General features: G+C 32.5%; 7 protein-coding genes, 1 long non-coding RNA gene and 1 pseudogene across 8 annotated transcripts in view; 3 read left to right on the top strand and 6 right to left on the bottom strand.

The window, feature by feature from the left end:
* LOC114944957 (fatty acid synthase-like) overlaps positions 1 to 6,475 on the bottom strand; it is a 24,509-nt gene extending 18,034 nt beyond the window's left edge. Inside the window, exons 1-6 of the mRNA XM_085489357.1 lie at positions 6,301 to 6,475; positions 5,618 to 5,801; positions 5,199 to 5,449; positions 4,803 to 5,034; positions 2,234 to 2,652; positions 1,715 to 2,005 (exon numbers count right to left, since the gene is read on the bottom strand). Of these exons, the coding sequence (XP_085345483.1) occupies positions 1,715 to 2,005; positions 2,234 to 2,652; positions 4,803 to 5,034; positions 5,199 to 5,449; positions 5,618 to 5,789 (1,365 nt within the window). The 5' untranslated portion in view covers positions 5,790 to 5,801; positions 6,301 to 6,475. The remainder of the gene's footprint in view (positions 1 to 1,714; positions 2,006 to 2,233; positions 2,653 to 4,802; positions 5,035 to 5,198; positions 5,450 to 5,617; positions 5,802 to 6,300) is intronic.
* Positions 6,476 to 13,542: 7,067 nt separating this feature from the next.
* LOC114944968 (uncharacterized) lies at positions 13,543 to 14,742 on the bottom strand. The gene has a single exon (XM_029321038.1). The coding sequence runs from the start codon at positions 14,740 to 14,742 to the stop codon at positions 13,543 to 13,545; it is 1,200 nt and encodes a 399-aa protein (XP_029176871.1).
* Positions 14,743 to 19,693: 4,951 nt separating this feature from the next.
* LOC146719974 (uncharacterized) lies at positions 19,694 to 22,848 on the top strand (annotated as a pseudogene).
* Positions 22,849 to 25,886: 3,038 nt separating this feature from the next.
* On the bottom strand, positions 25,887 to 34,561 carry LOC146719973 (fatty acid synthase-like). Its single transcript, XM_085489334.1, has 6 exons — positions 33,845 to 34,561; positions 30,681 to 31,512; positions 28,224 to 28,699; positions 27,879 to 28,133; positions 26,282 to 26,530; positions 25,887 to 26,211 (listed from the first exon to the last, which is right to left on the bottom strand). The coding sequence occupies exons 1-6, from the start codon at positions 34,544 to 34,546 to the stop codon at positions 26,113 to 26,115; spliced, it is 2,613 nt and encodes an 870-aa protein (XP_085345460.1). The 5' UTR covers positions 34,547 to 34,561; the 3' UTR covers positions 25,887 to 26,112.
* Positions 34,562 to 46,688: 12,127 nt separating this feature from the next.
* LOC114940036 (uncharacterized) lies at positions 46,689 to 52,102 on the top strand. The gene is made up of 8 exons (XM_085489337.1): positions 46,689 to 46,882; positions 49,176 to 49,396; positions 49,523 to 49,699; positions 50,124 to 50,270; positions 50,596 to 50,739; positions 50,812 to 51,047; positions 51,281 to 51,440; positions 51,759 to 52,102. Exons 2-8 carry the CDS (start codon positions 49,195 to 49,197, stop codon positions 51,881 to 51,883), a joined length of 1,191 nt encoding a protein of 396 aa, XP_085345463.1. The 5' UTR covers positions 46,689 to 46,882; positions 49,176 to 49,194; the 3' UTR covers positions 51,884 to 52,102.
* LOC146719972 (uncharacterized) lies at positions 48,131 to 49,051 on the top strand. Its single transcript, XM_085489340.1, has one exon. The coding sequence runs from the start codon at positions 48,131 to 48,133 to the stop codon at positions 49,049 to 49,051; it is 921 nt and encodes a 306-aa protein (XP_085345466.1).
* Positions 52,103 to 65,046: 12,944 nt separating the features above from the next.
* LOC146719971 (uncharacterized) lies at positions 65,047 to 65,790 on the bottom strand. Its single transcript, XM_085489339.1, has one exon. The coding sequence runs from the start codon at positions 65,788 to 65,790 to the stop codon at positions 65,047 to 65,049; it is 744 nt and encodes a 247-aa protein (XP_085345465.1).
* Positions 65,791 to 65,844: 54 nt separating this feature from the next.
* Positions 65,845 to 66,801, bottom strand: LOC146719970 (uncharacterized). Its single transcript, XM_085489338.1, has one exon. It carries the CDS (start codon positions 66,799 to 66,801, stop codon positions 65,845 to 65,847), a length of 957 nt encoding a protein of 318 aa, XP_085345464.1.
* A 650-nt stretch (positions 66,802 to 67,451) lies between these two features.
* LOC146719969 (uncharacterized) lies at positions 67,452 to 68,628 on the bottom strand. Its single transcript, XR_014926293.1, has 4 exons — positions 68,462 to 68,628; positions 68,221 to 68,384; positions 67,882 to 68,094; positions 67,452 to 67,680 (listed from the first exon to the last, which is right to left on the bottom strand). It is a non-coding gene; the product is annotated as an uncharacterized LOC146719969 (long non-coding RNA).
* Between the last annotated feature and the right edge of the window lie 3,461 nt (positions 68,629 to 72,089).

Genomic DNA, 72,089 nt, shown 5'->3' with positions numbered 1-72,089 from the left:
GACAGATTGCTACCTGTTCATTGTGCGCTAGGGGCGAACAGCTACTTGACACTCGGTCCAATTGTTTCGAGCGTCAAATGACAGAGGCCGAAAAAATGGTTACCTGTTCGAGTATCACTTTTCCACCCCTTCAGATCAATGACATCATTACATTATCTGTTCTCACTGTTAGACCGTGGGCCTTTCGATTTTAATAACATATTTGGCGTTGTAACTGATACCAAAAATGACGTATATCAAATTGGAACTAAGGATGGGATATTGAAAGGATGGTTCCCCCGTATTGAAATTGCAAAATCGGGCACTAATCTTATTACCATGGCTGACGTTCCCAAAATGTTCTTCTTACTTTGAGGGAAGCTGCTGCGAAGCAGTCGGCAAGTGGTGGACAGGGATATAAAAAATGCAATTGCAAAATTGCTAAAAATCAGTGTCAGACAAATAGATGTGCATGTTTTAAATCAAAAATTCTTTGCAATTCTCGTTGCCACAGTAGCGCATCTTGCATTAACAAATAGTAATGTAGTAATAATTGTGTAGTAAATAAATTGACAACATATCGAGCTCCAAAACAAGCATTTCTCTAATCGCCTACAGCGCGCCAGGCCGTTAGGCGAAAAGCCGACTTCTCGTCTAACAGGCTGAATTTTCCAGGCCATTAGACTATATCGTCCTCGATTAGCCTAACAAGCGGCATTTAGCTAAACGCCTAGGTTTTTAGCTAATTGGCTAATTTCGCTATCGGGCTACGACATATATATATATATATATATATCAATATTTATCAAAATTATTCTTTCTTTAACAAATTTGACATTTTCTATTTTGATATATATATATATTTATCAAAATTATTCTTTCTTTAACAAATTTGACATTTTCTATTTTGATATATATATATGATATATATATATATATATATATATATATATATATATATATATATTACCTAAATTACTTTGATTTCAAAATAGAAAATGTTAAATTTGTTAAAGAAAGAATAATTTTGATAAATATATTAAAATGACATAGTTATTTTGTTTTTATACTATCATGTTACTATATTATGTCATATTCTAAGATCGATATTTTGTTTTTTAAAAAAGTTGTGATTTACTTTGATTTAAGAACATAGCACTTGATAAAGACCGAAACCCACGGCCGAAACGTTGTGAAATTCAATAAAATTACTTATACGCCAGAGTTGGTCGATTAAATCATTACCATTTTTTAAAATGACATACATAATGATAATAATAACAAATAAGACATATGTATATAAAAAAGGAGGAAAGATTAACTTATTTGTGAAATAAATTATAATATATAAATTAAATGAATGAATAAGGTCGTTAATTTATAAATTAGAAATAATAAAACAACATGAGCTTATTACGAGCTATGTGAATTGATGTCAAACATATATATTTCCAAACTTTACATCAAAATCATATAAATCTACTTTACAATGAAATGTTTCGACGCTTATTTGCGTCCGTATACGGATCGCATCGTACTGGCTTAACCAACGTTTCACTATGTTTTAACTAATTATGACTGAAGAGACGCAAGTAAGCGTCGAAACGTCTCATTATAAAGTAGATTTATACGATTTTTATGTAAAGTTTGGAAATATATACATGATTGACATCAATTCACATAGCTCGTAATAGGCTCATGTTGTTTTATTATCTCTAAATTATAATATACTTACATCATTTAATAAAATTTTTACTGCTTCCTCGGTACGTCCAGATACAGCCACAAGCCTAGGTAATTTATAGTCTATTCCATTATTGATTTTAAATTTTGGATTTGATTTCAGTAGGATGTGGCAATTAGCACCGCCAAATCCAAAAGAATTAATAGCGACGTAACCTCCCTTCCATTCAGTCGGTTCGGTGATTACTTTTATTCTTCCTTCAATAATAGCAGTCATATCTTTTCGTGGATGGTTGAAATGTATAGTAGGTGCGATTATACCAGTTTCCATCGCTATTATAACCTTCATAAAATGAATACATATTTTTATATAATTTTAACAGTAATATTTTCTATAATTACGGTTAATAATCAAAAAATAACTGATAATTAAAGAAATATTTGCACAAAGTTACATATAACATTATAATATATTGTTGTTGAATTAAGCGGAACTCCTATCGCCGTCCCGTTTTATCAATAAACAGGACAGTGTTTAGAATCACATTAACTATATTTTTTGTAAACTTACTTTTGCAATTTGACAATGGCCGCTAACGGGTTCGGAGTGTCCAATATTCGACTTCACTGAACCCAATAACAGAGGGCTGTCTCTTTTGGAGCATAAAGCTTCATCGATGGCTTGTAGTTCCACAGGATCACCAGCTAGAGTACCAGTTGCATGAGCTTCTATATAAGATAGCTCAAGAGGCGAGATACCACATTCCTCGTAAAATTCTTCCATTAGCATTCTTTGCTTGTCAAGTGATGGGTAAGTAATTCCTTCTTCTTTAAAGCCATCGCTGTTAGTTTTGCCGTAGACAAAAGTCGCGTAGATTCTCCTTGCATCCTTCATCTTTTGCAGATACACGACTACAACTGCATCACTCCGCATGTAACCAGAGCCTTCTTCATCGTAAGGTTTACAAAAGCCGTCAGCAGAGAGAACTCCTAACATAACAAAACCGGCAGTTTATTTGTTTTAATAAATATATGAATATAAAATATACTTATTCTTTTTTTTATTCACAGCTCCTTGATTAAATACTTAAAAATTTTGATAGAAATATACAAATTATTCTTATTTTTGAAGAATAAAATCTACTATATTTAGCAAAACAAAAATTTATATAAACATTGATTAAATAAATATTAAAATAGCTTAAGAGGCTTAAATAATAAGTAAATAATAAAAAACCAGGCTAACTGAGAGCCTGGCGTGGTCGTAAATAAAAACGAATTAAATGAGAAGTTCTTTATTTGTACATTTCGGTCCTCGGATTTAGGACCATCTCTGACTGCCTCGTTATTGTTCGACATGTGCACATCGTCCGATAATTGTCTCAAGTTTCTACCTCGGCATCTACCGTGAGAATGAGAGTGTTATTTTTATTGGGGGGTGTTTATGGTGTCTTTACATTTGAGAAAATAATATTATCACTTGCTGAAGATGGTCCTAAATCCGAGGACCGAAACGTACAAATAAAGAACTTCTCACTTAATTCGTTTTTATTTGCATACGAACGACCACGCCAGGCTCTCAGTTAGCCCATTTTTTAATTATTTATTGATTAAATAGTTTTTTTTAATAATCAACAATGTACAAAGTGTAACTAAACAAACATATACGGAACACATCGTCAAATCTAGCCCATTTGGAGATGATTTTTCTTCAGTGAAAATGTCGAGATACTAATAAATTTTCAAGTTATCAATGATTAAAAAAAAAAGACTTTTTCACAAACTAAACTTTATAAAGTTAACACAATTAAAAAAATCAAATATAGTAGGCCAACTAAACGAGCAAATAAATAAGGTGTAAAAATTTTTATTAATAGTTAGATAATTAAAGTAACATTTCGTTACAGAAACGATATAAATTGTAAACGTTTCGACTGCACTACAGTCTTTATCAATACATAAAAGTTAAATATTAAAATACAAAGTTAAATGTTAAAAATACAAAGTTAGTTAAATATTAAAATATAAAATTAAAACGATTCTTCGCTGTTGACTAATAGATATGCAAGGCGGTTGGTCTGAGATGCCAAGTTATGCGACATTTAAACATGATTATCGTTTTAACAAGTCCTTTTTCCCGATATTTCAAGTGTGTGTTGCGAAGTCTGAATAACGTTATTCAGACTTCGCAACACACACTTGAAATATCGGGAAAAAGGACTTGTTAAAACGATAATCATGTTTAAATGTCGCATAACTTGGCATCTCAGACCAACCGCCTTGCATATCTATTAGTCAACAGCGAAGAATCGTTTTAATTTTATATTTTAATATTTAACTAACTTTGTATTTTTAACATTTAACTTTGTATTTTAATATTTAACTTTTATGTATTGATAAAGACTGTAGTGCAGTCGAAACGTTTACAATTTATATCGTTTCTGTAACGAAATGTTACTTTAATTATCTAACTATTAATAAAAATTTTTACACCTTATTTATTTGCTCGTTTAGTTGGCCTACTATATTTGATTTTTTTAATTGTGTTAATTTATACGAGCCTTTCATTAATTAATTTTTATAAAGTTAACATATTAACAAGGCTACATTCTTCATCACTTAATTTCAAGTAAAATTTATTTTAATAGAATTTTAATTTAACCCTTAGTCCCAACTCATGGGTCGTTTGCGACCCAGTGAACAAGTGATTTTTCCTAAGGTACCTCCATTTCTTAATAACAAACTATAAAAAAAATAATTTTTATCAAAATGTTATGATTGGGACTTCAAGTTGAAGGTTGCAAGAAGCTCCATGAATTTCTTCAGATTTTTTAAAGCATTTTTACTGATCCAAATAACGCAAAGACGCAAACGACCCCTGAGTCGGGATTAAAGGTGCCGAAAAGAACCGTCGGGACCAAGGGTTAAGGCTTACAGAGTTACAAAGATACAAGATGGCAAATATTGGAAGGATGAAAACAATGATGACCTTTGACATTTTTGCTAAGGAAAAATCGCTTCCAATTTGGCCAAAGAATCTGAAGGTGTGCTTTATATTTGTTTTTCAGCTAAAACCTGTATATACACAATTATTTGACGACGCAACAACTTTCGATGCAATAATATTTCTTTTTACATACCCAGACGAAAGAACTGATGTGTTATGTAAGGATGTATGCACAAATTGACACTAGCGATAATAGCAGCATCGCAAATGCCAGATCGAATCATTCTGTAAGCCTCCACCATAGCAAAATGACTCGAACTGCATGCAGTATCGATGTTATACGATGGTCCAGTAACGTCGAGCCAATGAGAAATTCTGTTTGCTGCCACGGCTTTGCTGCATCCAAGAATGGGTAATCCAGCAATCTATCAGCAATTACGCAATATAGCATTCAGAGGGTGAAATCTTTTTTGCATATTTAACAGTATCTTCGTATACATATAAATATCTTTACAATTTAAAGAGAGTGTATTTTTTTTAACAATTTCTGATATTTTATTATTGAATAATCAATACGTGAACCACATACGTGAGGCTTCTCATATACTAAATCGGTATATGTATCACAGACACTTATTGCTGTCACGACGCTTGTGTTCGTTCCTTGTAATTCTGCTGGATTTACACCCGCATCAATTATTGCTTCGTAAGTATGTTCCAGTAACATTCTGATACCAGGATCGATTGTATGAGCCTCTGAGAACGACATTTCAAAAAATTCTGCATCAAACTTAGGTAGATTGTTTATTTTTCCTATACGAGGAGGCATTTCATAGTTATCTGTTAGGATATTAAAATAATTTATATATAAATAATATTGGTATAAGTTGTAGATTTTATTTGTAATAAGTATTTTGTACTACAACAAAAACTGATATATAATCTAATATACATATAATTTTATATATAAACTGATATGTATTTAATATAATTTTGAAAAAATATTACAATCATTCCAACGTTGATGATCGTCTGAACCAAGATCCATTTTATTCAAAAGATTTTCCTGAAATTCCTTTATGTTATCAGAATTAGGAAATCGCCCGGAAATTCCAGAAATGACGATTTCTTCTTCAGTATCGACTCTAGCATATGGATTGTATAGCTTGTTTTTATCCATTTTTTAAAAATTCTGGTAATTATAAGAAAAAGCTAATAAAACTTTCAAAGTACATGTATATAAAATAAAAAGAAAAAGAAATTTTATTAAAAATCATATTTTAAAGAATGAAAAATTTAACATTAAAAGAAGAAAGAAGAAGAGAATAGTTGCATAATTTAAAATCTTATTATTTTTTTTAAAAATATATATAAAATTAAATTAAATTATTTTAATCAATAGCTTATTTGTAGTATAGCAAAATTTAATTAATAAAAAAGTTTAATAAATATAAATTTTATTAATATTGTTTAAGGAATAAAAAATCTCAAGATAAATATGATTGTGTAAATGTATCGATAAATATATAAATTGCAGAAATATTTAGAATACTTATTTAACGTATACTTTATGTGTACTTGTAGCATATTGTATACATGCTTTAGTTTTATAAAGAAATAATATTTCAGATAATTTATTCAAAAATTAAAAAGGAACATATTTGAAGAACTCAAGAAGAATTTAAACTCACCCCGTCGAGATTCTCAAAATTTCTTGTGTTGAAATATTAACAACAGTGACGATTCTATTAAAAACAGAAAAAAGAACTTTGTTCTAACAAACACAATAATGATTTATATCGTACATTAGAATATGCTCTATTGTCTGTTAAATCAGATACAATTCTAACTTCAAAATATCAATAACAACTTCTTTTTATGAAAAACAGCGTAGTTATTATATGCATAATTAATACATTCAATTCAGATTAATAAGATTGTTTGTCAAACTTCAGCGGATACGATAATAATGCAGGAAGCGAGTTTTGCGAATATTGTCATATTTTGCATTTTAAAGAGATATAATGAGATGTGAAATGCATTTTATATTCATTTATATGTGTTGACGTCAAATGTCAAAAGTAATGCAATACATATATTTTTTATATGTGGTGATAGAATTTTGAAAAGAATGAAACATCTTTTTTTAATTTAACAGAGGCAAAAATTAATTGTACAATGAAAACAAAATATAATCCCATATTTCTTCGCCAATCTTGCCCGTTATTAATTTAATTTAATTTAATTTTGCATTTGCTTAAGGTATATGATTAAAATTATATATACATATATATATATATATATATATATATATATGCATATATACACATATATGTATATTTAATTTTGTATACATTGTAACCGTTGATTTTATATGGTCCGTTGGATCGAAAAGGATCCGGAAGATAGGGCCGATGTAAGTGGCCGACGGCACACCTTCGGCGCGGAAAGCGGGAAATTCGCGTAAACACAAAAAAATATGTTTGATTGGGCGCCAGGCGCGAGATTCGCGCCACTCTGAAAATTTACAACTCGACAAATGACCTTTATAATTAGTAAATCATCCCGAAAATTTCCGCGACGGCGATAATCAACTCGCTCAGATCGTCAGGGGATAGAGGGGGGAGTTCGGACGGGAGAGAGGACGGAATTCGAGAGAGGCTATTTGAAATCGCTCAAATATAACAAGCATTCAATATATTTAAACAATGATGAACGAAGATACACAGAAAAATAATTGTATGAGATCTTGAGTACAATGTTAGGTCAAGAAAGAAAAAATCAATATTCTTTCGATATGCCACGGAGTGAACTCCGTTTTCGTGTCGCCGAAATACAAATAAGCGAGGCCATAATTCGATTCGAACAATATAATACGGCGTATGTACGGCCGAGACGCGGCGCGTTGTTATTATTCCGCGCCTTTGAGACGACCCGACGCGGTGATATCGGACGACACGCGGGACCCGGAAGTAACTTTGCACGCCTACGTGTCGAATAATTATTAACGCACGAGACTTAATAAGGTCCGTGCGGCGTAATTAATTTCGATGGTTTTAGGCAATACAAAATTTCCGTAAACTCGAGTCGGTCCCACGCGACTTCCTTTGAGATCGCTCACGCCGGTCGTTCCTCGCAATATTTTACAAAGAATCCGAAGACGGCACGGATAAGGATATGCGCGAGAAAGAATACGCTATTTCGGATGCGTGACTCTAAACAATTTTCTATTCTCGGATATAGAAATCCTAATAGACAAGAACGACACAGTAATTACGAGACGATACTTTAATTTTACATTAACGTGACCAAAATCGCGGCGACTGTCGGCGTATCCGCGGGAGAGAGAGCCTCTCTTAATATACGCGCGGGAGAGAGCACGTGGTCGGCCGGGCGCCGGGATAAACTCTACGCGGAACGAAACTCTAAATCCAACCTCTCAAAATATCACGAAATTACCGATGAATCTAATAACCGGCCGCGGCCGTGACACGCTTCTCTCCCGAATACGGTACTCACAAAAGAAGTTAGCGGCTTTACAATATTATATAGGGTCCTTCGAGGCTTCGGCATCCAAACGCAGGAACCTCTGCTCTCCAGAACGCCTCGCCGAACAGTGACGAGCAAGAGGCCTGCCGGGATCACGCCGATAATGAATTTGGGCATTTTCCACCCGTGGCGCTCCTTATCCTGGCAGGGCCGCCGGGTGCCCCGCGGGGCCCTGCGAATTTTCTTGATGTCAATTTCCTCTCGCCGTTCCTCTTTTCTTCCGCATTGCGTTCCGCTGTTTCTCTATATGGGCCGTCGGGAAGACTTCTACGAGCGCACTTCTTTGCGATTCCTTCCAAAAATCCGCCAGATCGATTGTTTGATCGATGGTGAAATTTTTGTGTATCCGGATCTGCGGGGGCTCGAGGCATAGTATCTCCCGCGCCTATTGTTTCCGGGGCTCTCTCGCCTCTCGCGAGAGAGTGGCCATCCCCGTCTCTGGCCGGAATCTCTGCGAAAGAAGGAACATTTTACGGCGGTACCCAGGTTCTTAACGGGAGGAGCAATCCAGAAAATCTAGGTGAAAATGATATTTACCGGGCGTGATCCGGACTTGGTGGCTTCTGCTCGGTCCTAAATCGTCCTCTTCGTCCTCTCACTCTTTCTCTCTATTGGTTTTTCCGGTTGAGACACGTACCCTATGCAAAATTGCTCGCCGAAAACGCCAAAAATCGCTCAAACAAAAATCATAAATAAAGTACTTTGCGAAACGGGTGCGCGAAGCGCATCCTCCGCGGTAGAAAACGCAAAAATGATTGTTCGGGTGCTCTCTCTCTCTCAAAGATTGGCGAGAGAGCAAAGGTTCCCGAATTTCCCGCCTTCCCGGCCGGGCCTTCGGCCCTTGTGACGGACAGTACAAAATGTCACGTCACAACATATATTACTATTATACTTTTTAAAATTGTTTCAGATCATTATTTTAGTACTTTAGTTTAGAAATTTGCATGCATAATTATTCTTATATTATCATATGTATAATTATTTCTATATTATATTGTACAATTATTGTTGTAATTATCATAATTATCAATTTACAACGCTTTATTAATAAATAATGCTATTTTGTCTGTTAAATCAAATATGATTCTAAACTCAAGCTATCATAACAATTTAATTCTATGAGAAACTTAAAGGATAGACAATATTGTTAAAGGATGGTTGGTTTGAAGATCGGTGAAAGGATCCAAAGGATTTTTTATTAAATTTTGAATTCTAATTAATTATGATATTTAGTATTTTTATTATTTTAATTAATTATGTACATAATTTTAATACGTTGAATTTATATTACCTATATTAATTCACTGAATTTCTATTATGTAAATAATTTTAATTTGCTGAATTTTTATTATACATATAATTTTAATACTTGAATTTCCATTACGTGCAAAATATTGAGTCTCCGAAATTCTATCATGTACATAATTTTTATTTTCCGAATTAATTAGGCAAATTAAAATGATGTACACTCGCAGATTATAAAGTTGTCCGCTAAAATATGAACTTCAGCAATAAGAAAAAACATCAATGGCACGGGCAAAGCACTTGTAGTGTCCAGTTTTAAAAAAGAACATACGAGAGTGAGTACATGCATACACATATACACATACATATACACGGAAAAAATAAATTTCTTAAATTTTATCTGACTAGTCATTCACTTTTGGATAGAGCATAAAATCTTGCAGAAAATAGAACACTTTACAGGTATATTATAAACTTTGATAAATAATTTTCTAAGAAGTGCATAACAAATAAGGAAATGTTTTTGGACAATTTGTTAAAATTTTAAAACAAAAAATGTAATAACCTAATGAACCATTTAAAACTAGTTTTGAAACTGTCAAGTAAATTTTCAATTACTGTCAACAAAAAACTTGAAAGATAGCTTATATAATACTTTATATTAAATTTTCAAAGTTAGTCAAGGAAAGTTTAGATAATTATCAACGAAAATTAGATATGCAAAGAAAATAGTTTATATAAAAGTTATATATTGTTGTGCCTCGCGTGAGACACAGAAGGGATGTTGCCGGATTAGGAAGTGGACTTCTGAATCGTCGGGGTTTCTCCGTAGATTTTAGTCTTGTTTAATGTAGTATTACTTCTTTATTCAATATATATATATATATATATATATATATAAGTATATTGGTATATATATAATCTTAACAAGACTCGGCGTATGGTTATTTAAAAAACCTCTGGTAACTTCGTTTCTTTTTTTCGTTCGTTTGACGCGACTCTAGATTTATTCTGACTTTAGCTAAATAACGACTCGTCTGATTACGAGTCGGGAGTTATCCTCGATGTGTCTCGGTAGGTTGGTCTAATTCAACTCGCTCTCTGTTCACTCCCGAGTTCTTACGTGAACTCGGTTTTTCGTTATTTCATTTGGAAGGAGTGCCTGGCGACAGGCACCCGATTGGTGCATAGCTTTTGCATACGCGGCTAGATTTTGAGCTAAGAGCTGTTCGAAAGATGAAGCTCTTAGCTTGCGTCTTCGCGGTTTCCGGCCCGCTGCTGCATCAGCGGTCTCCACGCGGATTTTATATCCGTTAACTTGTAATTATAGCCTTTCGGGCTATAACAATATTAAAATTTTGTATAAAAGTATATACATCTTTATAATGAGATAGAAATATTTTATTTAATTTTCTTAATACTATAATACAGTATTATATTAATACTTAATACTATACATACATACATACATACATATATATATATATATATATATATATATATATATATATATATTAATTCTTATAACATTATATTTATAAATTTAAGAATATAAATATTTATTATATTTTATTTGATATATTTTATCCAAACAGTCCATTCTTGATCTGTAAAAAACTACAATTTTAATTTCTATATTAAAGCATTTAACTGTCATTGTACGCTTAATGCATCTACATTCTATAAACGACATAATTATTTGTAATAAATGTAAAAAAGCATTTACTTTATTATTACACACTTTTTCTTCTTTTTCTTGTAACATAAATTCACTTGCACTTTTACAGAGGTTAAAATTTGCGTGCATTGTCAATTAAAGACAAGTGAACTGAAAAATTTTCCTCGCTGCGATGTGAAATTCTAACAGACAGTCAACGACTTTTTCAAAAACTCGTATAGCAGTCGTTTGCTTCTGTGTTTAAGAATATTTAAAAGACAGTCAAAGACTTTTTCAACAACTCGTGCTGCAGTTATTCTTCTGCGTTTAAGAAATCATTCTCAAACAAAATCTTTTAAAATCTACAGAACTTTGTCTACAACATTGTCAAAAATTGTTTAATACAAATTGGCAGATCGTTATTCTTAAACAGGATTTTAATAATTCTATGACTTCTTTCAGTATTTTCAAGTTTAGAATTTTTTTTTAAAAAAGTACATAAAACTGTTCATGAATTATGCTCTATCCAAAAGTAAATGACCCAGATAGGAAACTCAGCATAAATGCATAATTATTGCTTCTTTCTATTAGGATAATTTTGCAATAATTATTGCAAGATGATGCATCAAAACGCATATCTTTGTTGAAAAAGAATTTTCCAATTATAATTTGCAAACATTGAAAAGTTGTAAAAGCAAAATATTTTGCGTAACTACTACATTATACAAAGTAATTTCTCAATTAATGCAGCATTAAATGTTTCAATTAATACAGAATTTAAGATAAAAATTTTTAATATTTATAAAATAATTTTAAAAATTGATTTTTTTATAAAAAAAGTGCATTGGAAATAGCGACGAAGTAGTATCATGGCAAAGTAGTGTATTGTGCTTTCAGCTTTCATGTATATAAGTGTTTTTATTAATATTATTTGACAGGTAAGCTGTGTAATATACACATATATTATTATATATTCTTTGTTCCTTACACATAAACTTTTTCATCACGTTAAGCGTATTTTTAATATTCTGCACAAAACTATTTTCCGAAATGCGTCACCGCCAAGAACAATAAAGACCTCGTGGCCGACAGACAATATTATTCTTGCATTGCAGTTCGGACGCCTAATCTTTAATTGCCTAAGATCACACACACATATATGTGTGGTTATATACATGAAAGCACAATACATTACTTCGTCATGACATTACTTCGTCGCTATTTCCCGAATGAACTGGAACGGACACGCAACCACAGTCACAGTGTATACTGTGTTGCAACGGTAACAGTGGCGAGTAGAGAAAGAACGACACTAACGCCACGTTCGGGGAGATTATGACTCTGTCAATGCTGAAAGAGACATAATAATTGTACAATTTTATGCTATAGCAATTTTTGTAATAATTACAACATTAGTTTCTAAAATATATTCAGCAATAATTGTGCTAAATATTTCCTGTAAGTATTATAATTATAGTAGCATCTATTTTAGGTATCAATTTCACAAAGATTGCTACATGATACAATAATTAAATTTAGAATCAGTGATTTCAGAATTTTAATTTATAGTTATAGTATAGTATAATATACATTACATTTTAAAATTAAAATAATACGAAAATTTTTCTGCACGCTTTCCTATCTGGGTAGTCAAATGAAATTTAATGAATTAATTTTTTCCGTGTACGTAACATTTTGAAAAATGTTATTTTATGTGAAAAACGTGTACAAAAATTGACAACTTGCACATTGTTTCCTCACCATATGTTATTTCGCTAATTAGAATGATTTTTTCTCATAAACGAAGCTTAACTTGCACATTGCGATAATTAACAAATTTTCTTAATGAACAAAATTAAATTTTGATTAAGTAATATATGTATATCAGATTAATGCAATAGATTATTTTATTTACGTGTGTTCACGATTTGAAGGTTTTTTTTTTTTTTTTTTTTAAGGATTTAATGGGAACGTGAATGAATAGCCGGGACCGCTCCGAAAGAGCGCGAGGTAGGAGCCAAGGGAGCAGTGGCTAGGAGATACTGAAGGCGGAGTAACTTTCAGTCGTTTAACTTTTAAAAATGTTATATATTACTTGAGAGCATGTTATCGCTCAACAGCTCCTTACAGAATAAAGCGAGAATCGCCACGTACGGCGAATCTTCCTGATTTTCCCGACTGAGAAGAGGAACCAAAATCACGCATCAGCCGGATGACACGTGTCTAAATTGACACAAACATCGGTGAACGCGAACCGAGGAGCGAAAACATTGACATAAGCTCCTTGGTATTTTCAAATTTGAAGGTTTAACGAGCTGAACGATAACCTTCTAATTATTGTTTTTATTCGTGCCTAAACATACCGCCCGCCTCGAAACCATCGTTTCGAAATGAATTGAACAAAAAAAAAGGCGACTGGTGAAGCGTTCGGTATGTCGATTTACAGAATGTGTTAGAAGCGATATCTGGAGTCTGAACTTAATTACGTAAGGTTGTCCAGGCTTTCGACATCTATCGGAAGTAAGCATAATTTGACAATAGGCCGAGTATATTCGGAAGTCGCGGTTTTCACCGTCGCGACGCGAATCAAACCGTCTGGACCCGGGTGACATCGGATAACGCGACCTAAGTCCCATTTACAAGGCGGAAGGAGAGAATTGCATAACAGGACCAGCGACCCGACGCGAATTCCGTTTTTCGAAACTTGCTTCCATTTGACGCGCTGTTGTAAGGTATTGACGTAGTCCTGCTGCCAGATTTTCCAGAAGCGTTCTGTGAGCTGGCGAACAAGTTGCCAGCGCGTCAAGCGGTTCTTAGCTAGATGCAATACAGAGGGTTCAGGCGCGATCGTAATCGCGGACCCGATCAAGAAATGACCGGGCGTCAGAGTATCGCAATCGTCGACGGAATCGGTGAGAGGCGCGATAGGGCGCGAGTTATGGCAGGCCTCAATGTTGCAGAGAATCGTTGTGAACTCTTCGAACGTAAGAGTGTGCGAACCGACGATTCTGCGAAGGTGATACTTGACACTGCGAACCCCGGCCTCCCATAGTCCGCCGAAGTGAGGCGCGGATGGAGGCATAAAGTGCCATGACACCCCGTCGGAAGCGGCACTATTTTGAAAGTTTGGATCGCGCAGCGCGGCTCGAAATGATGCAGCCAATTCGCGATCGGCGCCTACAAACGTGGTTCCATTATCAGAGTAGACTGACTCAGGCAGGCCACGTCGGGAGCAGAAACTTGAAAAGGCGCCTAAGAAGGCTGGAGTGGAATAACTCTCGACTAATTCTAAATGTATGGCTCGCGTGGCCATACAGACGAAGATGGAGATGTAGGCTTTGCGGGAAGCTACACCGCGTCCCGACATTGATTTGATTAAGACGGGACCAGCATAATCGAGACCACAATGAATAAACGCGCGCGCAGGAGGAGAAACGCGCACCGAAGGCAAGTTTCCCATCAATTGAGTGGGAGTAGCTGCCTTTTCACGCGTGCATACTACGCAGCGAAAAACGACACCTTTGACGATATTTCGAGCGCGCAATATCCAGTACTCTCGACGAAGAGTGGCTAGAGTTAATTGAGGCCCCGCGTGTAGAGATCTTAAATGCACGTGCTGCACGAGGAGGTTCACAAGAGGATGTGCAGCTAAGATTATAGGATGTTTTTCGGAGAACCGCATGGGGGCACGACAACCGCCCGCCAACGCGGATTAGTTTGTCTTCGCCGAGAAACGGCGTTAAAGACAACAATGCACTCTTCGCTGGAATCGAACGTTGCTGCAACAAAGATTCCTTTTCCCGCGCGAATAATTCTGATTGAATTTGCGACAACCAAAAGTCTCGTGCTTTTCTACATTCGAGCGCGGAAATTAACCGGGAGCCTTCGTCGCATGTGTCGCGCGGCACCGAGTGTCTTTTAAGCTTTGAGATGAATCTCATGATGTAGGCGGTGACACGAATTAAACGCGGCCACGACGAGTACCGTGCGGCAAGGTCCCATGGTTTCCGTCGCGACACGAGATGAGACGCAGCGTTTTCTTTTCGCTCCATCGTGGTCATCGAAGGAGACGAATCGAATGGCGCCAGCCATTCAGATTCAGAACAATGTAACCATGCAGGTCCCCGTCACCAGAGCGTGTGAGACGCAAAATTCTCACCGGGTATACCGCGTGACGCGCAATCCGCGGGATTGTGATCAGTGGGGACGTGGCTCCATTGCGCGTTTGGGAGTCTAGATTGTAACATATCAAGAGACACGGTAGTGTCTCGCGACCAGTTAAGGGCGTAGCGGAGACACCGTGTATCTTAACGCGAGTCGGACATTTGAGTCTTTATAATATTTCGAATCCTCAATAATGGCTGAAGCAATCGAGTTTATGCTAGACTTAATCGATAGATTGAGTTCGAATTATATAATAAAAGTGTCTTTATTTCTGCTCTACGTGATTTGTAAGCAGAGATATATAAATGCAAAGTCGAAATATGAAAAATTTCTATTAAGAAACGTCCCCGTCATCATTATCATCATTATCATCATCGACCACGCATACATAGTAGTATCGTGTTACACGTATTCACACGTATACAACACATGCGCACACATATATCACACTTACACAACACATGCAAGATGCATGTAGTGGTAATTTTGTCCATCTCGCACGTTTTACAACAGATGGCGATAGTGGCGCTCCGCCATATCGGCAGCGTGCGGGGTTATGTTGGCTAACTCTCTCTCTCTCTCTTTCTCTCTCTCTCTCTCTCTCTCTCTCTCTTTCTCACACACACACGCACACACACACTCACTCTCTCATTCTCACTCACTCACTCACTGTTCGTCTTATTTAGTACATTCATGATTAAACATCTATATGCATTAATGTGAAATTTACTTACAATTAGTTTACTTGAAATATTCAATCTCTAAAGTGTTTATCTTATAAGATAGACAAAAAAATCTGAGTAAATAATAAGAAAAAAAAACAAGGATTATTATTGTCATAATTTTTTATCAATTAAGTACTCTCAACTATCCAATAATTAAATAAATACGTACAAATGTGCGCGCGTGTACACACATACACATATTGATATTAAAGAGATTGAAGGAGAGGAAGGAGAAGATAAAAATTTAAATATTCACATATATTTTCAAATATTATATATGAATTTATAGTTTACATATCTAATTAATAATGAATTTCTAATTATATTAAACATATCAAAATAAAGACATACATGTATTTATCAAATGAATAAAATTATTGAATACAGACTTAAAAAATTTATTAAACATAGACTTAAAAAATTAATTAATTAAACATATTCCAAATTTAGAAAAAATAAACTTTATTTATATATGCAACAGCTTTTTAAACTAAATTTTTAAATTCTATTTTATATTAGACAATTATCTCAATCAACATCTACGTCCACATTAGCTGCACTGCAGACTACCTCTACAGCCACATTATCTGCTCCGCGGATATAGCGTTATGCCAATACGATACATTACATGTACTTACTTACTTGCCTTTACTGTACCAACTCTTGTTCTTTCCACGTAATCATGTTTTTACAGTTATCGTTTGCTGTATATCTTCCAGCAAACTTTATTTCGTGTGAAGTGTATTTAATTAATTAAATCTCTGCGAAAGATTGAGAAGATGAAGGAATAATTCAAACTATGAAGACATGGTTACATGGAAAAGACAAGAGTTGATACAATAATAAAGACATACATGTATTTGTATTGTGGCTATAAATGCCACAAGAATATTAAAATATATAAAAAATAAAAAATGTACACGAAATAAAAATATATGACAAGCGACGAGTGTTAAGGATATCGCGACCGGTGACACAAAATAATAAATAAATAAATAAGCGTCTAGCATGACGAAGGTAGATTATGATTTCCGAATAGAATAAAAAGCGAAAGTCTTCAAAATAATAGATAGACTAATCACCTAAAAATAAAAATAAGGTCGTGGAAAAATCGAGAGAAGCAAGACGATACGCGGCCTCGAAGGGCAGATAGATTTTGACTCGCGCTCGCGATACACGGTTTTCCTCGGTGGAGAGTAAAAATCTGTATTTAATAATCCGAATAAACGCAGTAAAAGACAATATAATTATAACACCTATTAACTATTCCGTCTTAACGATCCTCTCCCGATTCGCGATATTGATAGAGCAATAATTAACGAACTAAGCTACACACGCTCGCCCAAAGTGGTGACCCCGACGTGATCTGGGTGACGCGAAGTGCTGTGGACATTGACATTGCCGCGAATCGTGATACAGATCTTGAAGTGAATTTTTTAAAAAAGTGACGGAATGGTGCTGACACGCGACGATGGAGCTGCCTCTCCGCTGATACAAATCGAGCAGCCGAGACGAGATGCACTGCCTGTGCCAGGGACGTCGCAACAAGGAGCAGAACGACCTTGCCTGTTCATGGCGGGCGCCGAGGTAAATCGCGTAGGCATGAGAATGCCAGAATTTACTTCCGGAGATCCGGAATTATGGTTCAACATCATAGATCGGAGCTTCCAGGCCGCTGGAATTACTACGGACGCGACCAAGTTCGGTTACGTTCTTACGGCGATCGGTCCGCGACACGCGATGGAGGTACGCGACATAATAATGAACCCGCCAGCGGAACGCGCGTACGAAACTTTAAGATGCGAGCTCATAAAAAGACTGAGTTTATCGCAGGAGCACAAGACGCGACGGCTCCTGGAGCATGAGGAGATAGGCGACCGCAAACCGACACAATTTTTGCGGCACCTTCGAGGTCTCGCCGGTAATGTTGTCGGGGATGAAGTCCTGCGAACCATTTGGTTAAGTCGACTATCAGTAAAAATTCAGTAAAAATTTAAATTTGCAAATGTAGAATCGTACCATAAAAAAACTTATCTTTTAAAAAAAAAGATAAACAAGATGCCAAGTCCATGCGCCATGTAAAAAAGAAATTAAAAAATTTTAGTTAAAAAAACTGGGCGCGCTGCTAAGTTTCAAAATTACAATGCACCTTAAAGTAACATTAATTAATTTAAACACAAAACATATATTAACTGTAATGAGTTTAAAAGTAACAATTTAATTTTAATATTGTTAGAATATTATTTAGCAGCGCTCCCAGTTTTTTTAACTAAAATTTTTTAATTTCTTTTTTACATGGCGCATGGACTTGGCATCTTGTTTATCTTTTTTTTTTAAAGATAAGTTTTTTTATGGTACGATTCTACATTTGCAAATTTAAATTTTTACTGATTCATTATACGACTCTATATATGTCTGCAACTTTAATTTTCCACTGGTACAAGTTTCTACTTTCACTTGGCGCAATTTTTTTTTATTTCATTACTTTTGTTACGGTTGTACATGGGTTTATAATCGATAATTTTTCATACAATTCTATTGTACATGGGTTTGCAATGTAGGATTCTACATAAGTTTGCAATGGATAATTTTTAATACAATTCTACATGGGTTTGCAATGGTTAATTTTTCATAGGATTTTACATGAGTTTGCAATGGTTAATTTTTCATAGGATTCTACATAGGTTTGCAATGGGTACGATTCTACATGGGTTTGCAATGGTTAATTTTGCCTAGGATTCTACATGGGTTTGCAATGATTAATTTTTCATAGGATTCTACATGGGTTTGCAATAGGATAGGATTCTACATGGGTTTGCAATGGATAATTTTTGTTAATGGCGTGCCCTTAACTGGTCGCCTTTTTTTACCTTTTTTTAAAGGTGAGTTTTTAGAGATATATGGTACGCTAACTGTGTTCGCGATAAAGGATCACACAGGAGTGATTCCAGAGCGATCCTGCTCCTTACGCGCGCGCTATCCGCTAGTCCCCGGTGGGGGTACATATGACACGGCGAAAATCGGAGCACTTTAGCCGATAACAGAGAATCGACTTCTTGCTATTTAAGAGCGCCGGGAGGTGTCATCCGCAGGCGCTAATCTTAATATCTATGTGTAAAACAGGTAATATAACGTGTACGTTACATGTAACATCAATGTTAGTTGTAATTTTCCACTCATAGATGTAACATTTTTAATATTACATATATTACATTGTAGTTATATTGTCTGTATATCCCAAGATAGCACTGACTTATCAATACATCAATTTGCTATTTGGTATATAATTACAATATAACTACAATGTAATATATGTAATATTAAAAATGTTACATCTATGAGTGGGAAATTACAACTAACATATACGTTACATGTAACATGCTTAAGTATATAACATTTATATACTGTGTTTGCTGGGTTGTTATGATAGCTTGAGTTTAGAATCATATTGGATTTAACAGACAAAATAGCATTATTTATTAATAAAGCGTTGTAAATTGATAATTATGATAATTACAACAATAATTGTAGAATATAATATAGAAATAATTATACATATGGTAATATAAGAATAATTATGCATGCAAATTTCTAAACTAGAGTACTAAAATAATGATCTAAAACAATTTTAAAAAGCATAATAGTAATATATGTATACAGAATTAAATATACATATATGTGTATATATGCATATATATATATATATATATATATTGTAACCGTTGATTTTATATTAGTCCGTCGGATCGATAAGGATCCGGGAAATCGGGCCGATGTAAATGGCCGACGGCACACCTTCGGCGCGGAAAGCGGGAAATTCGCGTAAACACGAAAAATGTTTAATTGGGCGCCAGACGCAAGATTCGCGCCACTCTGAAAATTTACAACTCGACAAATGACCTTTATAATTAGTAAATCATCCCGAAAATTTCCGCGACGGCGATAATCGACTCGCTCAGATCGTCAGGGGGTAGAGGGTGGTGGTTCGGACGGGAGAGAGGACGGAATTCGAGAGAGGCTATTTGAAATCGCTCAAATGTAACAAGCATTAAATATATTTGAACAATGATGAACGAAGATAGACAGAAAAATAATTGTATAAAAGCTTGAGTAAAATGTTAGGTCAAGAAAGAAAAATCAATATTCTTTCGATATACTACGGAGTGAACTCCGTTTTAATGACGCCGAAATACATATAAGCGAGGCCGAAATTTGATTCGGACAATACAATACGGCGTATTTACGGCCGAGACGCGGCGCGTTGTTATTGTTCCGCGCCTTTGAGACGACCCGACGCGGTGATATCGGACGACACGCGGGACCCGGAAGTAACTTCGCACGCCTACGTGTCGAATAATTATTAACGCGCGAGACTTAATAAGGTCCGCGCGGCGTAATTAATTCTGAGGGTTGTAGGCAATGCAAAATCTCCGTAAACTGTAGTAGGTCCCGCGCGACTTCCTTTGCGACCGATCACTCCGGTCGTCCCTCGCAATATTTCACAAAGAATCAGAAGACTGCGCGGATAATGATATGCGCGAGAAAGAATAAGCTATTTCGGATGCGTGACTCTAGATGTTTAGGCACGAATAAAAACAATAATTAGAAGGTAATCGCTCAGCTCGTTAAACCTTCAAATTTGAAAATACCAAGGAGCTTATGTCAATGTTTTCGCTCCTCGGTTCGCGTTCACCGATGTTTGCGTCCATTTAGACACGCGTCATCCGGCTGATGCGTGATTTTGGTTCCTCTACTCAGTCGGGAAAATCAGGAAGATTCGCCGTACGTGGCGATTCTCGCTTTATTCTGTAAGGAGTTGTTGAGCGATAACATGCTCTCAAGTAATATATAACATTTTAAACGTTAAACGACTCAAAGTTACTCCGCCTTCAGTATCTCCTAGCCACTGCTCCCTTGGCTCCTACCTCGTGCTCTTTCGGAGCGGTCCCGGCTATTCATTCACGTTCCCATTAAATCCTTAATAAAAAAAAAAAAAAAAAACCTTCAAATCGTGAACATAAAAGTTGGTCCTTCGAGCCGGATCGAGGTAATCCACGGTGAACGCAGTGCGATCGTCTCTCTCTCTCTCTCTGCTGGACCTCAGTGACGGACTCATCGTTTAGCCCGCACCCAAGGTGGGGACAGCCAACACGATGAGCGATCATCTCTCGCAGCAGCTAACAATGCTGCAATCTGTAGAGCGAGCGCTCTCCAACTTTAAAAAAGTTGGCAGAGCCAATTACACTGCGGCTAAGATTCGTCAACGAATGTCAACCTTGAAGAAGACCTGGACACGGTGCATTGAGAAGCACGCTATCCTGGCACGAGCGTTCACCGCCGAACAGCAGCGGACCATGGACTACTTTTCGAACACGATCTTCGAAAATTGCGAGGAATACTACGAGACAACCCTCGACTACATGGCCGACTGCCTCGAAGAGCTGGATCCAACGCCCACCAGAACGAGCCTGTCGCAGTCCACGATAAGTACCGCTGAACCATCGTCCTTTTCATTAACTCATTTGCCGCCGATTCAACTACCGCTGTTTTCGGGAAATGTCGAGGACTGAGAGAGCTTCCGCGATCGCTTTACTTCTCTCATAATTCAAAATACCGAATTAACTGCATTTTCGCAGATGCATTTCCTAGCTTCAAGTCTCACCGGTCATGCGTTCGACACTATAAAATCTATTCAAATCACCGCGGATAATTTCGATATCGCGTGGAAAACATTAGTTTCACGATTCGACAATAAGCGACGGCTCGTCGACGTGCACGTATCAGCGCTATACTCTCTGCCGACGGTCTCTCGCGAATCCGCTGTCGAACTTAACGCACTTCGCGACAAAGCGAATCGCGCTATCGCTTCTTTAAAAAATTTGAATCGATCACCCGATCAAATGTTGAGCGATATGTTAGTTTTTAGCGTCACGCAAAAACTTGATTACGCTACTCGGAAAGCGTGGAAGTTAAAAACCGGTGACGACCCGAACATTCTTTCGTATGAAGCTCTCGACCGATTTCTCGACACGCGCATTCGTGCATTGGAGGAAATCTCTCCGGCTAATGCTTCCAAATTCTCGCGCGCGCCAAAAGTTACCAGTGCTAACGCCACTGCCTCTGGTTTATCGTGCCCACTATGTCGGGCCGCGCATTTTATCAACAAATGTCCGCAGTTTTTGCGGAGGACTCCGAGTCAACGCCTTGAAGTCATTTTAAAAGCGAAGCGATGCGTCAATTGTTTGAGCGCCAAGCACGCTGTACAATCGTGTCCGAGTCAATACTCGTGCAGAACTTGCCAAAGCAAGCATCACTCGATGCTGCACGTTGACTCGGCCTCTTCCTCAACTGCATCCGCTGTCTCTCTAAAAAACGAAACCATGTACAATAGAATTGTATGAAAAATTATCGATTATAAACCCATGTACAACCGTAACAAAAGTAATGAAATAAAAAAAAAATTGCGCCAAGTGAAAGTAGAAACTTGTACCAGTGGAAAATTAAAGTTGCAGACATATATAGAGTCGTATAATGAATCAGTAAAAATTTAAATTTGCAAATGTAGAATTGTACCATAAAAAAACTTATCTTTTAAAAAAAAAGATAAACAAGATGCCAAGTCCATGCGCCATGTGAAAAAGAAATAAAAAAATTTTAGTTAAAAAAACTGGGCGCGCTGCTAAGTTTCAAAATTACAATGCACCTTAAAGTAACATTAATTAATTTAAACACAAAACATATTTTAACTGTAATGAGTTTAAAAGTAACAATTTAATTTTAATATTGTTAGAATATTATTTAGCAGCGCTCCCAGTTTTTTTAACTAAAATTTTCCTAAACGGCGATTTTCAAGGTTATTTAAAGGTCACTTATATTTTCAAAATAGAATTACCTTAATTTTTCTCATATAAATCGATTCCTCGCAATATTTACTATAAAAAGTTGTAAAGGTATAATTTTTACATAATCTTACATAAACTTCGAAATATTACAAATATTTTATTCTATGAAATATTTCAGTTTATGTAAAATTATGTTAACTATCTTTTAAATTATTCACTTTTAGCCATCTTACCCTTACAACCTTTTATAGTAAATATTGCAACAAATTGGTTTATATATATAATATATATATAACATCAGTTATTATTAATTGATGTTTACATTTATTTTTAGACTTACTAGAGCTCAAATGCTCCACATTTTTTGCAAAAACTGTTTATTTTACAGATTTCAAATATGCTTTTAAATGATGATTAAATATTTCCTTTTTTTAATTATTTTTATTATTATTTTTCAATCTCAATCAACTTTTATAACTTTATGCCAGCACGATACAAATACATGTGTCTTTATTTTTTTTATTATTTTCATTATTATTTTTCAATCTCAATCAACTTCTATAACCTTATGCCAGCAGGATACAAATACATGTATGTCTTTATTATTGTATCAACTCTTGTCTTTTCCATGTAACCATGTCTTCATAGTTTGAATTATCCCTTCATCTTCTCAATCTTTCGCAGAGATTTAATTAATTAAATACACTTCACACGAAATAAAGTTTGCTGGAAGATATACAGCAAACGATAACTGTAAAAACATGATTACGTGGAAAGAACAAGAGTTGGTACAGTAAAGGCAAGTAAGTAAGTACATGTAATGTATCGTATTGGCATAACGCTATATCCGCGGAGCAGATAATGTGGCTGTAGAGGTAGTCTGCAGTGCAGCTAATGTGGACGTAGATGTTGATTGAGATAATTGTCTAATATAAAATAGAAGTTAAAAATTTAGTTTAAAAAGCTGTTGCATATATAAATAAAGTTTATTTTTTCTAAATTTGGAATATGTTTAATTAATTAATTTTTTAAGTCTATGTTTAATAAATTTTTTAAGTCTGTATTCAATAATTTTATTCATTTGATAAATACATGTATGTCTTTATTTTGATATGTTTAATATAATTAGAAATTCATTATTAATTAGATATGTAAACTATAAATTCATATATAATATTTGAAAATATATGTGAATATTTAAATTTTTATCTTCTCCTTCCTCTCCTTCAATCTCTTTAATATCAATATGTGTATGTGTGTACACGCGCGCACATTTGTACGTATTTATTTAATTATTGGATAGTTGAGAGTACTTAATTGATAAAAAATTATGACAATAATAATCCTTTTCCAAAAATTTCTAAATCTTAATTTGTCGCAATAACATCGCGTTTGGCTCTTAGTCGAGATGAAGATGGAGTTTTTAAAAAATAGGAGAGCTGACTGACAAATATTCTTATTAATGTTTGTTGCGTTTGGACCAGGTACGACGCCTTGGTGGGGGGTGGGGGGTTATAAACATTGAGAGAAATATTGATTTGTAAGTGTCTGAATAGCTCGACGAAAGAGCAGTCGCCCGGCAAGCGGAAGGTCTCGGGTTCGATTCCCGATTCAGCCGACTTTCGGACCAATATTTTTCTCGTCTTTTTCTTACAGGGGATGTTAAGAGAAGGAACAAGGGGAATTTCTGAGATTCCAACCATAGGATTCAAATTCCTCAGTTTCCAAAAATTTCTAAATCTTAATTTGTCGCAATAACATCGCGTTTGGCTCTTAGTCGAGATAAAGATGGAGTTTTTAAAAAATAGGAGAGCTGACTGACAAATATTCTTATTAATAATCCTTTTGTTTTTTTTTCTTATTATTTACTCAGATCTTTTTGTCTATCTTATAAGATAAACACTTTAGAGATTGAATATTTCAAGTAAACTAATTGTAAGTAAATTTCACATTAATGCATATAGATGTTTAATCATGAATGTACTAAATAAGTACACAAGACGAACAGTGAGTGAGTGAGTGAGAATGAGAGTGTGTGTGTGTGTGTGTGTGTGAGAGAGAGAGAGAGAAGAGAGAGAGAGAGAGAGAGAGAGAGAGAGAGAGAGAGAGAGAGAGAGAGAAGAGAAAGAGAGAGAGAGAGAGAGATGAAGAGAGAGAGAGAGAGAGAGAGCGAGAGAGAAGAGAGAGAGGAGAGAGAGAGAGAGAGAGAGAGAGAGTTAGCCAACATAACCCCGCACGCTGCCGATATGGTGGAGCGCCACTATCGCCATCTGTTGTAAAACGTGCGAGATGGACAAAATTACCACTACATGCATCTTGCATGTGTTGTGTACGTGTGATATATGTGTGCGCATGTGTTGTATACGTGTGAATACGTGTAACACGATACTACTATGTATGCGTGGTCGATGATGATAATGATGATAATGATGACGGGGACGTTTCTTAATAGAAATTTTTCATATTTCGACTTTGCATTTATATATCTTTGCTTACAAATCACGTAGAGCAGAAATAAAGACACTTTTATTATATAATTCGAACTCAATCTATCGATTAAGTCTAGTATAAACTCGATTGCTTCAGCCATTAATGAGGATTCGAAATATTATAAAGACTCAAATGTCCGACTCGCGTTAAGATACACGGTGTCTCCGCTACGCCCTTAACTGGTCGCGAGACACTACCGTGTCTCTTGATATGCTCTATTGTCTGTTAAACCAAATATGATTCCAAATTTAAGATATCATAACAACCCTATTTGCATGAAAAATAATGTGGTTATGAATAATTAGAATATTCAGTGCAGATTAATTTTATATACGTTTTGTGTCAAAGTACAGCAAATACGATAATAATGCAGAAATGGGCGACTTTTGCGATTCTTATTTTGTTTTGCATTTTAATGAGATGTATACAAATGCGAAAAGCATTTTTTATTCAAACTCATATGTGCTGTAGTCAAACGTCAAAATATATGCAATACATAATATGTATACTTTTTATATGTGATGATAGAATTTTGAAAGGAATAGAACATCTTTTTTTAAATTAATATCGTCCATAATAAATAAAGCGGTGGAAACAAAAAATAATTTCATTTCTCTACCAATCTTGTCTTTTATTATTTTAATTTAATTTAATTTAATTTTGCTTTGGCTAAAAGTACATGATTAAAATAATTATCAAATATATATTAATTTTGTCTACATTAACATTTTGAAAATGTTTCAGATAATTAAGACTTGATATATTTTCATGCATAATTATTTCTATATTATATTGTATAATTATTGTTGTATAATGTTCATAATTTTTAATTTACAACGCTTCGTTAATAAATGATGCTATTTTGTCATTGTCCATCATTGAAATATGAGTACCTTCCACGTAATGAATTTGTATTGTACCTTCGGTGACCTAAAAAAAATGTCTCTTGTAAGAAATATCTTAAAAATAATAAAATAGTTTACCATCTAATCAATTTTACCTTGTGTAAACCACAATCCTCCTCGGTATAATTGAAAGGCGCAAGTGTAGGTTTTAAAAATGTTATAGATGATTTCAAGCGCGGCAACGAAGATATATTATAATTTCTTAAAGCGATTATATGATCGAAAATTGTCGAACATAAAAGTTTCTGATTTTCAACAGATAATACAGTAATCTCCTTCGAAAAGGGAGAAAATGCTTCTAACTTTTCCTCCCATGTTTTGCACTTATTCAGCTCTGATGCAAGCTGTAAATAATATAATAGAATAAAAAAAATTAATTTTTTTATTAAAACATTTGTTTCTGAACATAAATTTGGTAAGTCTGTGCTTTGTTTCTATATGTATTAGGTTGGTCAATAAGTCCGTGTGGTTTTTTTACATGTAAATGATGGATAATTTTTACATAGAAGGCAATACCTTTAATCAATAATGTATTAGCCCTTTTGTTCTACTATCTTTTGCTATCTTTCACGAAACTTCATAATTCCTCGCTCGTAGAACTTCTTGTTTATTTCGTTGAAAAACTGTTTTAAGTGCCGTTTGATGTCTTCTTCAAAAGTAAAGTGCCGTCCATTCAAGGATAATTTTGTAGGAAGCAAAACAAATAATAATCCGAAGGAAAATACGGAGGATGTGGTAGGATATCCTAGCCCAACTCCAATAATTTTTGCCGTGTTTGTAAAGACGTGTGCGGTCTGGCGTGATGGAAGATAGCATCTATACGATTCATTAATTCTGGACGTTTCTTGTGAATCGCTGCGTTTAATTTGTCCAACTGGTCACAGTACACATCTGAATTAATCGTTTTGTTCTTTGGAAGCAACTCGTAAAACACAACACCCTTCCAATCCCACCATATTAAGAGCATAGTTGATTCAGATGGTTTAACACGCTTGTTTTTGATATGTGGAGAACATCTGCAATCTCTCGCGTCGTAAAACGTTTATTGGTATCGATTAACGCTTTTACTTTGTCTTGATCAATCTCAACTGACCAGCCAGAGCGTGGTACATCTTAGATTGAAAAATTTCCGAAACAAAATTATGCAAACCATTTCTGGCACACACATTCTTTCACAACATCCTTACGATATACCGCACATATCTTTTTAGATGTTTGTGCCGCGTTTTTGCCTTTGTTAAAATAAAATAACATAATATGGCGAAAATGCTTGTTTTTGTTATCCATCTTTCGAATTATGTTAAACACATAAAACGCAACTAATCTTTACGTATTTTTTTTTAAATGCACGTTGAAATATCATCTATCGAACAAAATGCGTACTTTCACAATTTGAATTGAATATAATTGCTTTTCAAAACATTAGAGTTATCTATCGACAAAAACCGCACGGACTTATCGGCCAACCTAATACTTTAAACCTGGAAAAGTTTTTTTATTCTACCGTATTCGACCAATAAATTGAAATGGATGCGCAAAAATTATATTTTATTGATAAAATAGGATGACGTTTAAAATCCACATAATTTATAAATAATGTATATATATACATATATATATATATATATGTATATTGTTATTAAAATTTTACTTTAAAAAAGTCATAATGTGTAATGTTAATCATAAACTAACCATTTCACTACGAGATCCAAGATACATTTTTATGAAACGAAGTATAACATCATTTTGTAGTTCGTGTTCCGACTGTTGATTAAGAACTATCTCACCCAAAAATTTCATTAGATCAGGAGCACCATCAATAATTATTAAACGTCCAGAGAAATTCTTAGCTTCCAATAATCTTGCTAATTCGATGGCAATTAAACATCCAAATGAATAACCCACAATCAAAAATTCCTTTTGACCTTTCATTTTCTCTAATACATACTGGAAAAAAGAAAAAAATTCATATATAATATGGTATGTAAAAAAAGGTGTGTATGATTATTTCAAATAGATTATCTTATAATTCCATACAGGCAGAAAATACGCTGCTGATTTCGTTATTGAACGAGTGACACCCGGAATATGAAATACACCGTGTTGTAAACACGTCGCCGAAGATTTAATTTTCGATTCTACCAGTTTATATACTCTGGCACAGCCATCGATTCCTGGTATAAGAAATACTTCGCTTCCAACAGCTTCCCTCTTTGTACCGACTTCTACATAGATATCTGGATTCAAATCCGAATCGTTGAGTTTTCGTGTCAACATATTTAACCCGTCCAACTTATTTGCTTCAGCATCAGTGGCATCAGGGACCTCTTCTTGCTTGTCTGTATTTGTCATTTGTTTAAGTTTAGCAAAATTGAGATTTCGAATATCTTGTGCTGTCAATAAAATATCGAATTCTCTTTCCAACGTCTGTTTAATTTCCACTGCCATCATTGAATCCATTCCTAGTTCGGCCAGTGACATGTTTGGCGGCGCCAAATGTGGATTTTTTAATCCTATTTTTAAAAATATTAGAAAAAATTAAATATTTAAATATCATTTTAAGGGAATCGTACTTGAAACAAGGATATAAAAATTTGCGGTTAAAGTTTACATTTTTCTCAATTTATAATGCACTTGATTACTTGTCATAATTTTATAATGTACAATTAATAATTATCTATATACAGGGTGTCCGGTAACTAACGGACCAACGATAACAAGTGGGTTCTTTGGTCAATTTGGGAACGATTTTTCCTCAGCGAAAATGTCGAAAAAGGTCGTCATTTTTTACAACTTTTCAATATTTGTCATTATGTATCTTTATAACTAAGCCTCAAATTAAAATTTTATTATAGTAAACTCTACCTGAAATTAACTGAAGAATGTAATTATGTTAGACTTTTAACTCCAAAACGTTTAGTTTTCAAAAAACCCATTTTTTTCAAACGCTTATAACTCGAAAATTATTGACTTCTCAACATTTTTGCTAAGGAAAAATCGTCTCCAAATTGGCCAGAGAATCCGCCCTTAATCATTGGTCCGTTAGTTACCGGACACCCTGTATATATACATATATAAGTCAGGGTTAAGAAAGTTACTTTGTAAAAGTAATTAATTACAGTTACAGTTATTTCATTGAAAAAGTAACTAGTTACAGTTACAAGTTACCGATTTTAAAAAATAACTCGTTACAGTTACAGTTACTCAAAAAGTAACGAGTCGTTATTTTTGAGTTACTTTTTAAAAATAATTATACATTATTTTAAATATAAAGAGCTTACATTTTATGCACAATCACAGTCAAAGTATTTAAATAAATTCTTGAATGTAAATTGATCGATTTGCTTGCAACTTTGCGATTACCATTAATGTATGAATGACTTTTATATACAACAGTAAAAATAGTTATTGTAACTTACTAAATGGTAATCGCAAAATCGCAAGCAAATCGATCAATTATTACATTTAATTATTTTTTTAAATACTTGACTGTGATTGGTCGATCTTAATTATGTGTTATAATATTTTATGTACACAAAATGAAAATTTTAGGTAAAAGATTAAATCATATGAAAATCCATATGCTACTATTATCGAAATTTAATTTAACAATATAACGGTTATCATACTTTCAGCGCATATTTCCAAAAAAAATACCTATATAATAAAGTAACTGTTAAAATAGTTACTAGTTACAAAAAAAAATGTAACTAAGTTACAGTTATAGTTACAGATGGAGAAAAGTAACAAAGTTAAATTACAGTTATCGAAAAAGAGTAACTGTAACTGTAACTTCGTCACAAGTAACTCGTTACTTCCTAACCCTGATATAAGTACCGTCCGTCTGTCTTAGCTACTGTACAGTAGCTAACAGACTGTCGATATGACAGGACAATTTTCATGTTTCTATCTTTTATTAATGTAATTGCTGAATAAGAGCAACACTTGAAAAGGACCACAATGGGGGTCGAAACGTAGTGTGTACTTATTTTCAATAAATGAATAGCTAATTTTTGGTCGAATTAAATTGCATCTTATTATAATGTTTTACATTTAAAAAATATGAAATTGTGTGGAAATACAAATAAACAAACAAGAAAATAAAAATAAAAATATAAGCATTTAAAAATATGCAAAACGCGATGCAAAGTAAAATATCTGGAGGAAAAAATAGATAACATATAGTAGTCATCAACACAAAAATTTAAACATTAATTTTGGTTTAAATTTCGTAAAAATCGGACAACAAATGTGGAAGTAGTTCGCGGTAATACAGACAAAAGAATTAATTATTTGTGTTAAAACAGGTTTAATATAGGCTATATGAGGACCGTACAAAGCGCGGTCCGAAAAGCTAATGTTGAATAATAGTTGAATTAAAAGTTGATTTAATAGTCGAATAATAGTAAATTAATAGTTGATTAGATGGAATAATAGTAGATTAATATAAATTTTAGATCACGATATTTGACATAATAGTAATTATGAATTTACCCATAATATTTGCAACAGCTTCAAACGGATTCGTTGCCTGGCCAAGACCTTTTCCTTTCTCGGCAACAATCATGCTGGCTACGATTGGCCGATCTTGAAGCAAAAATACTTCCAATGTATTCAAACAAGAGGATATTTCTTGTTGCAATGTACCTCCAATAACAAGTTCTTTGTTGTCTTCTTGCATATCTGCGACAAGCCCAACATTACCAATAGCGCCCCATTGTATAGCCAAACCATGTAAACCCTCTTTCTTTCTTCTCTCACAAATTCTTTCCATTACGGAATTAGCCATTCCGTAATTTGTTTGGCCTGCGTTTCCTCTTCCACATGAAACGGAAGAAAAAACGACAAAATGTCGAAGTTGAGGACAAATTGTTCTCGATAATTCGTCCATTTTCTTTGTCGTCCATGCTTTTGACAAAAAGGATTCTCCGAAAGTCTCTGGAGACTGATTATTGAATATGCTATCTTTCAACACAACTGCGAGATTGAATATAGCATCCACAGGATCTTGTTTTTCGGCAAATTTCAACAGAGATTTACAGTCTTTGTATTTCGAAGTATCAACAGCTGTCACGATTTGTATGTTCACCCCTTGTGATTGCCACAATTTTACTCTCGATCGCTGATAACCGTTCTTTATTCCAGTTCGCGATGTCAGAACTAGATTTTTGGCACCACGTGAAATCAACCAATCAATTAATTCTAGACCGAAACCACCTAGGCCGCCCAAAACAATGTAAGATTTGTGTTCGAGGCAATAATAGCGGGGTTGTGCAAGTATAGGTGCATCCAAGGATTCATCTTCATTGTGAACTTTTATTATTATCTGCAAATTATGTTAATTTAAAACAAATACTAAAAGAATACATACACATTAAAAAATATTATGGGATCCTGTCTTTGTCTGCTTCATCGACAAATATTATTTATTGTAATATACTAAACAGAATGAAAAATCCTTTTCTAGAATTTAAGTATTCATAATACAAAATTTGGGTTCCTGTGTCTTTATATAAAAAATCAACAAAGCTAAATAATTAATTACAGTTTTCTAATCGGTCTTTTTATTGATCGTAACTACGACATGATTCGAAGAACCCAATACAAAAACTGTTTTATTTAACATTTTAGTTTTTTATATATAACTTAATTTGCAAATAAATACTTTGATTGTTAAATAGAATTTTTTATTCTGTATAGCCGAAAAATGGTTAAATGAAAATAACATAAGAAATATGAAGGATGTTAGAAAAAATTAAGACAGTTCGAAATGAAGATTACAGATAGAGACCTGTAAGAATGTAGGCAAAAAAATAAACTTTTTAAATATATATATATATATATTTTTTTTTTTTTTTTTTTTTAAGGGGTAGGTGAAAAAAATCTTCAAAAAACACCCGTGGAGGTAAACTTGGGTAGTGTGGGATTTTTACCCACTAAAAATAACACCACCCTAATCACCAGCCTAAACAAGGCCGACTAGCGACTTTTTCTTAATACATTAAAATCACATGGGTGGAACACTTATCATAAGATAGGTCTCCTGTTGAGTTTTAAATCAATAATTCATGAGGTTTGATTCTCTTAAGCCTTCTAGGGTTGTCCTCTACATTGAGAACAACTTTACTTTTTTAAATATATGTCGCGTTTTATACTACGAAAATATAATAAAACTATGTAATAGAATTAGGGTACTTTTATATACAGGGTTTGTCCGGAAAGTAATGCGTCGCATTTTTTTGTGACGCGACTATACATCGCAGAGCGATGGGACCGGTTGGGGAGGAAGGGGGGTACCCTTAGCTTTCCAACGGTAGGTCGCTCAATTGTTTCCATGCGCTTGGAGGGTTAGGACGGCTTATTCTGTGAACCTCTGCTTAGTGGTCGCGTCGAACTTGTGATGGAGAGAACGATAGAGCAACGCTATGCGATAAAGTTTTGCGTGAAGCTGGACAAGACGCCGCTGGAAACTTTTGAAATGCTCAAGAAAGTTTTCGGGGACGATTGCCTTTCCAAATCGCAGTCAAACAGATGGCACAAGATGTTTAGAGAAGGTCGGAAGGAGGTCGCCGACGAGGCCCGCGCAGGACGCCCGTCAACATCGCGAACGGACGACAATGTGACTCGTGTGCGCCAATTATTGAATTCAGACCGTCGAATGAATGTTCGCTTAATGTCGGAATTATTGAACTTGCCGAAAACGATTGTTCACGAGATTGTATCGGAAGACTTGGCCATGCGGAAGATTTGCGCAAAACTTGTGCCCAGAGTGTTGACCGATGCGCAAAAGCAACACCGAGTGGAAGTTTGTGAAGAACTCAAGCAACTCTGTGCAGATAATCCCAATTTCCTGAACAACGTTATCTTGGCCCCGGCGGACTTTTTTTTATTTCCTCGGCTGAAAAGGGAGCTCAAAGGACAACAGCTCGAGTCGGTTGACAACGTACAAGCTACTTCGACGGCCTCCCTGAACAGCATCCCAGTCAAGGAGTTCCAGAAATCTTATGACGCATGGAAATCGCGTTGGCAAAAATGTATTGACGCAGAAGGGTCATACTTCGAACAATTTTAAGTTGTTTTACCTATGCGATCAATAAATTCTTTTTTAAAAAAATGCGACGCATTACTTTCCGGACAAACCCTGTATGTAAATTCGACCAATACTAGCTATAAATTGTTTTATTTGTTACGATGTTTCGGTTTAGGTCCTTTTCAAGTACAACTATATAATACAAGAGAATTATCTATATGTATAGTAATAATTTACAATTACGGTTTGAAAAATATAATAAAAAGACGAAGATACATAAGTTCTAATGCAATATAATGTTAGCGGCACAATACATTCCCTCAATACATGAGAGAATCGTTGTGTCCTGATGGAAATGAGTTAAAGAAATGAACAGTTTTAACTAAACACAAGTTAAACGACCTTTATTATTTTGTCATAGGTATTACCTAAACTGTTTATATCTTTTTGTAAATGATCAAAACATTGTAACAAATAAACAATTTATAGCATTGATCGAATTTATATAAAAATACCTTGATTTATTAATCTGCTAGCAATACAAAATATTCAATTAAATTAATAAATTAAATAATAATCAAATAAAAATTAATTCTTGCATTAAATATATAATGAAAAATAATCATACCTTGCCAATGTGCTTTCCAGCAATGTATCTAAACGCAACTTCTACTTCATCCTTTTTGAAGACTTTCCTGCATAATGGTTTGATAGCGCCATTCTTTAAACCTTCTACTATTTTGCTTCTCAGTACTGTCTTACTCTCCGGTTTTGCAGAGAATAATTTATCTAATAAAATGCCGTAAAAGCTAATGCCTTTTGAGAATGAAGATATTTCCAAAGGACTATTAGCAAACATGTCAAACTTTCCAATTTCGAGGAAACAACCGCCCTTTGCTAAGCAACGAACGGACGCTAGCAGTTTCTCCTCGACTAAGGAATTCAATACGATATCCACTCCGCGACCTTCCGTTCCCTGGATAATCATTTGCTCGAAACTCGTGTCTCGAGAATTTCCGATATGATTTTCGGGTATGGAGGGAAACATTTTTCTTATAAAGTTTCGTTTCTCGGCAGTCCCGACCGTCGTAAACACTTCGCAGCCTTCACAAAGCGCGAGATGAATCGCAGCTTGACCGACGCCTCCTGTGGAGTGAATCAACACTTTGTCGCCCTTTTTTATTTTACCTTTCAAATATAAAGCGTAATAGCACGTGCAATATGCGCAAGGAATCGTCGCAGCTTCTTCCATCGTCAAGTTGTCAGGTATGATCCAACTAAGATATTTGTCAGCTACGCGAATATTAGCGATTCCTCTGAAAATAATCATTTCAAAAATTATTTCAAAAAGTATAAAATATATTATTTATATTAAATATAACCATTAACACGTTGATTGCTCAGCAAATTTTCTGTCTTATCGTATACATAAAGGCAATTGAAATTTTCATTATAATAAATAAATATTATAAAAATGATAAAGTATTGAAATATTTTATTATTTATTACATTATTATTTCTTCCCGCCATGATGATATTTTTAATATTATTATTAAGCAGCGGATTAATTTTTATCGCTGCGACGGCTTTTACTCGTAATGAATCTTTATGCTATCAACCATCAAAATATGTAATACCAATGCATTACGATATCATGCTTTCAACACTTATTGAAGGAAATACTTTCTATGAGGAATACAATATCAGCATAAACATTCTTAACAAAACGAAACACATTTACATTCAGAACAATTATGTATTAAAAATATAGTTCTAATTACAAATTTTGAAAGAAATAATGAGAATGATAAAGATACAGTTTATAAACTAACATATACTACTGAAAAAGACACAATTGATATTTCCTTATTGGATGAGTTATTACCAGGAAAATACACCTTAAATATAAAATATTATGGTACTGCTTATGAAGTCTTTAAAATTTTTGACGTGAAAGAAAAAACTACGTAAGTAAATAATAAATGTTTATTAAAAAGAATACAATATGCAATTACACATAAGACATTGCAATTAATATACTATTTATGTGTTATTTGACCCAAAAATTATTATATATCGCGGAATTTAAATCTAAGGGTGAACAATCTTTACCTTTATTATTATAATAATGTCATAAAATACAATATGTGTGGACGCATATAACATATATACATTTTGTAATTCCCACTTTTTTAATGCTTGTCAAAAGAGTTTCATTAATTTACGTTCTTCAAAATGTAGTTGGATAGGTGCTCTGCATTTCCAGATAATAGGCGCCCGACCATTTTTTCGAAAAATGCCATGTTTGCATCTACATAATTTATGGTTAGAAGCAACCTTTAACATTTTTGTAAGATGTGATGGATGCACAGCATTATCAAATATGCCGTTGCAAAGTATGGAATAAGATGACGACAATATGGTATGGAGACACTACGATACCACACCTGTAATGTGGACTGAACACGCAACAATGATTGTTTCTAATTATTTAATCCCTAATGATACCAAAACTCGCAACATTAAAATGTGGTGCAGATTTGGAGTTCACATGGAATATGCAAAAAATGTAATTGAAAATATCACGTTGTTTTTAAATGATAAATGGAAACATTCGAACAATATTTCGAAAATGGATCATGTTGCAATTTCAAATTTTCATGACAAAGGCACAATAATTTTCGGACTTGTTCTTCTTAGGTGAGTACAAAAGTTTAATATTACTTTAAAAATAAATTTATATTAATAAATAAAATTATAAAATCTTTTGTTTCCGTAAATGTTCAAAATTATAAGGAATTGCAAAAACAATTTTAGTAAAACAAAGTTTTTTCATATGTGTATTATTAAAAAATTAACGTTTACCTTTTTAATACATACATAAAGTATATAAAGTACATAAAGTACATAAAGTATGTATGCTGAATCATATCCCGTAAGGTTGATGTTATACTGCATTCAAGTTATAAAAGAAATGACATTTTTTTTATTTATTTCAAACTATTATTCTTTGTCAACAATATACATATTAATAGATACTTATCGTTGTTTCATATTGTAAATTAAATGTTAAAAATAATTATTTTGTTACGATTTACAACACCGATTTGCTAAATTGTACCCATGAGTTTGTAAATCGAGTATCTAACAATAAAATTATAGTATTGTAACAAAAATAAAGTTTTATTTTCTATAAAAGTTTTCAGTCTTAACATTTATATATAACTTTCAGGGAAACAGATATTATCTACGATAAAAATGTATATCCTGTTTCTCACAAAATCAAAGTAGCTCAATTAGTAGGATGTAAAGTGACACAACAATGGTTCAATAACTTGATAAACAATCTGTTAGTGCATAAATTTTGGTTTAAAAAAGGGCTTATTACATTGCTTGCAACGTATGCTGTCAATAAGATTATTCTAAATATTTTCAACGTTATCTTGCTCCCACCTTCTCGTAAACGATACAATACTTATGCATTCATATATCGCAAGATTTTCTTAAATCAAATCCTTTTTACAAAATCCATAAACATTGTTAGTGACTTATCTTAAAAACATTTAGCAATATATAAAATAATCGATTGTTTTTTAAAAAATACTTTTTTCACATATTTACATGTATATTATTATAATTTAAATTTAAAAAAAATTGGATTTTTTAACATTCCTTTATATTCATAAATTTTTATGAAATCTAAAATAAAATTAATTAATCAAAAACAAGTACACATAATATTTATTTAAATAAATTTGGTAAAAAGTCTGCAATATAATATCATCAGATAATAATTTAAAAAATGTTATATTTGCTAATTATATTAAGACCATATTTTAGATTTTATTATATATATTTTAATGTATGTTTTTCAAATTGAGAAAGTGTTTCGTTTCAACAATAAAGTAATGTTAATAATATTAGTATTTGTTTTTAATGCAAGTATCTTTAGAACGGTTAAATCGATATATTAATTATTTTTTTCTATAAATTTATCCAGATTATCGAATAAAAGATTTATTTGTTGTTCAAAATCAACATTACTCTTTTAATTTGGATGGTGATTATCATATGTGGCCTTCTACTTCACAAGTTAACATTTCATTAGAAATTCCCAATTGTATCAGAGGTATACGTAATATAACAAAGTAGTCTGCGTAAATTTTTATTTATTAATATTTTAAAATATGTGTAAAGTTAGAAGATAAGTAATATTCTTTATCCGGATTTTAATTAAATATTATTCTTATAAAAGTATACACGCACACACACACAAACACAAAATGTCCGGTAATAACTACACATGTGTAAATAGATGAGATTAACGTATAGTCCTTTAATGTTTTGCTATCTTCGTGAAAATTATTAAAAAATTTACTTAAAAAATAGAATGATAATCAGTACTGCATTAAAAGACATTTCACTCTTACGCGATTACTACCTTGTATATATATATATATATATATATAAAAATTTTAGTTAAAAAAACTGGGAGCGCTGCTAAATAATATTCTAACAATATTAAAATTAAATTGTTACTTTTAAACTCATTACAGTTAAAATATGTTTTGTGTTTAAATTAATTAATGTTACTTTAAGGTGCATTGTAATTTTGAAACTTAGCAGCGCGCCCAGTTTTTTTACCTAAAATTTTTTTATTTCTTTTTCACATGGCGCATGGACTTGGCATCTTGTTTATCTTTTTTTTCAAAAGATAAGTTTTTTTATGGTACGATTCTACATTTGCAAATTTAAATTTTTACTGATTCATTATACGACTCTATATATGTCTGCAACTTTAATTTTCCACTGGTACAAGTTTCTACTTTCACTTGGCGCAATTTTTTTTTTATTTCATTACTTTTGTTACGATTGTACATGGGTTTATAATCGATAATTTTTCATACAATTCTATTGTACATGGGTTTGCAATGTAGGATTCTACATAAGTTTGCAATGGATAATTTTTAATACAATTCTACATGGGTTTGCAATGGTTAATTTTTCATAGGATTCTACATGAGTTTGCAATGGTTAATTTTTCATAGGATTCTACATAGGTTTGCAATGGGTACGATTCTACATGGGTTTGCAATGGTTAATTTTGCCTAGGATTCTACATGGGTTTGCAATGATTAATTTTTCATAGGATTCTACATGGGTTTGCAATAGGATAGGATTCTACATGGGTTTGCAATGGATAATTTTTGTTAATGGCGTGCCCTTAACTGGTCGCCTTTTTTTAAAGTAACTTTTACTACGCAAGCGTTACACGATTTTCATAATTTTACTCATCATGAGCTATGCATGTGTTACGGGATTTTAAATTATCATTACTATTAAAATTATCATTAGCATTTAAAGAAGATGGTTGTATGATATTCAATATACAACAAAGTGGTATATATCAATCAATAGACTGCATATTATGACTTATTTCTCGTCTTTATTTTACACACACATACTTGACTATACTTATATATATTTATTTATTTTATTCATTATTCTATAAAAATCTGAGATATTTATTATTATATAACTATAATAGTTTTAAAATGTTTTGTGTAATATTATGCATTATTATATATATAATATTATATTTAAGATACACACACATACACACACACGTAGATGTTTTTTACATAATATCATTCAATATTAATGTAATATTTTTACAAATATTTTATTCTAATAGTAAAAATTATTAAAAAGGTAATTATATTTATAAAATTAATAATAAGTGCAAGTAGCATACAATTTTCGTAACGTTACATGTTACAGAAATTATATTTCTTAGTATAAAATAATTATATGAGTATAAAAGTCAGGCTCGTTAAATTAAAAAATAACTAATAATTGAAAGGCTAATACGAACTACAATGTGTGGATGGAAACCAAATAAATTAAAATTCTTGATTAGAATTTATGTGGTATGTTTCTGCACATACTTGTGCTTCTTCAGCTACTATATATTTAAATTTTACATCAATGAACCAATTCGTAATACTATACTTCATGATCTATAAAATAAAGACCCTAATTTAATTATATTTTTGGGCGGAGGGCCACAATTGGCTACAGATTGATTGCCGATAGCATCGATTGCCAACAGTCCGTTTGCTAACAAATCGTTTGCGTACAAAACTTTTTGCTTACAAATCTGTTACCTACAAGCTCTTTTGCGCAGAAATCAAAAAATTAAGAAACAAATATATGTATTTGCACACATAATACTATTATCTACAAACCAATTGCCTACAAGCAATCTCTATTGCGCACAAAAAGAAATTAAAAGACTACATACGTTTGCACACACAAACTATTGCACCAGCTACATTGCACACATGATATTATTATGTCAGCGATTGTTCCTTTTTTGAATATAACACTTTTTTAATTTTTACGAAAAACTTGCAATTTTTAACTTATTTCTATTAGTATGATGTTTTCTAAATCGGCCTAAGAGCCATAGCACAAAAAATTACGAAAATTAATTATTCGGAACTGTATCTCTTGGTACGAGATTACTAAAGTTCCATATATTAATTAACCTCAAACTTACATATGGAGAAATAGGCGCGAAAAATATAGGTCCGAAAAGTCGCTGAAGCGGGAATCGAACCCGCGTCTTTCACTTTCCGGGCGACCGCTCTAATCACGGCGTTATTTACTAACATCTACTAAAAAGGCAAATGAAAAATATAGGATCGAAAGGGTCTGAATACGAGTAGCTTAGTGGTAAGAGCAGTCGCCCGGAAAATGAAAGACGCGGGTTCGATTCCCGCTTCAGCGACTTTTTGGACCTATATTTTTCGCGCCTATTTCTCCATATGTAAGTCCGAGGTTAATTAATATATGGAACTTTGGTAATCTCGTACCAAGAGATACAGTTCCGAATAATTAATTTTCGTAATTTTTTGAGCTATGGCTCTTAGGCTGATTTAGAAAACATCATACTTATATTGTTTATATTGAGATAAAAATATTTATTTCTGAGTTTATTTCTATTAGTTTTTAAGGTTTATATATGTCGTAGGCAAATGGTTATTTTAGAGAAATAGCTTTTGAGTAGATAAATGCAATCTGCCTGGTCAAATGGCTTTTGCCTGTTTATGTGTGTTAAAATGCTATTTTATTCCTAGGCAAACAGCATTTGCCTGAACGTTTTTTAGGAAAATAAAAATTTTGGATATTGTTTCGAATGGGACGCTTCGAGTTTATGGCAGCCCTTTTGAGTACTAAAAATAGATAAAACAATATAATACATATAAGATTTGGATTAAACCTCGCTTCACGTGAAATGTAACAAACCTATGTAGAGCCTAGCCTTTGCGTGAAGAAGTGTGTGCTAAATACCATTTACATAATAGCGGTTTAGTCAAGTAGCATTGGGCCAGGAAAATAACAACGGGGAGCCGATTTGTAAGCAATAATATTATATGTGTGCAATGCAGCTTGTGCGCAATAGTATCGCATGTGTGCAAATGTACGTTTGTGTCTAAATTTTATTATTTGTGCACAAAAGAGCTTGTAGACAATAGATTTGTAGGCAAAAAGTTTTGTGAGCAAACGATTTGTTAGTAAACGATCTGTTGTCAATCGATCCTATTAGCAATTAATGGCAATAAGGATCCTCCCTATTTTTGTATGCATATGTATATATATATTTGAGTGTATGTACGTGCACAGATAAATGCTCGCGTCAATATAAGTGAATTTGTACGTATGTTCGTTTCAAAGAAAGAGAAAATTTTAAGAATCTGTTGGAAAATAATAGAGAGAGATTGTTTTACTACATTTATAATATAAACAAAGAAATATATATTTAACGCTTTTCAGAATCGTATAATGCAGGGATTAAACGGGGTACTTGAAAGAATCAAATATGAAGAAACTGAAGATAAAAACAAACTTAGAATACGTTTACGACAAGAAGCTGCAAGATGGGCATGTTTTCTCGGTAACATCACTTGTATGAAAGAAGCCAACAATACATTAACACAACATATCAAAGATACTGAAACACACAGGTAAATATTGTGACATATTTTTAGCCTTTTTTAATCGAATCTTATAGGTATTGTCTATAATGTTCAAATAATGATTTGATCAAGAGACCCATATGCTAATTTTTAATAAAAAAATTTTAATTTTTATAATTATAGACTTTAAGCCATGGTGGAAGGAATGAACATATTGTTATGATTTGATGATAATCAAAGAAGAAACCACTTGGCAATTAGTGTATGATATAAGATTGAATAAATCTGATACTAAATTTTTAGAATACTTGGCTTGCCCTACAGATACTAATCTCATTAAAAAGTATTTAAGATTTAATCAAAACATTTCTACAGAACAGGAATATCCAAATTCTTTAACAGTTTCTTACATATTATTATACAAAGCATGCGAATAACCATATTATACTGGAGTACATATTAGATCATTTTAACGAAATAAAACCAAAGTAATGTGGCATATTTTTATAAATGTTGTGTACAAAAGTTTATTACGTGTATTATATATACATACATTTGTTTATTTTTGTTTTTAAAATGTTAATATAATTGCAGCATTAATTATTATTATTAATAACGTATATTCCATAAATCTATCTTAGGTAAAAATTTTACATGTTAAAATATGTATACAAAATTTGATAATTCTGCGATATTAATAATTATTATTTAATGTTTAAAATAATTTTGATAATGTTAGAAAAACAATACATTTTAGCAAATAATATTATATGCCGTTAGAGGTATTATAGAAACTAACTTAGTTGAAGTGAATAACACAGAAGATTTAAAAAATATATTGTGATTTCATAGTGCAAATCTTTGTTTATTTTATATATATATATATATTCGATTTTCATCATGCGGAATAAAATTACGATTTATTTAATTCTATTATAATTAATAAAACGATTTGTTTTAGATGAATAACATTATGATAAATAAGGATGACTTATATTACCGAATTACAAGTCAGTTAAACATTCGGAACAATCAAACCGAAGGATAGAGAGAGATTTTGAAACATTTTTCTTTTAATTTTGCGTTTGTTTACCAACATTAATATATATAACAGAGAAAAGTATAGAATCGAAAGGATCTGAATAGCTCAGCTGGAAGAGCAGTCGCCCGGCAAGCGAAAGGTCTCGGGTTCGATTCCCGATTCAGCGATTTTCGGATCTATATTTTTCTCTTGCATTCATTTATTTATTTTCCGTAGGGGGGTTAAAGGGGTATTGAAATTAAATCTCAAAATATGAGATTATTTCATATTTAAAATCTTGGCCGTGTCCAAGTAAAAATTTGGTGCCTTGTGCACCGGTATTTAATTCTAACGAAAAATTATTTAGTTTCGTTAGGATAACGCATTGTCATCCGCGATTTGGCTCTTGTTGCCCGTCTTATATGTTAAATTTATTTTTCTTTTAATCTGAGGATGAAAAACAAATTGCAGCTTGACATACGTGAACATACTTCATATGAATAATTTTTTTATATTGTATAAATTATTTCTTTTATTGCTTTAGTTATTGTTTATTTAGATGTATTACATGCCTCTGTGTTAACAAAACATTATGACTGCATGCATCAAGTTTTTTATTTTTTGCAATTGTACTCGAAGTAGTTGAAATATATATTAGTTAATATTTTTGTAGTCACAAGAAAATAGCCATATAATAAATTTTATTGTTGCATATAATATAATAATATAAATGTATAAATATAAATATATATATATATATATATATATATATATATACAGGGTGACCCATAATTCGCGAACCACCGCGAATGGGCAGATAGAGCGTGTTAAACTGAATAGAAAAGTCCTGTATCATTTTGCGATATTCGCAATAATTATTGAGTTATTAACTAATATTCGCGGTGGTTCGCGAATTATGGGACACCTATACAATATATATATCTATATTATATATTATATACCCAGTAAACACAGTATATAAATGTTATATACTTAAGCATATTACATGTGACGTATATGTTAGTTGTAATTTCCCACTCATAGATGTAACATTTTTAATATTACATATATTACATTGTAGTTATATTGTCATTATATCCAAAGATAGCACTGACTTATCAATACATCAATGTGCTATTTGATATATAATTACAATATAACTACAACGTAATATATGTTATATTAAAATGTTACATCTATGAGTGGGAAATTACAACAAACATGGATGTTACATGTAACGTACACGTTATATTACCTGTAATATTCCGTTTTATTATAGCAATGTAACAATTATATATCGGTGTTTGCTGGGTATATATATATTTATATATATTCTTGTTAAATGATAAATGCACCTAAATGTACTATCTATTTATTTTGAATTATATATTAATTTGTTTTCAATTTTTCTTATGTTAATTAATAAAATTATATGTTTACGCATACACCCACACATACATACATAAATACATGTATATATAACGGATTATTATTTAAATATTATATAAATTTACAGCTAACATATTTATGTTTATATGTATTATAAAAACTTTTTTGGTAAAATTTATATGTGTGTGTGTATGGGTATATATAAAATAATAATATTATATATTACATATCACGCATGTTATATATACAGATCATATTATATATTAACCTTTAAAGGACGGAAAATTTTCAGTGCAAATCGACCTCTTTTAAAACGTGTAATTCATATATAAATCGAATGTATAACTTAGGACAAACCTCCGATCAAATAGGTGGTCCCTAAAGGGACCAGTCCCGTCCTCTTAAAGTTAAATATATAATTAATACATTATAAAAATTTGTAAATGCATATATATATACATGTATATATATATATATATATATATAATAAGTTTCTATAACTATAAGAATTAGTAATATGTTAACGTTATATGTAAACTAATTATGATTATATGTGCTATATGTTCAATAATTAAATATTTGACACATTTAATGTTATAATTTAAAATTAAAAATTAATTAGCATTTTTTAGTTTCCAATAAATAGCATAACAAAATCTCTCTTTTCTCTATCTTTCTCTCTATCTCTCTCTCTCTCTCTCTCTCTCTCTCTCTCTCTCTCCTCTCTCTCTCTCTCTACTCCCTCTTTTGTGTAAATCCATATTCTAATTTCAAAAAGTTATTTAAATAAAATATTAATCTTAATATTTATAAAATTATATTCCATAACTTTAAAATTGTACAACATATAATTCGGCGTTTCTTGCTGATAATTTTAATAAACCTACAAATACTGCAAAATGTGTCAATCTGAATTGTAATTTTCAATTATATTTAAAAAACATAGAAGCAATGAAAAAGAAAAAGTATTTTAAAACATTTGTCAAAATAATGTTTTTAAAAAGTTCGCGTATATTCAGTTCAATTCTTTATTCGTCCCCTAAGGGATTGAAGGCGCTTTTGAAGGAGCGTTCCCCAACCTTACAAACTCTTACAATCTTACTTATATTTACTCTTAACTCTACTCTTACATCTAATTTACAAATAACTTAATTCTACCTTAACCTACTTATCTACTACTTTAGAGAGAGAAAGAGCCGTCCCTACCTATCGCTTCGCTTCGGCTTCCGATTCCCCATACATTCTCCACCACCTCATTCATACCTCACTCATTCTCCTCCTCATACTTCCTTCCTCCTTTTCCCCTCCCTCCCTTCTTTCTTCCATTCTCCCCTCTTCCCTCTTTTTCTCTATTTCTCTCATCCATCCTTCCCCTTCTCCTCCTTCCTGCAGTATTTCCTTCATTCTTTCCCACCAGTTTCCCTTCCCCCCTTCTCCCCCACATTCTCCTATCACATGCTCCCATGTTTCATCTTCTATCCCGCATAACCTACACCTTCTTTTCCCCTCTTCTTCCCAGTATCTCGCCCCTCTCATCTCATTGTTCATTCTGAACCTAACTATCCTTCTCCATCTACTTTCCCCCCATCCCTTTCTCAGGTATTCCGGTAAACCCTCCTCCTTCCATTCCCCATACCATCTATTATATCTCGACTCTCTTATCCTCTCCCATCTTTCCTCCTTCTGCCTTTCCCTGTCTTTCTGTTCCCACCCCTCATATACTTCCTCTCCCCTTCCCCTTTTTTCCTCCATCTCTTTCCCTTCTATTCCTCTTTCTTCCCAGAATTTCCCCCTCTCTTCCTCCCACATCGTTCTTTCCTTTCCTCCCCTTATCCTCTCTTTCATATCCTCAAAACATTTCCTCGCTAAACTTCCTCCCCTTCCTTCCTCCAACTTCCTCTCATACCCTACCGCCCTCCTTCCTGCCCTTATCCTAAATTTGTCTTTTCCTATCTCCTCTCTTACCATATACCCCGGCGTGCACCAGTCTACTCCTAACGTCCACCTAATCCATCGCTCCTGCATTGCCTCCACCTCTCTCCTCTCCTTCCATCCCCATATTTCCGCCCCATATTCCAACACCGTCCCCACCAACCTTTCCATTAGCCATACTCTTTTCATCCAGTCTCCTGCAAACCTTCTCTTTCCCATTCCCCACACCTGTCTTATCACCGCTCCTGCTTTCCTAACTCTGTTCTTTACCTGCGCCTCCTGCCCCCCGTTCCTCTGTAGCTTATACCCTAAATATGTGAATTCTTTCACTTCCTCTAACCTTTTTCCTTTCCATCTCCACTCCACTCTCTTCATTCTTCCTCCTCCCTTTTTAAACCTCATTACCTTTGTCTTATCCACATTCACCTCTAACCTTTTCTTGTCCATATAACTCTCCATTTTCCCCAACATATGTATCATCCCTTCTTCATCCTCCGCCAACAGTAGTTCGCGTATATATATATAACATTTCTTCCATTCAAAGTGATAAATTTTAATATTAAAAAATTATCTTACTACTTTATTTACCTCTCTATTATTTATTGTTTCTTATTATTTTCTAATGATAAATGTCGAATCTAGTTTAGAAAAATAAAATTTGTACAGTGTTGCAACATAAACAAAAAATTCAAAAAATTTATAAAAATCCGTTATATACTGAAGTCGGAAAACAATTAGTATATCCTAAAAACTTTTTATAGCTAATTGATTAGAATATAAAAAGAGCTACTATGTAATACATGCACATATTTACATTTAGTTTTCTGTATACCTTACAGTATAGTGTTTTTATTTATTTCTAATTACAATATGTGGTGCATTAATAATGTTTGATATATTTACCAATATACTTTATAATTTTTCGACTCACCAATTTTTTATTTTTGTATAATATTATACATCTTATAGTTAAATATGTATAAAATAAGTATATATCTTAAAGTTTATAAAGTAATACAATTTAAAAGTAAGTACATCAAATTTGATTTGTGCATTCAAGCCGTACCATTTAGTTAATTATTATAAATAGTTTTCCTTCGTTTTAGAACATAATGGCAACATATTCTTAATTGCTAAAAAAATTGAAATCGAATATTTAATTCTTAAAGAATACACATATAATTAAAATAATGTTTTCTAATTATTTTTCAGTAATTTTCACTGACACTTTGACAGAGTGGAAAATATTTGGCGCTAAATAGGACTTCTGAAAGATATCAACAGGGACTATATAACAGGGATTATATAAACAATCGACAGCAGAGATTAATAATTAACACAAGTAAGAAAACAATATTAATAATTTTAAAAGATGCCACAAATAAAACGTCGATATTATCAACGAGTTAAAGAGATATCAGACTCAACAGTTAACATTGTACACAGCAGTTGTAGTTCGGATTCATTACAAATAGAGAGAGAGAGTGCATCCTCAATTTCAAATAGTAATATTTCATTATGTAGTAGTGCGAATGATGTATCGAATAATTTTTTATTAAGACAGAACATTTGTAGAAATAATTACCAATTAAACGACGATTTTGACAATCTTGAACAAGTAAATAGTAATTCTAATTATTTTGAAGAAAGTAACAATGTTTTAGAAAATGAAAGTATAAATAACAGCAATTTTGATATTACTGAAGTAATTAACATTGTTAATAATGTTTCTGCATCTAATAATCTCGCCGATATTTCATCTGGTTTTATTTTATGGCTTCAAGAATGGGCTCTTAAAAATCGTATTTCACATGTTGCACTAAATGAATTAATGACACGTATTAAATCTAAATATCCGGAATTACCTTCAGATGCTCGTAGCTTATTGAAAACTCCCAGAAAAGTAAATGTACAAAACGTAACACCGGGGCAGTATTATCATTTCGGTTTAAGTAATTGTGTCAAGCAACTTTTGTCGCGGTATTCTATTAAACATTTGCAGTTTATTAAAGTTAATATTAATATTGATGGTCTCCCTTTATTTAAAAGTTCAAGCGGTCAAGTTTATCCTATTTTATGCAATTTAATTGAAAATTATAATGAAGTAAATATTGTTGGAATTTATTACGGGAATGAAAAGCCTGCAGATGCAAACGTTTTTTTAAAAGATTTCATTGATGAAGCAATTATTTTAACAACTCACGGTATAACAATTAATGATCGAACTTATTCATTTAAAATTAATGCTTTTATATGCGACGTACCTGCTAAATCTTTTATTACATTTACAAAGGGTCATTCCGGTTATTATTCATGCCCGAAATGTACAGCAAAAGGGGAATATATTCATGATCGAGTATGTTATCCATATTTAAATAGTTTTCCTTTAAGAACAAATCATGATTTTAGACTAAAATTACAAAAAGACCATCATACAGGTACATCTATTCTAGAATCAATTCCTAATATAGATATGGTAAAAGATTTTCCATCAGATCCAATGCATTTGCTTTATCTGGGAGTTGTCAAAAAATTAATTGTCAAATTGTGGTGCTTTGGAACACCCCGATCTAAATTATCATTTAAGGAAATGAGTGAAATATCGAAAAAGTTAGAAATTCAAAAGATTAATGTGCCATGCGAAATTAATCGAAAAACACGATCATTATTTGAATGTAAAAGGTGGAAAGCAACTGAATTCAGAACATTTTTGTTGTATACGGGACCTGTTGTTTTGAAATCTATTCTTAATTATGATAGATATATTAATTTTTTAACTTTGCATGTAGCTGTTAGAATTTTATCAAATTCTAAGCTTATGAATCGTTATTCAGATTATGCCAAATTATTATTACAATACTTTGTGAAAACCTTCATTATTCTATATGGCAAACAAAATACATCGAGTAATATTCATAACTTATTACATCTTCATGATGACGCAATAAAATTTGGAACTCTGCAGGAATTTAGCGCTTTTCCATTTGAAAATTATTTGCAATCAATTTTAAAAATGGTTCGTAAAAATGATAAAGTATTAGAACAAATTGTTTGTCGAATAAGTGAACGAAATTTTTGTGTTAATGATAATCAAAAACTAAAGACAGTTAATAGTAAACTTCACAATCCGCATTTTAACGGTCCACTCATTAATAATTTAAATTCACATTCAGATTTTCAGATATGCAAACAATTTAGTAAAGTTACTTTTGAAAACTATACGTTAAAAACAGATGAACCTGATAATTGTTGTTATTTAAGTGATAGAGCTATTATAGTTGTTAAGAATTTTGTTTCAAATGATAAAGATATTTTTGTAATTGGACATAAATATAAGTCATTCATTGATTTTTATTCTGAACCCTGCAGATCATCTCAATTAGGTATTTATTTAGTCGATAATCTTGAAACTAACTTACAGATGTGGAACATAGCGCAAATTGTATATAAATGCTTAAAATTAAAATATAAAGATCAGTATGTTGTGTTTCCCCTTTTACATTCGAATTAAATATTATAATTGCATGCAATACATTTTCTCTGTCTCCTCTCTCCCCCTCTCCTTCTCTCCCTTCTCTCTTCTGCTTTCCCTTTTCTCTCTTTTTCTTTTCCTCTTTCAATGTACTTGTATACAGTTTTTGTTTTCAAATAAATATGCCGGGATCATCGTGGACTGTTGTAAAATTCAACAAAGAAAATTCAGTTGAAGCCGTACCAACTGCATGGATTAATAATAATCGTTGTTATTGGCCATCTTTCCAACAAGATAAAGTAATAGCAGCAATTCGAAAAAATGAAGAGCCGGATATACATTGGCCTTCATATGGAATAACCATTTTTCGAAATAGCACTTACAGTACGTTTTGGAACTTATTCAAGAGTTTATTAATAAAAAATATATTTATGATATGAAGTGATTCATAGTCAATTATTATATATTGATACAAATTATTAACTATTTAATTATTTCCACATTTTTTAGATGATTACATAACAGCAAGGGAGAAGTGTAAAAAAGCTGAAAATACATCAGATTTAAACTCGGAAATGTCTGGTGAAGAGAAGAAAAAGAGGAAAATTAGGAAAAAGCAATTTTTTTCTTCTTCTTCAGAAGACGAATGCAGATACAATTTTGTGCCGACACCTCCTTCTTTGAAAGGTTTATTTACATTATTTTATAAGTAACATTAATTTTTTTATAATAAAATGTATGTATTGTATTTTTAAATCTTTAGGAAGAATTATTTATTTTATTGTAGTCATAAAATTATTAAAGAGAATTTATCTTAACTTTTCGGAGATTTTCTACGCGTGAGTGTATACATCTGCGTGCAGAAAATCTCGATAAGTTAAGATAAAGTCTCTTTAATAATTTCATGACTCTACAATTAAATATTACATACATATATATACACACACATACATAACACTCTCTTTTTTCCAAATATTTTTCATTATTTTTAAACAAAAGTTTTACATTTTAATATTAATACTTAAATATTTAACTCTAAATAAATAAAAAGTAAATATATAATTATAAATAAATATAAATAAATATATGAAAATTTTATCTATATTTATAGACAATTATGGACAAGATGAGGTAAGAGAAAATACCGATGAAGAAGTTGCAATAACACAAGATGCAAGAAGTAACACATCAAGAAGTTCATGTTCTGGAGAGTCTTTTCAACATAATTTGTCTCTGAAAAAGCTCGAGCGTATAAAAGGTATGTTTAATTATTAACAATTAATAGTAAACTATAAAAAGTGATATTATATGTATAATGTATTGTTATATATAATATTTTTTATAAGAAGTCTGGAAAAAGGCATCAATAATCAGATAATATGGTATTTTTGAATGCATAACTGTAATCTAAAGATGGAATATTATTTACTATTACAAAAGATGTGAAAGTTTAAATAATTCCCATTTCGTGGGAGACACGCGTAGCGCTAATTATTATTATTATATAATATTAAGAAATATTGAAAAAATATTTTTATATTTAATTTATTAAACTAATTTTATTATTTTACAAAAATTGAAAGCTATAGACAAACAGGTAGCTGCACAACAGGACAATAATTTTGAGGTCAATTGTGTTAATTCAAGAAAAGAAAATTTACCATTTACTAATTTCGAATGCACGTGTCACCTTTGTCCAGCACACGTTCAAATGCAGAATAAAAATGGTATATATATTACTTTTAATTCATTGCGTATATATGTTTATACAAAATTATTTGTAATAATTGTTTTTCCAGAAATATATTTTAAAGAAATAATTCGTCAACAAAATTACTTCAAGGCGCAATTGTGGCAAACGTCCGAAGACATTCGAGAGATAAAAAATATTGGATTAAATCAATCTAATGGCATTAATAATGGCATTCAAAGACAGGAATCAGTTTTCTGTTTTTTTACACTTCCATTAGAAACGGAAGAAGAATTACAAGAAGTCGAGCAATTTTTAAAAAACCAAGTCAATTTTGAGACATCGGTAACGTATTTTGTTTTTATATTAAATACTTTAATTTTTTAGATGTAAATATTTTATTTTACTATGTATTTGCTATTATGTACATATAAATGTGTATGTTTACGCACACACACACACACACGCACACACACACACACACACACAGATACATATATATCTTATATGCATACCATTTTTTTATACAATTAATATTTAAAGTTATAAAATAATAAACATTAACACACAAATTGCAGGTAACAGAAGCATTACGTACTGGTGGCAAACATTGCTATGAATTTGTGAAACGAAATTTGAACCAACTTCTAAGTAATAAATTAGCACAAACCTACAGTTGGTTTGGAAAGAAACATAAAAAGAAGTTTTATGAATTGAAATTGGCGGAAATGTTAATTGGTAAAAAATTAATATTATCTAAATTAATTTAAAAATTAAATTTTTTACGATCTTTCTGTCTAGATTTCCGGATTTTGATTTGTTTATTTAACGTTTATATGTATTATATATATATATATGTATATTGTATATATATATATATATATATATATGTATGTATTATATCAAAAGGTCTATAAATCTAATGCAACATACAATATTTGCGAAATAGTTAACAGCTTAAAACGTAAAAGTCGAAGTAAAAAGTCGAAGACCTCTAAAAGTAAATAATTAACTGATTCAAAAACATTTTTACTCGATTTATATTCTATATTACAGCTGCAGGGGAAAGATACAACGAATCATTTACGAAAAAGGATATAGAAGAATCTGCACAAAAGTGGCTACGAAGAGCAAAGGAACGATTCGATGCAAGTGAAACAAAATTGGCGAATATGAAATGAATAATTTTTACAAAATGCTATAAGATATAAGCCATATGACTTCGATTATTCAACTGATATGTGTGATCAAAGACAAGTTTTATTTATTGCATTATTTTTATTTTTTGTTTAGTTGTTTTCTGAGCGACATTATATTAAGAAAAAGATAGATTTTCTATAAAACACGCCGTCAAATTTAATTTAAACGTATAAATAACACGTTAAACAATATTTAGATTATTTACGGACAAAAGATTTATAAGATATTTAATTTCGTTAACATTTCATATAATTTTATATATACTCGTTATATATATGTATTTCTTTCCCTTTTTACTTTATTTCTTTTGTTTATTCCACAGTATTTGTATGTTTTTGTTCTGCGCACATAGATTGCGTTAAAAGTATGTTAAAAGAATTTTTGTTTTTGTTCTGCGCACATAGATTGCGTTAAAAGTATGTTAAAAGAATTTTTGTTTTTGTTCTGCGCACATAGATTGCGTTAAAAGTATGTTAAAAGAATTTTTATGTTTTTGTTCTGCGCACATAGATTGCGTTAAAAGTATGTTAAAATATTACGGATTTTGTTAATACAATTATCTATTTTTTTTCCATTTAAGTCGCGCGCAAATCCATATAATATATCAGAAATTTTTTTTGTATTGTGCGTAAACACGATAAGGCCTCATAATTTCATATTTCTGCTGTGAGAGCTCAATATCAGCAATATCAATAACTTTCATCTAATATAAAAATGTATTTTTATATTAGATGATAGTTATTGATATATTGCTGATACTGAACTCTCACAGTAGAAATACCAAATTAATATATGAGGACTTATATCGTGTTTACGCACAATACAAAAAATATCTCTGATATATACGGATTTGCGCGCGACTTAAATGGTAAAAAATAGATAATTGTATTAACAAAATGAACAATTTTTATAAAATGCGTTAAGATATAAACTAGCTATATGTATATGACTTCGATTATTATTACATAGATGAAATAAGTTATTGATATTGAAGAAAAGTTATTTAACTATTAATATATATATAATATTATAAGTATTAAAAACTTAATAGTATTTTATTAAACGGCTGTTCTTCCTATACCAAAGTTTATCGTATAAAAGTAATATAAAAATTATATATTGTTTTGTGTTAAATATTTTTTAACACATGATTGTATTATTCATAAAATAAAAATAAAAACTAAACAAAATTTATTTAATTGTAGTTTTTAATTAATATTTACAATTAAAAGAATAAATCCTAAATCAGTCCATAATAGATCCAAAATCAATCCATAATTGATCCAAAGTTGGCTATATTTCGGACATTCTGTGGACGTACCAAGTTGTGCATAATGTACATCTAATGGACGTTCATCGAATGTCCGACGGACCTTATTTGGATTTTTAAAGGATGTCCCAATGTCCAAGAATGGATATTCACTGGACATACATTAGACATCCTTGTGCTATCTGGGCTCCAGAGACCGGCCTAGATACCACCAGGACCTCGGACTTTATCGCCAATTATTGTAAACCGTCTCTCGGGTAGCTGTTCGTGAGTGTCGTGGGTGTTGGTTGGTGTCGAGGGTACCGTGAAATTAAAGTAATTACCGGGAGTACCGTTTCGTTTTTTTCGTCTACTGTATCGCCTTGTTCGAGAGAGAGGGTGCTCTCTCTCTTCAAGTAACGTTACCGCGAGGCCAGCCGGCTTTGGGTTTCACGAGATTCGCCCTCTCCGCGGAATGCCGCCAACAGTCAATCTTTTTTGAAAGCGAGAATCTTCTATTCTCGTTAACCGTTATGTTCCGAGATCCCGTTTTTTTTTAAGTTACGATAATCAAGTGTAAAATCTTATACCTTAAGCATTTCTATGGATAGAATTGCGAAATTTGCGTGTAGCCGTTCTCCGCGATTGTGTAAATTATTCAATTTTCGACTCGGCAAGAGTCGCGCAAGAAAGTCACGAAATTGCCGTTAATTCTCGTTAACCGTTTTTTTTGTATCGCGCCGTGTTTCGACTCGTGTTGATGTGACCTCTACGCATACCGTGTTCACGTGATAGCGAGTTTGAGTTATCGGTCCGTTTACCGAACATTGTTATATCTTTCGTCGTTAGAATACCGTTGTTCAATCAGCCGCGATTGTTAACTATCATAATTATTTATTGTATTCCGGATTTCCGATCATTGAAGGATCGATACCATTGACGCCGCGAGTTACCTCTTTGTAGGTAAAATTTTCTATGTTCAATAATCCCTGTTACTTATTATTATCTCGTCAAATTGTTAATATCTATTCTTTCCCCGTAGGGTTATTTTTTTTTATTTGTAAGCGTCTGCAATATATATGTCTATTCATGTACCACCGTGTATGTTCTCTCTAACTACCTCTCTCTCTCTCCCCTAGAATAAGAAATACCTAGACCCGCGACTGACCACCGAATTTCCGTTCACCGACTTAAGGGGATGCCGGAGGTCTACTTTTACCGACCGAACCGATTATATTTTGCCACAATCAAGAAGTTTTTATTGCGTTAATAGAATAACAAATGCTTTTCCACGATTAAAGTTAATACAATAATAAAAGAGGGAGCAGTCTGAATGTGTGATAAAAAAACAAAAAATTTTTAAATACGAGTTTTTTTTTTGGTTTCTCGCGTCACGTCATAACAATATTTGCTTGTATAAAAGTTTCACAATTTATACGTACAAAATAAGACCGCTTCCTCCAAAAGATTGCATAAAGGAATATTAGTGAACTTGCAGAAATAAGTTTAGAAGTCTAATAAAAAAGATCTCGATTATGGAATATTTCATTCACATGTGTATGTGCGAAATGACATTTAGGAATAAAACAGAGCAGAAAATTAGTTGCGCGATGTCGCGATAGAGCGAACTGCAATCGTGCAGTTAGACAAGGACAGACAGTCATATTATCTTATTCTCTCTCATACATAGAATAATATAACGCAAAACGTCTGCCTCTTTGTCAACATAGAGTTTCCTTTAAGAAAGGCTGGATGAAAAGGTTAGTATATTTCTTTATATGCATGTATGTATGTATGTATGTATGTATGCGTATGTATGCGTAGAAAATGTTTATAAAGAAATATACATACCTATCGATTTATTTAGCTATCTGCCTGTCTATCTATCGAACTATCTATCGATCTACCTATCGATCAACCTATCTATCTATCTATCGATTTATTTGTCTCTCTGTGTTCCTGTTTCTGTCTCTCTGTCTCTTTTCTCTTTTCTACATTGCATTCTTTTATACATGCACACGTATATATAATTTTTTTAAAATAATCTGCATTACATAAATAAAAATAATTAAATTTATAATCTGAAAATATATAAAAATCTTTTATGAATATAATTGATTATAAAGTTTTAGTGGATAATTTTTTGTAATAAATAAATGATTTATATGATTTATTCTTATCTAACTACTGCTCTGTTTTGATAATAATAGTATTATTATATTCAATTTCTAAAATACTTTTATATAAATCATTTATTTATTACAAAGGATTATTTACTTTATAATCAATTATAATTATTATAGATAGGCCTGTTATACACATACACACACACGCACGCGCACTCACATATAACTTAAATTGTTAGCTAGAATGTGGACAAAACAATTTTTGTCACACTCACATATGTATATATATATATATGTATGTATGTATGTATGTATGTATGTATGTATGTAGATTAGGGTGTAACAATTTTTTTGTCTACATTCTAGCTAACAAGTTATATGTGTGTGTGTGTGTGTGTGTGTATGTGTAAAAACAGGCCTATCTTTTATAATTGATTATAAAGTAAATAATTCTTTGTAATAAATAAATGATTTATATAAAATTTTGTTTTTAGAGATTGAAGAGTATTTTTGAGATTGAATAGATAATAACACTATTATTATCAAAACAGAGCAGTAGATAGATGAGAATAAATCATATAAATCATTTATTTATTACAAAAAATTATCCACTAAAACTTTATAATCAATTATTAGTAGGTAATTATATTCATAAAAGATTTTTATATATTTTTAGATTATAAATTTAATTATTTTTATTTTGGCAATGTAGATTATTTAAAAAAAATTATTATATACGTGTGCATGTATGAAAGAATGCAATGTAGAAGAGAGAAAATAGACAGATAGATCGATAGATAAATAGACAGATAGACAGACATATAGATAGATAGATAGGTAAGTAAATCGATAGATATTTCGATAGATAGACGACAGATTGCTAAATAAATCGATATATATATATATATATATATATGTGTGTGTGTGTATATACAGGGTGTCCCAAAAAGATCGGAACACTGAAAAATCTCGAAAAGTATACGTTTTACAGAAAAAAGTTTCAGACAAAAGTTGTAAAAAATCTATTAATTGATCTTATCAGTTTGACCTTGGATTGCGTTACCAAGGTCAGAATAAGATCACCTTGAATTTCTTAGATGGAATTCTATATTTTTTATTACATATCTTTGTAGCTTATCTAGAGAGCTTTCCAAAACACTAATAAAATTATTTTTTATTGAGTACTCTTTGAGTTACAAAGGCTAACAATTTTTTGACATATAATGTAAAATATCTTTGTAAAATATTTCATTTTCGGTAATCATATCTTTTTTTGCACGGAATAATGAGACCAATGAATTGGTGTAAAAAAAAAACAATTGCTTATAAAAAAAGTATGCTTACTGCATATTGAATATTACATATTTTTTTTAACAATTATCTGTTTTTTTATTGATCTTATTATACTGTGCAAGAAAGTAGGTATGATTACCGAAAATGGATTATTTTACAAAGATATTTAACATTTTATGTCAAAAAATTGTTAGCTTCTAACCTAACTCAAAGAGCACTTAATAAAAAATAATTTTATTATAATGTTTTGGAAAGCTCTCGAGATAAGCTACAAGAATATGTAATAAAAAATATAAGATTCCATCTAAGAAATTCGAGGACATTATTCTGACCTTGGTAACGCCGTCCAAAGTCAAATTGATAAGATTAGTAAATAGATTTTTTTCCCTACAATTTTTGTCTGAAACTTTTTTCTGTAAAACGTATACTTTTCGAGATTGTTCAGTGTTCCAATCTTTTTGGGGCACCCTGTATATATTTATATTAGAATATCGCAAAAAATTTATAGATGGAGAAAATATTGAAAATTTCAAAATCATCTTTATTTTTAGAATAATCTCAAGAATACAAAGTTTCACTGTGGACATCAGTTGCAGGACACCCTGTATATACATACATACATACATACATAATACATATTTATATATATATATATATATATATATGTATATATTGTATATATGTATATATAAATGTATGTATGTATATATGTATGTATGTATATATGTATGTATGTATATATGTATGTATGTATAGGATGTCCTGCAACTGATGTCCACAGTGAAACTTATATTTGTATTCTTGAGATTATTCTAAAAATAAACATGATTTTGAAATTTTCACGATTTTCTTCATCTATAAATTTTTTGCGATATTCTAATGATACCTTCCTCATTCTTATTCAACATTTATGGGGTTCAACTTTTATAAAATTTTTTTACATAAATAAATATATATATATATATACATATATATAATTTCGAAAAATAATGATTTCTGAAAAATAAAGCAGTCACTTGCTTATTTTAAATAGTTATTAGTAATAGAAATATTATAGTAGTAATAAATAGTAGTTACAATAGTACAATAGTAGTAATAATAGTTATAAAGTTGCAGTAGTAACAAAAAAAGATACTTCATGCCAAAGACGATCCATTCGTCTGCTAGTTGTTTCTAAAATATCTTCTCTCAGAACGATTTGCATGTGCGTTCTGGTTATTAAAAAAAGATATTTTATACCAGAAACGATATATTCGTCTGCTAGTTGCTTTTAAAAATATCTTCTCCCAGAACAATTTGCATGTGCGTCCTGGTTATTAAAAAAAGATATTTTATACCAGAGACGATATATTCGTCTGCTAGTTGCTTTTAAAAATATCCTCTCCCAGAACGATTTGCATGTGCGTTCTGGTTATTAAAGTTAGTATCCAATGGTTAGTACCTACAATGCAATGCCTGGAGTCAAATTCAAATACAGGTACGTGTAGTAAAAATGTCGAACTTTGCGAAGATAACAATCATTTTGTTATCTGGAGAATAGCTCTCTGGATATAAATCGTATCCAGGAAAGCATGCGCTCAAGGGCGTCGCATTGTCGACTCTTCTCATATGTGGAATGAACTTCAGAGATCATTCAATAATCATATGCAAGAAATAGAGTGCCAATTTAAAGATTGGAAACTCATAAAAACTAAAACCGAAGGCCAAGAGGAAAATGGCTCTAGGAATAGCACATATAAGAATACTAGCAATAAATCCATCAATTTTCAAAAATTGGTGGAATTATTCTCAGATACAATGGATTCTAAAGTTAGTATTCAAAAAGTGTCGTTTTTTCCTAAATAATAAAAATTTATCAAATCAATAATTTGTTATATTCCAATACATATCGTTGCAAAAAGACGCTTCAATGCAAATGTCTCGTTTGCTATAATCGGATAGACGAAAAAAAAAACATTTTGTAGCTGCGTTCTCATGGGAATGGGCGATGGAGGGGCCCATTTTATCCTCGATATTTAAAAAAATATTATATAATATTTTTTCATTATCGAGTTACATATAATTATCAATATAATTACTTATCATTTACATGTGTGTGTATGAATATATTTATTAAGCGTTCACATGTATGTATAAATATAAATATATTTGACCAGTGCCATTAATATTGTTTGACAAAAAAATTAATAGCAGGACGGCTCTTGGTGGAAATGGTAGATAATTTTGCACTGATTACGGAGAAAAAAAATGCAATTCGATCAGATGTATTTTAGGGTGTTCTGGGGTGACTTTTAGGGGTGGCAAGCGGTTTTTTGTGATTTCCGCCAAAAGTTGACCTCGGATCAAAAAATGTTCTAAGAAAAAGTTGTAGATATTAAAACGATCTAAAACTTTTGTATACATCATTTTTCACATAACCTCAAAATTTTCGAAAAAAATTTAAAAAACTGTTTTTCGTATTTATTTTTTTTCTCGGACAAAAAAAAATTTTTTTTCACCAAATTTGGTGGAAACTTACCTTTTCATGACCCAAATAAGCTGTAATTTTTTGGAATAAAAATATTTATGTTTTAAAGTTTTGTTGACGTAAAACCGAAAAATTACCCCTAACTTCAATCAAAAAATCTCGTGTTAAAATTTTAGATTTTAGATTTTTTTAGGGGGGGATTTTATTCGTTGAAATGTCTATTTTCAGATGGTTCAAAAAAATTAGACCTCACTTTGCACAAAATTGCCAGAAATTTGCGAAAAACTGAAAAAACGTGTTTTCAAAAAGTAATATTTGCAGTTATTGCTTGAAATGTGATATTATTTATTAAAATTTTTAGTTGAAATGTATAAAAATGATATCATTTAATGTTGATTTTAAAATATTATTTTAACACAAAAAATAAATTTCAGAAAATGCCCATGGAAATTATAAATAAATTGTTTTCATTAACCGACGCTAATAATAATTATAATTAAATTTATCAGGTGTCACACAAATTTTCTCTTTTTCGCTGGCAGTTCTTCGTCGTCAGATTGTATAAAACTTGCGGATTCGGTTGGACCTTCATTGATGTTATCATCTTCTTCAATTTCGATGTTCCGTAAGAACGATGTTTCTAAGAACTGGTTCATCGTCGATAGTTTCTTCTGAGTCGCTTATTTCCTGAATATTTTGTTATTCCATATTGCAGCATTTCTCGGAAGCGTGGCAGTTTAAACACAAATTTGTGCATTTTAATCCATGTTTACGACATCCACATTTTTTGCTGTTACATCCGATTTCACAGTTGCAGCAAATAGTTTTCAGTAATATTTCTGGAATCAATTCTTGTTCTGTGAATATCGGCATAATTCCATCCTGAAATTTTTGCCAGCCCCAATCCGTTGCGGTTAGTGTGTTACCGAGCCAAGTCTGAAGTTGAAAGTATGCCCGGTAACAATGTTGTTTCGCAGCGTCTTTACTTGGTGGAAGTTTTTCTAATTTAAATGATGACTCCACTGTTGCTGCTTGATAGTTGCGGAATCTCAATTGATTTAAAGTGGCATTTTCTTGTTTGCATTTATAAATTGCCTTGATTAGTTGTAAACCGTTTTCGGAGATGTCTTTTTTGTCTGCGTCTCTGTTATAAAAAATCCTGGCCAATGATGATAAATTTTGATCGGACAATAGTGATTTCACTGTTGTTTTTTTTCCTTTTCCAGCAAATGTAGAAGTTGTATCGCAACCAGAAAAACAATGTAAAAATGCAACAAGATTTGTTAATGATTTGTGTTTGAAACTGTTTGAGGTGTAAAAAGAATTTTTGACATTACCGGAACCTGGCTTGTGAAAATAAATGGTACTATTCTTTGAACTTAATTGATTTAGAAGAACAAGAAGATCAATATCTTGTCCCACAACTATGACGGTCTTCGCATTGTCCTTAGAAACTTGTATCAAGGTTCTAATTATGTCAGCATCAGCATCTTCTTTAGCTTGTTGGCAGAAAAATCCTTCCGATGTTAATTTTTCAAGTAAAGTTTTTATCATTTTATCCTTGTTTTTTTTATTTTTCTCTCTCTCATTACACGTATAGGAAAAATAATAATATATATATCTATTTTGGAGCAGATCAAAGATAACATTTTCAAATTTATCTTGCAATTTAGATTTCAAAAGTTCATTGCAAAGCAACAAATTTTTTACGTTCTATTTGTTATTGAAGAAGTTTTTGTCTTAAAACACTCAGCCACGTGTAAAAGATGCTGTTCACTGCTTTGCTCCTGGAATACTATAACTATGTAACGGTTCATAAGCTGCTCTGCGAGGTTGCCACATTATAATCCAACAATCTGGCAACCACGCTATTATGATTCCGACGGATTTAACTTACTATAAATTACATATCTACATTTTCATATCTTTGAATAAAAATTAAGTTTGTTTAAAACAGTGAAATTTACTTGAATTCAATGGATTTAAAAATTATTTTGGCATTTTTTATGCATCCCATTCTTCAACAATTTGCAATTACTTTATTTATCAATGCAACATTAAATGATACCATTTTTATACATTTCAACTAAAAATTTTAATAAATAATATCACATTCAAGCAATAACTGCAAATATTACTTTTTGAAAACACGTTTTTTTAGTTTTTTGCAATTTTTGGCAATTTTGTGCAAAGTGAGGTCTAATTTTTTTGAACCATCTGAAAATAGACATTTCAACGAATAAAATCCCTCCCTGAAAAAATCTAAAATCTAAAATTTTAACACAAGATTTTTCGATTGAAGTTAGGGGTAATTTTTCGGTTTTACGTCAACAAAATTTTGAAACATAAATATTTTTATTCCAAAAAATTACAGCTTATTTGGGTCATGAAAAGGTAAGTTTCCACCAAATTTGGTGAAAAAAAATTTTTTTTGTCCGAGAAAAAAAATAAATACGAAAAACACAGTTTTTTAAATTTTTCTCGAAAATTTTGAGGTTATATGAAAAATGATGTATATAAAAGTTTTAGATTGTTTTAATATATCTACAACTTTTTCTTAGAACATTTTTTGATCCGAGGTCAACTTTTGGCGGAAATCACAAAAAACCGCTTGCCCTAAAAGTCACCCCAGAATACCCTAAAATACATCTGATCAAATTGCATTTTTTCCCCGTAATCAGTGCAAAATTATCTACCAATTCCACCAAGAGCCGTCCTGCTATTAATTTTTTCCGTTTTTGGTCTTTGTAACACCTAATTGCATTGGTCTATAAATAAAACGTTACAATTTTTTATTTCTAAAAGTATAATTTTTAGAAAATAATGCTGCAAATAAAAGTTCCAGTATTTCAACGGAGATATACATATTTTGATGTTACAGAAATGTTTGTAAAAGGCAATTTTCAATATCATTATTCAACTTGATCATTTTATATTGATTAGTTTAAGTATTTATGTAAATTTATTTCTTGTAACATATTCTGCATACAGGGTAAAAGTCAATAATTAAACGGTTTATGAGATATTTTACATAATCTAACATATTTTGATATAAAAAATAAAAAATATTTCGTAAATAAAATATTTAGTGTTTGATAATACTTTTATGTACAGAAGAATAATTATAGACAAATAAAAAAAGATACACAGCAAAAAAAATATACAATTTGCTACATGCAGCTATATATATTTTTTCGTAAAAACAACATTGTTGTTTATACCCATTGTTTTGTCTAATTATTCTATACATAAAAACAAGACCATTGAAAACTAAATATTTTACGAGATATTTTGTATTTTATATCAAAATATGTCAGATTATGTGAAATATCTCGGAATCTGTGTAATTCTTGGCTACATTTCCTTATATTTTTATGCAGAATATTACAAAAAATCTATTTACATAAACGCTTAGAATAATTCTATATAAAATAATTAAATTGACTATAAATAAGCTTGAAAATTGCCTCTTACAAACATTTCTATGACATCAACTATGCTTCCTTTGAGATACTAAAATTTTTATTTGAAACATTTTGTTCTACAAACATTTTTAGCGATAAAAATTTGTAACGCTTATTGAAACACCCGGTACATATTTATTACATCTCCTATATTCTTCCTATATATATATATATATATATATATATATATATATAATGTTAAATTATGTAAAATATCTCGTAAACCGTTCAATTATTGACTTTTACCCTGTATGCAGAATATGTTACAAGGAATCAATTTACATGCATAAATACTTATTATTAGACTAATCAATATCAAATAATCAAGTTGACTAATGATATTGAAAATTGCCTTCTACAAACATTTCTGTAACATCAAAGTATGTATATCTCTGTTGAAATACTGGAACTTTTATTTGCAGCATTATTTTCTAAAAATTATACTTTTAGAATTACAAAATTGTAACGTTTTATTTAGAACACTCAGTAAATATATTTAAACACACACATGTGAATGCTCAGTAAATATATTCATACACACACATGTAAATGATAAGTAATTATATTCATACATACACATGTGAATGATATATACATACATTATATATATAAGAATTGCATGTAAATATATTATATATATATATATATATATATAGTGTTCAAACTATGTGATAAAGATAGACACAATTATGTATGTATGTTTTACTGTCATTGACACGCTTAGATAAAAACGCGTGTGCGAGATGATTCAACAGTAAAAATATATTATGTTGTCTAAAAAAATATAATATGTTGAACACAATAAAATTGTTTTTTTTTTTGACATGCATGTAAATTTTTAATATATGGAAACTGCCGATAATAGCAAAATTAAAATTGTCGGTAATTATCGACAATTTTAGTTCCGCTTAGATGAGGGCGCTAACCCGTCGGAGTTCGGCCAACGCTCCGGCATCCCCTTAAGGTACCGTTTTCATGCCTACCGCGGCGCATTGAGATACGCCTGGCGCCCAACTTAGTCTCGGTTATCGTTGCTACCGAACTAAGCGTAATTAATTACGCCGGTACCGCCTTCTATTGCTACCTACGATTAGTTATATAAATTGAACGCTCCCCTCTCCGAATTTGGCGTTTCGGAGCAGGAAACGACGTTGCAGCACATACATCCGTACATACATATCCATTTTTTAAAAATGTGATTTTTCGATGTTTTGAACATTCTAAACACATTGGTATAAAAATTTGAAAAAAAATTTTTTCACCAAACAAAGCTTCCTCTATGAGAAAGCAATAAAAGAACAAGAAAGTACTGTATTAGTATATTGAAATATAAATATGAGATGTATTTACGAAAAAATATAATTTTTTTGCAATAATAATAAATTAGCATTTACGAAAACTTCACCAAAGAAAAAACTATCTATTTTTAAAGAATTATTTTTATTTTACGAGCATACCTAAAATTCCAATATTTTAATTCTGATGGTGATAGGGAAATGTGCTTTCTCGAATAAGTAGTACCACGCAAATTAGCCAACCAAACATCGTATCCCTGATCCGCTAATAGATAAGCTAAAACACAATATAAAAAAACATTTGCAATATTTTATTTGTATCGTTTTTTGCATATTCTATATTTTTATTATTTTTTACATAGAAATATTATTATAACAAGATTAAAACTGTAATCTGATTTATAATTCACTCATTACCTAAATATAATCATATATATACTTTATTCCTCTCAACCAATAGAGCCAAACGCGATGTTATTGCGACAATTAAGAAAGAAAGAAAATTTGGAAACTAAGGAATTTGAATCCTATGGTTCGGATCTCAGAAATTCCCCTTGTTCCTTCTCTTAACATCCCCTGTAAAGAAATAGGCGAGAAAAATATTGGTCCGAAAGTCGGCTGAATCGGGAATCGAACCCGAGACCTTCCGCTTCTTAGCTAATTCCTTAGTTTCCAAATTTTCTTTTTTTCTTAATTGTCGCAATAACATCGCGTTTGGCTCTATTGGTCGAGAGGAATAAAGTGTATATTGGGTTTTTAAAAATTAAGGAGCTAACTTAAAAATATTCTTATTATTTATGTAAAATATGTAAATATACAAAATATATAAAAATATATACACCTGTTATATAACAAATTTTAGAAATTCAACTTTTAAATGTAAACAAATTTCAAAAAGTAAGATAAACTAAAAATGTATCGTAATTAAAAGTGCATAAAATTTTTTTGTTTCTTTAATTTCAATATTTGCCCTTTAATTTCAATATTTTTCTCTTAGATATTTTTTATTAAAAATAAGATTAACGATGTGATCTGCTCGACAGTGCTGGTATATCTTTCAATGATTGATTTAAAAGCCGTACCGAGTGCTTTGCCTTTACCAAGAACGATCCAAATAATGTCATCGTTAATAGCACCATGTACCAGTAATACAGGTAGAGAGCCGTTGCCACCTGGGATACGATGTAATGTCAAAATATAGCCATCTTCCGTTGTTACAACGTGAGTTTCCGTGAGATAACCTGCTTTTTTTATGTATCCTGATACATGTGACGCGGCAGACCTCTTCGGCTAGCGAACCTCTGATAGGCTGCAAGAAAGCCGGGCGTGGAGTAATCTTCCACTAATTCGAGGTGAATCGCCCTTGTAGCAAGACAAACAAACAGAGCAATATATACCTTTTTGGCTTTTTGCCCTTTGCCGACGAATGAAATTACGTGGAGTAGGCCGGCGTAATCAACCCCAGAATGAGTAAAAGGCGCCGAAGGGGTGACACGAGCGGCTGGAAGGTTGCCCATGAACTGAGAAGACAATTTAGCCGCGTGACGAGTGCAGACTACACATTTTCGAATGTGCGCCTTTACTGAGCTGCGGCCTCCAATGAGCCAGTATCGCTGACGCAGCACACGGAGTACTAGCTCTGTCCCCCCGTGGAGCGTGGATTTATGAGCGCGATCAATTAAGAGATCGGATAAGTGATGTTTCGGAATTATTATAAGATGTTGCTCGTCATAGCTGAGCGCGGAATTCGTCAACCGCCCGCCAAGACGGAGTAAAGAGTCCTCTCCTAGAAAAGGACTCAATCTGCTCAACGAGCTCGAATGCGGCATGATGCCGTTATTCTTTAGTGAGCGCGTTTCCCGCTCGAAGTATCTCTGTTGCAGATAGCGCAACCAGAAGATTTCCGCCCTCCTAAACTCATCGGCGTTCAGAAGGGGGGAGAGTTGGGAACGAGACGCGTTCTTTTCTTTTACACGAAGAATAAAGCGATTCATATAGGCAATTACGCGGACAAGCTTGATCCAAGTGGAGAACCTATATGGGAGTTCTCATTCCTCGGCCTCTTGAACATGGAGCATCACAGGCCGTCTTCTTTCCACCGACACCTGCTGATCGGTGGCAGAGTCGAGCGGAGCTGAGACATTCAGAATCGGCCACGCAGTCGATGGCTTCTGAAGCCATCGTGGACCGTTCCACCATAGCGGGTGAGTCACGAGCTCGGAGGCGGTCAAGCCGCGCGAGGCACAGTCCGCCGGATTATCTCGAGACGGAACGTGATTCCAACAAACGGAATCCAGACAGGTATGCACTTCGGATACGCGGTTAGCCACGTAGGTGCTCCATTTTGATGGATGTTGACGGAGCCACGCTAGAGCGATGGTCGAATCCGTCCATCTGTATATTGGAATCGGAGGTAATTTCAACGATGTCAAGGTCCACTTGATTAGCCGGCTGAGGAGGACGATAGCGTTCAGTTCCAAGCGCGGGATGCTTACGGTTTTGATCGGCGCGACCTTTGTTTTAGCAGCGAGCAGAGTGATTTGAAACTTCGTTGGCGAAGGAAGCACTCGAATATAAACGACCGCCGCGTAAGCGCGGTTTGAAGCGTCGGCAAACCCGTGGATTTCGAACACGAGGTTATTGGAATGTCGACCGGTCCAACGCGGTATTCGGACGCGGTTCAATGATTCTAAATCGTTGGTGTAGCTCTCCCAACGATCGCGCAACTCCTCTGGAAGAGGGGAGTTCCAATCACATTTGAGAAGCCATAATTCTTGTAGCAAGATTTTTGCGGTTACAACAACCGGAGCAGCCCATCCTAGTAGGTCGTATAATTTTGCCGTGAACGAGAGAACGGAACGTTTCGTGTGCGTAACCGATCTCAACGGAGTTATCACAAATTTGAACGCGTCCTCTTTTGCAAGCCATGAAAGCCCGAGAACCTTGAGGTCATCTTTTTTTACGAGTAAGTGATCGGTGACTTCCGGCTGATGAGCCTGTAGCATTCATCATCTACACCTTTCATTTACACTCTACACTTTTATTACACCTTACTCTTTTCACTGCACTTTTACACTTTTTACATCTTTATACATTTGTAATAACTTCAATTCATTAATATACATAATGTTTTTAAGAAAAATCAATATTTCCATAACAACACATTCATTCATTTATTTGTTACATATTAATTCTTTTTGTTCTTTCGCTTTATACTTTCAATGAATAAACATTACTTTTTCAAAGATCTGGTGAATTTATTTATAAGTCGCTACATTTTTGGTGACCCCGACGTGATATTAAAACCGACGTGATATTAAAACCGACGTGATATTAAAGCCGACGCATTTTAAAGGCTGATGCGGAATAAGTGCCAAGTGATCGTCGTATTTGAAGTCTGCGAAATATTATCATCGCTTGGAAGAATTGCTGGATATTCTGATTTTAAGAGATTCATTCTCCGGATCTTTGAAACATCAGAGGCGGATTAGTCCTTCACGGAAATTCTCAAATCATTTTATCGGATTCCTGGAACAAGAGGAAAATGCCAATCGATAGATCACCAGTTAGACCCTGTTCGGATACACAGATCGATATGGATTTGGCGAGCGGATCAAATCAGGTTGGATCAGAAAATATTAATATTTTACCTTCTCAAACTGGACATCAGGTGAGTGATCCTATGTTACAAATTCACTCAAATGAGTTTCGTTTATTAAAACTACCGACTTTCTGGCATAAACAACCTAAACTCTGGTTTGCTTCTATTGAAAGTGAGTTTACGGTTTATCGAATTCGATCAGATGATATTAAATATAGTTCTGTCATTCGTCATCTTGATGAACAAGCCTTAGTAAACATATCTGAAGTCATTGAAAATCCACCTGAAACAGATAAATATAATTATTTAAAGAAAATATTAATAAATCGCTTTACGGATTCAGAGGAAAAACGTTTGAGACAAATATTAGCTGGAATTGAACTTAATGATAAAAAGCCTTCGGAATTACTTCGAGAAATTCGTCATTTATCTGGAGGATCTTTAGCAGATAGTGTTTTGCAAATGATTTGGCTTCAACGCTTACCACATAGAATTCAAACGACTTAAGCCGTAGTAGAGGATGTTCCTCTTGTTAAACTTGCGGAATTAGCCGATAAAATTGCTGATCGGGACGGCGGTTTGCAAGTCGCGGAAGTTTCCAATAATGCAAATAATAAATCTTCGGATTTCGCGGATTTGCTACGAAGAATCGAAGCTCTTGAAGTTTCTCGTCGTCGAGATCGTTCCAAAAGCCGGTCTAGAGAGAATAGAAGATTTAGATCGTTATCGCGTAACAAAGACAAATTTAATAAAGATATTAAAGATACATCAATTTGTTTTTACCATAAGAAGTTTGGTGATAAGGCTAAACGATGTACTTTACCTTGTTCTATGTCCAAAACATTCTTGGCTTCACAGGAAAACTAAAAACGCCGCTTAAGACTGAGGCTGCTTACGACGGTGTTTCTAACAATCGCCTCATTATTTTCGACAGACATTCAAATTTGAATTTTCTTGTCGATACGGGCGCTGATATATCGTTGTTACCTAAAAAGGTTTTATTGAAGCCGTGGCATACTAATTTAAAACTTTTTGCCGCAAATGGTACTCAAATTAATACTTACGGTTCTAAAACTTTAATTTTGAACCTCAGTTTAAGGAGAGAATTCAAATGGAAATTTTGTGTCGCGGATATTCAACGTCCTATTTTAGGCGCCGATTTCCTTTGTCATTTTAATCTCCTAATTGACATTAAAAACAAGAAATTGATTGATAATGTTACCGGTCTTATGAATACTGGAAAAATTCAAGAAATTGCGCATTTGTCAATTTTTACCACATCTCCTGATTCTGTGTACCACAAATTTTTAACCGAATTTCCAGGACTCACCCGTTTTTCTCCAATTTCCTCGGTAAAAACACATGGTGTTGAACATCATATCGTTACGGAAGGTTCTCCTAAATTTTCGACTCCCAGAAGACTTACTCCTGAGAAACTTAAATGTGCCAAGGAAGAATTCAAGTCTATGATGGAGCAAGGAATTTGCAGGCCTTCAAGCAGCTCCTGGGCAGCCCCTCTACATATGGTACCTAAAAAGGAACAAAATTCTTGGAGACTGTGTGGTGATTATCGTGCACTCAATTCAGTGACTATCCCGGATCGTTATCCCTTACCTCATATTCAAGATTTTTCTTCTTCACTTTTTGGTAAGAATATCTTTTCTAAAATCGACTTAGTTAAAGCGTACTATCAAGTACCCGTCGCTAAAGAAGATATTCACAAAACAGCTGTCACTACTCCATTTGGGCTTTTTGAATTTGTCGTAATGCCTTTCGGTTTACGAAACGCAGCCCAAACTTTTCAACGGCTCATGAACTCTTTACTTAATGATTTGAGTTTTGCCTTTTGTTATCTTGATGACATTCTTATTGCTTCTAAAGATGAGAAAGAACATATTGCTCACTTACGCATTATTTTTGATCGTCTTCAACAAGCTGGAATGACAATCAATGTCGCTAAATGTCTTTTCGGTCAAAGCGAGATTTCTTTTCTTGGTTACTTAGTTTCTAATCAAGGAGTTAAACCTACATCCGAAAAAGTGAAATCAATTATTGATTATCCTAAACCTAAGACACTTCATGAATTACGCAGATTCTTAGGAATTATCAATTATTATCGTCGCTGTATCAAGGATGCTGCAAATCATCAAGCTCTGTTAACAGAATATTTAAAGGACAGTCGCAAGAGGGATAGAAGAATTATTTCTTGGACTAAAGAAGCGGAATTAGCTTTCGAGTCATGTAAAGAAGAACTTTTACAAGTTACTACCCTTTCTCATCCTGCTCCTCATGCTCCTCTTATTTTAACTTGTGATGCTTCTGACTTTGCTGTTGGTGCATCACTTGAACAGTCTATTGACGACGATATCAAACCAATAGCATTTTTCTCAAAGAAACTAGACAAAGCTCAAAGAAATTATAGCACTTATGATAGAGAACTTCTTAGCATTTATTTGGCTATTAAATATTTCAGACATTTTGTTGAAGGAAGACAACTGATTATCAGAACTGATCATAAACCTTTGATTTTTGCTTTCCGTCAGAAATTGGATAAAGCGTCACCAAGACAGATCAGACAATTGGACTTTATTGCTCAATTCTCTACAAATATTACCTATATTTCTGGAAAAATGAATTCAGTTGCTGATGCTCTGTCAAGAATTGAATCTATTTCAATGCCTATTATAGTTTCTTTAGAAGAACTTGCTAATTATCAGAAAGAAGATGAAGAACTTCAAGTTTTACTTTCTTCAAATTCTTCACTTCTGTTGAAGAAACTTATTCTTTCAGGATCAACCATACCTATTTATTGTGATTGTTCTTCGGAATTAATTTGTCCATATGTTCCTAAACTCTTACGCAAGAGAATTTTTGATGTTGTTCATGGACTCGCTCACCCCAGCGGCAGATTGACATCTAAACAATTACTACTGAAATTCATTTGGCCTTCTTTGAAGAAAGATGTGAAGGAATGGACTCGAACTTGTCTTCCATGTCAACGTGCGAAGATTTCAAGACACACCAAGAAATCTCCAATTAAGATTGCAATTCCTGATCAACGCTTTCAGCATGTGCATTTAGACATTGTTGGACCACTTCCTATTTGTCAAAATTACCGTTATTGTCTTACTATGATTGATCGTTTTTCCAGATGGCCTGAAGCTGTTCCTATTTCTGAGATTTCTGCTGAAACTATTTCTACAACATTTTATTCACATTGGGTAGCACGTTTTGGTTCTCCTATCAGCATTACAACAGATCAAGGTCCTCAGTTTGAAGCAGCTTTATTCAAAGCTTTAACAAACCTAATTGGATGCCAAAGGATTAGAACTTCTGCTTATCATCCTGCTTCAAATGGAATTCTGGAAAGATGGCATAGGACTTTGAAAGCAGCGATTATGTGCCACGAAACAACCAACTGGGTAGAATCTTTACCTTCAGTTCTTTTGGGATTACGTTCGTGTTTCAAAGAAGATTTAAAAGCTTCACCTGCAGAACTTCTTTATGGATCCACTCTTCGTATTCCTGGAGAATTTTTCATTGAAGAAGATTTTCCTGCAGATCCTGAAATCTTTCTTGAAAAACACAGGATTCATATGAGGAATATCAGATCATCTCCTACAAGTCATCATTGCAAAAGATCACCTTTTGTTCACAAGAATCTTTTTGATTGTACTCATGTTTGGATTCGAGAAGATACTGTTAGGAAGTCACTACAACCTCCTTATTCTGGCCCTTTTCTTATTGAGAAACGTATCTCTGATCATTTATTTGCAGTTAATGTTTCAGGAAGAGTTGTCAATATTTCGACAGAACGTCTCAAGCCAGCCTTCATTCCTAGAACTTCAGATTCTACTGAACTTTCTACCAGATCTTCAGCTCTTGTTCCTGCTATTTCAACTCCTGTTCCTGCTATTTCAACTCCTGTTCCTGCTACTTCAGCTCCTGTTCCTACTACTTCAGCTCCTGTTTCTGCTACTTCAAATCCTTCTTCTTCTTCTACTGTTGGAAAAGCTTTACGCACCTACCCACCAAAGAAGAAGAAAGTCCATTTCGCAACGAATATCGTCACTTGGGGGGGAGTACTGTAGCATTCATCATCCACACCTTTCATTTACACTCTACACTTTTATTACACCTTACACTTTTCACTGCACTTTTACACTTTTTACATCTTTATACATTTGTAATAACTTCAATTCATTAATATACATAATGTTTTTAAGAAAAATCAATATTTCCATAACAACACATTCATTCATTTATTTGTTACATATTAATTCTTTTTGTTCTTTCGCTTTATACTTTCAATGAATAAACATTACTTTTTCAAAGATCTGGTGAATTTATTTATAAGTCGCTACAAGCCGAAAGTCCTTGAAGAAGAGAGGAGGCATTAGAAGCCCACTTTCGTAGTTGGAAACCTCCCTTTTGCAGGATTTCAACTAGTTGGACACGAGCTTCTATCAATGAAGTCGTATCGTCCGCGCCAAAGAGCGCATCGTCCACGTAGAGGGACTCGCTGAGAATTGGAACAGCCGCGGGATAGTTGTCGCCTTCATCTAGAGAAAGCTGTTTCAGTACCCTCATTGTGAGGTACGGAGCGGGGGCGAGCCCGTACGTTACAGTGAAAAGGCGATAGTGTTCAATCGCCCATCGGGCCCACATCCCTAAAATTTTTTTAAAAACCGC

The sequence above is a fragment of the Nylanderia fulva genome, unplaced genomic scaffold (genome assembly GCF_048542155.1).
Source record: "Nylanderia fulva isolate GAGA-0341 unplaced genomic scaffold, ASM4854215v1 Scaffold80, whole genome shotgun sequence".
Lineage (NCBI taxonomy): Eukaryota > Metazoa > Arthropoda > Insecta > Hymenoptera > Formicidae > Nylanderia > Nylanderia fulva.
Note: the sequence above shows the minus strand (reverse complement) of the source record. Positions and strands in the feature narration are given on the sequence as shown.

What these genes read in the sequence shown, in the direction of transcription:
- LOC114944968 (XM_029321038.1), bottom strand. Translation starts at nt 14,742, where the DNA reads ATGCGGTTCTCCGAAAAACATCCTATAATCTTAGCTGCACATCCTCTT.
- LOC146719973 (XM_085489334.1), bottom strand. Translation starts at nt 34,546, where the DNA reads ATGATTATTTTCAGAGGAATCGCTAATATTCGCGTAGCTGACAAATAT. An exon ending in CAGCAGCGTATTTTCTGCCT is followed by an intron (nt 28,134 to 28,223) that starts GTATGGAATTAT and finishes TCTTTTTTCCAG; the next exon opens with TATGTATTAGAGAAAATGAA. An exon ending in AGGATTGTGGTTTACACAAG is followed by an intron (nt 26,212 to 26,281) that starts GTAAAATTGATT and finishes CATTTTTTTTAG; the next exon opens with GTCACCGAAGGTACAATACA.
- LOC146719972 (XM_085489340.1), top strand. Translation starts at nt 48,131, where the DNA reads ATGAGTGAAATATCGAAAAAGTTAGAAATTCAAAAGATTAATGTGCCA.
- LOC114940036 (XM_085489337.1), top strand. Translation starts at nt 49,195, where the DNA reads ATGCCGGGATCATCGTGGACTGTTGTAAAATTCAACAAAGAAAATTCA. An exon ending in AAAGCTCGAGCGTATAAAAG is followed by an intron (nt 50,271 to 50,595) that starts GTATGTTTAATT and finishes AAAAATTGAAAG; the next exon opens with CTATAGACAAACAGGTAGCT. An exon ending in TCAAATGCAGAATAAAAATG is followed by an intron (nt 50,740 to 50,811) that starts GTATATATATTA and finishes TTGTTTTTCCAG; the next exon opens with AAATATATTTTAAAGAAATA.
- LOC146719971 (XM_085489339.1), bottom strand. Translation starts at nt 65,790, where the DNA reads ATGAATCGCTTTATTCTTCGTGTAAAAGAAAAGAACGCGTCTCGTTCC.
- LOC146719970 (XM_085489338.1), bottom strand. Translation starts at nt 66,801, where the DNA reads ATGCTACAGGCTCATCAGCCGGAAGTCACCGATCACTTACTCGTAAAA.